This window comes from Anguilla rostrata, chromosome 18 (assembly GCF_018555375.3).
Source record: "Anguilla rostrata isolate EN2019 chromosome 18, ASM1855537v3, whole genome shotgun sequence".
NCBI classification, from domain to species: domain Eukaryota; kingdom Metazoa; phylum Chordata; class Actinopteri; order Anguilliformes; family Anguillidae; genus Anguilla; species Anguilla rostrata.
In genome coordinates, this window is record NC_057950.1 from 29,005,907 (window position 1) to 29,076,473 (window position 70,567).

The following is a 70,567-nucleotide window of genomic DNA, read 5'->3' on the forward strand; positions in this document are numbered from 1 at the left end:
AGCTTGATCATGTCTATCATCACCGTGTTTTGGTTTGTTTATATTTGTTCCTTTTGTTCTTTTGGGCCTTGCTTTGGTGAGCTAGCTGTTCAACCACCAGCTTAACCACCTTGCTGGCTCTGTCTTTATATGTTTTTGTTCGCTGAGTTTGGTTGTGGATTACTTCTGTGTTTCGCCATATTGCATCTGCCCAATTAATTAATTTAGTTTTTTTCTTTTGTTGTCCGTGCTGAGGACCCAGGGTGGGACAGGCTAGGCCCCCCGTCAGTGGTGGTGGTATCCCCCTTCACCGTGTGCTGTGTTAAGATCACCCCTATTCACCTTAGAGTGTGTGTGTGTATGGAGCAGGTGTGTGGTGAGTGTGTGTGTGTGTGTGTCTGTGTATGGAGCATGTGTGTGTGTGTGTGTGTGAGTGTGTGAGTTTGTGTGTGTGTGTGTATGGAGCATGTGTGTGTGGGTGAGTATGTGTGTGTGTATGGAGCAAGTGTGTTTGAGTGTGTGTGAGTGTGTGTGTGTGTGTGTATGGAGCATGTGTGGTGAGTGTGTGTGAGTGTGTGGTGAGTGTGTGTGTGTGTGGTCTGTGTATGGAGTGTGTGTGTGTGTGTGTGTATGGAGCATGTGTGTGTGTGTATGGAGCATGTGTGTGTGTGTGTATGGAGCATGTGTGTGTGTATGGAGCATGTGTGTGTGTGTATGGAGCGTGTGTGTGTGTGTGTGTGTGAGTGTGTGTGTGTGTGTGTGTGTTCTCCTTGCAAGCCTGCCAGCTTGTGCCATACAGCCACTACAGATGATTCAGAATGCCGCTGCCCCACTCATCTACAACCTTCCCAAATTCTCCCACGTCACTCCTCTGCTGCGATCACTCCACTGGCTACCGGTCGCTGCCAGGATCCGGTTCAAAGCCCTGACCCTTGCCTACACTGCAGCCAACAGGACAGCCCCCATCTACTTGCAGGACATGGCTCGATTCTATGTGCCTGCTCGATCACTCCGCTCTACGGCAGCAGGGCGCCTTGTAACCCCTCCCACCCGCCCAAAGGGATCACAGAGCTTCTCTACCCTAGCTCCCCAGTGGTGGAATGAACTCCCCGTCCCTCTCCGAACCTCCCCCTCACTGCCCATCTTCCGCCGTGGCCTGAAGACTCATCTCTTCAGACTATACCTAGACTAACCACCACCACACTGTATATTTCACTCTAAATCCCCCCCCCCCCGCACTTGTTACATGTTGCCCTATCCCAGCACTTTTTGGTAATTTGTATTTGTCCTAATACTGTAGCTTATTCTTCTGCCTAGTTGGCTTTGCAGAGGTTAGGTCTGAATAGCGTTCACTGTGTGAACTAAACTGTGTTCTTGGCTAGAAACAGCTGTACAAAATAAGTATTGTACCTTACTGAACCAGTGTTTAGCAGTTGTCTATGACCATGAAATGCACTTTTTGTACATTGCTTTGGATAAAAGCGTCTGCCAAATAAATGTAATGTAATGTGTGTGTATGGAGTGTGTGTGTGTGTGTGTGTGTGTGTGAGTGTGTGTGTGTGTGTGTGTGTATGGAGCATGTGTGTGGTCGAATCGACAGTGCACCACCCCCTACTCAAAATATGTTCCCGCGGCTATGAAAGAACAAGTAAAAAGGGCATTAAGAACGTGTTTTTGATTACAAAGGCACATCCTACTCTTTGAATCCTTCTGGGTAAAATAAAGCCACACTTTAGACACTTTCAGCCGAGTTAAATGTTAGCTAGCCTGCTAACGAGTTGATGTTAGTGTAACGGCACCAAAATTAAGCGCCGAAATCTGTGTTGTGATTTGGTCTGGTGGGTAACATTACAGGTCATATGGGAACCGGTGCCTGCTATCAGGTTTTGGTAGCGAACCCTATTCATGACTCAAACAGCTACATGACTACAAGGTAGGCCCTAAAGACTACTACTGCAGGCTTTGCCCAACCAGGGGCTTGTTCGCTGTGGCTGCAGCAACAGTGTTATACATGCAGTGATCTAAATCAGATGCACACAGGCAAGATAAATGAAGGTCAGTTTGACCATTCATGGCCATTTAAGAAAGTAAGTATTTATAACTTAATACATATATTTAGGAAAAATCACAAAGGGAGAATCCATAGGCAATGGATTTAATAATGGCAGGCTTATAGATTTCCTCAAAGTGAGAGAGGCCAAATTCACCGCTGTGGCGTTTCTACTGTCAGATACTTTCTAACTAGCCTTCTGCAGTAACCTTGCAAACATCACATTTAGAAATTAATGTTAGTTAGTACTATATATTCTCTACCAACCTGCAAAACAATTTGTAAGTCTATCATATATACAATACCCAATTATAAACAGTTCTATTTAAAAATATGACAGTCACTTTCATTTACATATCATTCACGATACAGGGAAAGTGATTGAATCCATGCATATGTGTCTTTGAGCTACAATGTATATGTGTTTGCATGCATGTATGTGTATGCATGTCTCTCATACATTTATGAGGCCATAGCAAATAAGGGAAGCACACGTGAGGGATTAACTAAAAGAAAGGAATTTTATTTAACCAAGATTAATTTAGTTTAACAAATGTAACAAAAATGACGTTTCTAACAAATGAAACTGGCAGGGAAACACGCTGTCAGGTTAACCGAGATAACACCAAATAAACTACAGAAAATCAAAGAACTCCAACCGAACATGACGTGGTGCCAGGGAAGAGGCCCCTCCCCCCCCCCCCATGAAGACAGAGACCCTGGCCACCAACCACAGTGAACTTTAAATAATGTACATTATAAAGATTGCATACATTAATGCTTAAATATTTACTGTAAGCTCAAAATACAAAGTCACCTTAGCACTTGCTCACATTTCTTTCTTCCACCTTGTGGATCTCAGCAACTGGTACCTTGAAGCGATTTAAGAGAGAGACAGAGACATCAAAAATGAAGAAATATGGAACAACAATCACTGGCATGGCGCTCTGGACAAGGCATCCGCAGTTATATTGTCCTTTCCTTTAGTATGACGTATGTCCGAAGAGTAAGACTGGAGAAACAAGGACCACCTAACAGGCCTCTGATTTGGACAGCGCAGTGAGTTCAAAAATGTGGTCTGTATAAACCAACACAGGCCCTGAACCCACATACACCTCGAACTGCTGCGAAGACCAAATCTAAGCTAAAGCTTATTTTTCTATTTCCGAATAGTTTAACTGATTCCTGTTAAATTGTTTTGAGAAAAAACTCTCAGGTCTGTCGATACCAAAATCATCCTCCTGCAGCAATACCCCACCTGCACCCACGTGACTGGCATCGACCAGCAGTTTAAAAGATTCACCCATGCGTGGGGCAGCCTGGACAGGGGCATCACAGAGGATCGCCTTCACACTTTCAAAAGCCTTTTGACAAACAGGAGACCAGATTTATTTTACTTTACCCTTCAGAAGGTCTGTCAACGGTGCTACAACATTTGAAACATTTCTACAGCAACCCCTGTAGTAACCAACCAAACCCAAAAATCTTATCAGATCTTTTTTTGTTCCTGGTGGCGGATATTGATCAATTGCCTGCACTTTCGCACGCAGGGGACGCACTTCGCCCCGCCCAACCTGCCGATCAAGGTACGTCACTGTCGCTCGAGCGAACTCACTTCGCCAAGTTTACAGCAAGGCGCGCCTCAGCCAAGCGGTCGTACAGTGCTTTACGCGCTCCATGTGGGAAGACCAAGTATCTGAGTAAACGACAACGGCTTCTAAATACACCGCACAGCCTTTCAAATTGCCAACCACTTTGTTCCTCAAACGATGGAATGTTGCAGGTGCATGACGCAACCCGAAAGGCATGACTGAATACGAATGTTTCCCAGTTGGAGTGATGAAAGCTGTAATTTCTTGTGCCCTTTGAGACGAAGGGACCCGCCAATAACCTTTTAAGAGATCGAATTGGCTGACCCTAACTTTGCAGCACCAACCTGATTGATGCAGTCATCAATATGAGGCAGAGGGTATGAGTCGCGTTTAGTGACACTTGTATTATCTGATTTTGGAACAAACAAACAAGGCGACGCCCAGCTTGATGACGATGGTTCAACGATGCCATTTTCCAACATATAATCAATTTCAGAATCCAAAAATTTGCGCCTCTCTGGACTGATTCGATAAAACCGCTGTTTTATTGGTTTTGCATCTCCTACTTCAATGTCGTGTTCCATCATGTGTACAAGATGGAACGTCTCCAAACAAGCTTGGATACCTACCTTTAAGCTCAACCAACTCTGTGCGCTGTGGCTCGGACAAGTGAGCCACTACACTATTTAGATATACAAGCATCTCAGAGATTTTAAGCCACCCTGTTAACAACGCCGAGTCATGATTGGGCAAACCATCCTCACAAGAAACTTCGCTAACAGATGGGACTGTGTTACCGACACACACAGCGTGAGCGCAATCCACCGGTACGCTCTGCTCCTGAGACGCACGGGCATGATATGCTTTTAACGGCTTTACACGACAAAGTTGGTGATGTTTTCGACATTCTGGAGTGGCAATGAGATGGTTTTGCTCTGAAAGCTGTTTCACTACGGTATATGGACCCACAAATTTAGCTTGGAACGGTGAACTGACAATAGGCAATAAAGCCAAAACTTGGTCGTCTGAACTGAAAATATGCCACTCAGCTCGACGGTCATATAGGCGTTTCATTTTCTCCTGTGCAGAAGGCAGTTTTTCCTTCGCCAACTCTGTAGCGGAGCAAAGTGACCGTCTGAAACCATCGGCACGATCAATCAAATTCTTCGGTGGCTCAGCCTCTGTCCAGTCATTTTGCAGAAGAGCTAATGGCCCCCGCACAGTATGACCAGAAACCAATTCGTTTGGACTAAATCCCGTACTCTCCTGTGTTACCTGCCAGCAATAACCATGGTAACCCATCCCTCCAACCAGCACTCGTTTGCACACAGTATGCACGCATCAACGACTTCAATGTTTGGTGGAAACGTTCCAGCGCCCTTCGTCTCTGCGCATGATACGCAGAGGACTGGTTGTGCTTGACACGCAGCTGTTTTAATACCTGCGCAAACAAATGAGAGGACAAATTTGACCCTTGGTCACTCTGGATGGTTTTTGGTATGCCGAAGATGGAGATAAACTGACTGAGAGCACGCGCCACTGATTTTGCTGTAAGCGTGCGTAATGGATATGCAGCAGGGTATCTGGTGCTCTGACACATAACTGTCAACAAATACATTGCGCCAGACCTTGAACGAGGAAGAGGGCCTACGCAGTCAATGACCAAGTGCTCAAATAGCTGGCTAATAGCCGGAATGGGATACAGAGGGGCCACTTTTATGGTTTGATTGGCTTACCAGTTAACTGACAGGTGTGATATGTCTTGATATAACCTGCGACGCTTTTCTTAACATGGGGCCAAAAGAAATGCCTCAGAATACAATTGTACGTTTTACCAACACCCATGTGCCCCGACTCATCATGAGAGAGCAAGGCCAAATCGCGAAATTTGGAGGGCACAACAATCTGATAAATAGGATCTCCAACGAAACCCTCGCCATGTGGCACCTACTTCCTTAACAGTACCCCGTTTTGAATGAAGTGTCCCTGTGCACGGTTTTTCACCTCATCTGCTGGAAGAACAGACTGGAACAGCTCCTTCAGCGTAGGATCGGCCGTTTGCTCACTCACCAGCTCACTATGCGAGACAGACAAGGGAGTGTTAGACAAGGACAATGCCAACAATTCTGTGGGACCGTCCCCTGCTTTTGCGTGCTCTAAGGAATCTGCACCGTGACTGGTCATATTCATGGCACGCGTCACAGCGCACGCCTTAAACACTCCAGGAAAATGCTTTTCATTTTCATCAGGGCCATTATTACCAAGCGGTACCGGGACAACTACCGGTTGTGCTGGCTGATCAGCCCAGACACGTCCCCCAGCCACTTAATTTCCAAGAATCAGCATAACGCCATCGACAGGCAGAGCAGGGCGCACCCCCATTTTAACTTCACTTTCGAGCAACCCTGAATGGAGCACAAGTTGATGTACCGGCACATGAAAAACAGACATGCCCATGCCCAACACGGGTATAAAGGATCCTGCCTCCGAAAAAGGCAGAGCAGACGCCAGGACAAATGAATCAAACGCTCCCATGTCACGTAATATGGTTACTGGCACCTCCCCATCACTACCAACTAGAGACACATGTCCTTTTGAAATAAAAGGCAAGTAGGAACTTAAATCAGGCTTCGACATGACAGATGGTAATTCACTACTCGGCTGGTCAGCAATAACTAAATTGGCGCAGCTAATGCAGCCTGCTTCACATGCGCTTCGTTGTGCTTGTTCTGCGACTTGAGCACAGCACAGTCTTTTTTCCAATGACCTTTTTTATGGCAGAAATGACAAACTGTTTCGGACTCACGGACACCACGATCAACTCTCTGCTCCGAAAGAAAACTTCCACCGGAACGCCCAGAGAAATACATCCCCCCCAGCAGGGCCTCTACCACCAGCAAAGGCATAAAGTGCGGGGGTCCCCACCGCTACCTCCATGGGTCAAAAAATAATCATCTGCCAGCGCAGCGGCCTCCGCTGCCATCTTTACTTTTTGTTCAGTTATGTACACTGCAATTCGCTCGGGGACAGAGTTTTTAAGCTGTTCAAGTACCATCAAGTTACACAAATCATCAAAATCTTTCACATCTGACGCCGAACACCAGACACACCGCTGGCGGTATGTCTCAGGGACTAATTCATACGCCTTCAGTATAACAGCCTTAACCTTTGCATAATCGCTACTGTCCTCTACGGTCAACGAGGAAAAAGTCTCCTGAGCACGCACAGTCAACACGCACTGCAGCAAAACTGTGCGGTCCGAATCTACCCAGCCCCTCGCGTCTGCAGCGTGTTCAGACAAAGTGAACAAAAATTTCAGCCTCTCCCATTAAATTTAGGCACCAAGCGTAAACTACTCAAAATATCGCGTGAATTATCACTGCCTCGAGCCAACTCTTCATTCCTTGACATGTCACATAATTTACCTTCATTAAACTCAGTCTCGCTTTCGAAGTCCAATTTAGCCATTTCCGTTTGCTGCCTCATTTTTTCCAGTGCCAATGCTTTGTCAAATTCTGCTTGCTGCCGTAATTCCAACTCCTTCTCTTTCTCCAATTGCATTCGCAATCTCAACAATTCTTTCTGCTGTTCAAAATTTAAGGCCAAATAAGGATGCGGATCCTGAGAAAAAACAGCCCCAGCCAGATTAGTAGAAGTAGGTGACGTTTGTGGGGGTGTCAAAACTTTCATCTCATACAAATTTGCCTTTACAATAGCCCTAACATTTTCCTTTAGTCTTTTGTCACCAACACATATTTTAGAATGATTGGCTATCTTTATCAATTGATCTCTAGTCCACTGCTCTAAAAACGCCTCTGATGGAGCACCAATGAAATCATCTAGCTATTCCTGCCATGACTAACAACACCTGACTAATGCACCAACAGCAACCAGCCCCCGGTAAACAAAAGAATGTACAGTATTCTAGAGTTTGGACCCATCCGATCCAATATCGGTATCGGGTTCCAATATACCTACTGACGTAATTCACCTATCGCAACAAGGAGATCCAATTTCATTATACAACGGCTTGGCTGAATACTCGATTCTGATTGGTCCAAGGGTGGGCATTATTTCTCAGTAAAGGGACACCTTGGCCTTTTAACAGTTCTAAAACCAATGCGCTACAAAATCCAGCATTCTAAAGCAGTTTAAACAGAAACTTTCGCTATTGAATTGTAGTTACATCCCCTCCCGTTTACAATGTCCAATTTCACAATTGGTGGCAACGTTGAATCACATTTCTAGTTACTGTTGCTAGCTTTACAAATCGGAATCGTCCCTTATTTGGACAGTAGAATAGGCGTTATGCATTTAACTCATGGCTACGGACGCATTTTCATCCGTATGTTTGTGAACCGTTGCGTTTATAGTAACCGCTGTTTTGAATACAATTCAATAGTTAGCTAGCTAGCTAGCCGGGATAACCAGCATGCCCTGAGACCATTCTGACCTAAAACCAAATATTTTAATATTGGCAAGGTGACAAGTGATGGTGAACCCATCATAAAGCTAGCTTGCATTCAAAACCCGTTTCAGAGGGTCTTAGAAAGACGTTATGTCTACACTGCCCGACCACACCATTTAAAAAGCAAGACAGTGCTAAGCAGATGACTTTGATTGACTTATGGTTTCATGCAGTTTTATCAAATAATGTAATGACAAAAATGGTGCTAATTGTATGGTATAAAACGAGAAGGAACTATTTTTTCTTGATAGCATCATTGTTTTCATAGAATTAACGACCAGAGGTTTTTGCTTAATAACGGTCCAAATAGAACTACCAACGGGCGTTTTGCTTGACAACGGTAAAGCCGCTACACTCTCATTCACGGGCTCTCATTATATGTTCCACTCGGGAGCGGCTGAGTCACGTGCGACGCCTAGTGGTAAAATACGATATTACCGGTCCGGTCCGGTATTTGGCTTAATATCAAACCGGTTTGAAAATTGGCCCAACCCTACTCTGTGTTTTATGTTTATTATAAATTATAAATATGTAACAATGCAATTTTAAGCCCATAGCCAAAACATTTTAGCACATAATTAGTAACTAAACAGTTCTACAAAGTTATCCAGCAGCCCCCTTATTTTTTCTCCCAGAATTCTACGAGGCTGTTTTATGCTTCTGCGTAGTACACGCACTAATGGGTCTGCGTAGGGATTGTGCGGAATGTGCGGCATGTGCGACGGTTGCAAACCACGTACCTCCTCAAAACGTCCTCCAACAAGTCCTGTCATACTGGAAAATGATTTATGAACATAATTTCAGCCCTCACAATGTCCCACTGTGGAATAATAGCGTGAAACTGAAATACTGGCTATTAGAACTAAATTCCTAAAATTTCCAATTCCTCCTAAACATAAAGAAATACATTTTAAAACTGTAAATGATATTTATCCTTCAAATGAATTCATCAGAACAAGATTTAAATTTGAGGTAGACAATTGTCACCTATGCAATACATTACATTACAGGCATTTAGAAGACGCTCTTATCCAGAGTGACGTACAACAAAGTGTATAACCATAACCAGGAACAAGTGTGTCGAAAACCCTAGAGAGAAGTACCGTTCCAAGTGCAGGGAACAACCGCGTAGTTTAACTTGCACCCCGTAGGTTAAGCTGATTAACACAAACAAAAACAGCAACAACGCAGTCTATGCGATAACTAAGTCAACTAAGAAACAGCTTACCTAGCTACAACCCTAAGCTTACAGTCAATTAGAGACTACAGGGAGGTAGGGAGGAATGGGGAGAGATGCAGCCTGAAGAGGTGGGTCTTCAGTCGTCGCTGTTCTCACCTCCACGGGAAGGTCATTCCACCATCGTGGGGCCAGAACAGACAGGAGACGTGACCGGGAAGTGCAAGTGCAAAGAGGGGGAGGTGCCAGGCGTCCTGAGGTAGCGGAACGGAGTGGTCTGGCTGGCCTGTAGGGTTTGAAGATCTTGTGGAGGTATGCTGGGGCTGATCCCTTGACTGCCTGGTATGCTAGGACCAATGTTTTGAATTTAGAAATATAGAAACAACAGAACACCTGTTCAACACCCATCCAAAACCTATGGAAATCCTAGCATGATTGGATGAGCTCCAAATCCATAAATATAGATTTCTTCTCTATCAAAACTATCCAGTTAGGACTAATCTTGAAGAACAAGCATATTGAATTTCTAGTTAACAATATCATCATCATAACAAAATACTACATACATGAATGTCGCTTCGCCAAATCCCCCCCATTGTGGAATGCAGACTACGCAGAAGTATAGAACAGCCTTTAGACGGAGACGCGGAGCTTGCACTGAGGAGGTGGACCGTTGCTTTTAACTTATTTGTAGGGGTTTTTTTTTTTTTGATAGTGTAGATATTTATTTCTCTGCACAGTTCTTGCACTTTTATTTCAAATATTCACTTTAAAAAAACTTTGTAAGGAGTTGTCAATTTGCCATGGTACTGATGTTTCTTTGAAATTCTCTTATTACTTTTTCTTTTGAATTCATCTATACAAATCTACTTACTAGTAGTTGATAATACATTTCCGTGCACTTGATTTTGTTCAAGTATTTCAAAACATTAAAGGAGTTGCCATTGCAATTTGCACTCCTATTACTACCAGTTTGTATTTGAAGCCTACTTAACCTGCAGCTCAAATAAATTGCTTTGGAATATAAATGTAATACATTTTTTACATATTTTTTGCTCTTTTAATAAGTGGTATGTGTTTATTACAGCCTCATGTAACCTTACACATAATAATAATAATAATAATAATAATAATATGATTGTTATTATTCAAGAAAAAAGAGTTCTAGTATCGGTATCAGAATCGGTATCAAAAATTTGATACCAAATTCAGGTATCGGAATTGAAAAAAGTGGATCGGTGCATCTCTGGTATTGACCTAACTAGTGCGCAACCAAGGCATAAGAACAACCCCGTAAATTGAGCATCCGCTCTAACTGCCTATCCCGATCTACATAACTCAGCCCTGGTCTTCAGGGGCTACTGACGGCAGGTTCTTATACACCAAAATCCAATGTGGCAAAGCGACCAGCAAGCTGGCAACACTGCCAAAACCATGGACGTGCTCCCGAGACAACCGCTCTCACCCCACACTACATTCATAAACAAATGAATCCCAAAGGGGAAACATGCTATTCCTACAGGGGAGTCAGCTCAACAGGTACATTTGCGCAGCAAAAAAGGTCAGAACTTACCTTCCCTTGTCCCGTGACTATTTTGCAGAAAGGAGCAAATCTGCACAAACGTGATTCCATCACCCCACAGCATAAAACAAACAACGAAAAACAAGGGAAAACAATTCCTCAACTCCCTACGCAAGCTTCCAAAAGGAGCGCAAAAAACGGAATCCCTGGACCTAACGTTACTATTCGGGGAACCCACTACTACTACGTCACCCCCCTGTCGGCATAAAGGGAAGGCGCTCCACCTTGACAAGAGATAAGTCACCAATCAATGCTTTAACAACAAAACGCATCAATTAATCACTGCTAACAGCCTAATTCTCAAATCGGACGAGCCTCCAATTTGTTATGGCCGGGCTCTGAGGCCATAGCAAATAAGGGAAGCACACGTGAGGGATTAACTAAAAGAAAGGAATTTTACCAAGATTAGTTTAACAAATGTAACAAAAATGACATTTCTAACAAATGAAACTGGCAGGGAAACACACTGTCAGGCTAACCAAGATAACAACAAATAAACTACAGAAAATCAAAGAACTCCAACGGACCACAACGTGGTGCCAGGGAAGAGGGGCCTGCCAGACTACCAGGATGGGGCAGGTTTTATGCAACCTGAAGACAATGGCCAGCTGCCTCCAATTACTTGATGGTCTCCAGCTCCAACCAACCAGGAACCAGCAACACTGAAAGACAACACACAACACAGCAACACCACAAGCCCTGGCAGAGGCCCTGGGGCCATCACACAATACAGTACACAAAGAAATGGTATGTGAACAAAAACACATTTTCAATGTGTACAAAAATGCAAAGTTACTCATGCACACAAATCACTGTTTAAATGTCATTAATTAAAACTTGCAAAATCTAGGCCATTAAAAGTATTGATATCAAAATGAGGCCAAGTTACAACAAACAATATTGGCTATCTTAGCTCACACAAATTAAACAAGCTGCAAAAGCAAAGTAACTGGGCTCTGTGTTTATTCATCTTACCCTCTGAAGTGGTCATTCAAACTTTGTGTCACATCAAAGTGTCAAATAACAAAAATTGCCTCATGGAAGAAGACATAATTTAAATTAACATTTTAAACAGCTGATAGAAACCTACACTCCAAAGAGGATATGTTTACACTTGCTTGTCAAGTTCATCTTAGAAAATGTACATGTTCTTGTATATTTGCAACTTGTAAAACAGACACTACATGGATAGGCAAATACATATACATTATCCTCATGGAGACATTTCCCTCGCAGCATGTTACATTCACATATACAAACAGACATTAACACCGAGAAACAGACAATCATTCACACTACAGAAAGGGGGGGGGGGGGGGGGGGTGAATAAATAAAGATAAAAATGACCAAATATTTACGCCTATTAAATAAATACAGAATCTTATAAACCTATCCAGACATGTTTGCCCCATTAATATACTGTACCTTTGTGGGTCAGATAAACCTTAGCCAAATAAGTACAATTTCTTTTACAATGTAAAATAATTAAAAATCTTATTTTTAAACAATTTTCTTATTATTAATAATAATAATAATAATAATAATGCATTTTATTCATAATGTGGTTTCATAAGCACTGAATGCACACAATTATTCAAACATATAGTGCAGTCATTTAAGTTTTTACATGTAACACCACTGAATTGCAAATTATTTCTACTAGAAATGATTGACACTTTTGCACGGCACACAAAGTTTGAATGACCACATTCTCTTCAGATGGTAAAATGAAAAAAACACAGAGCCAAGTTACTTTAAATAATTTAGTAAGCATTTAGTAGCATTGCTTTGGAATACAGCTTGATTCATTTGTTTGAGGTAAGATAGCCAAAATTGTTTGTTGTAATTTGGCCTTGTTTGTATAACAATACTTATTGTATTCATTCATTCATTTATTTATTTATTTATTTTACACTTCATACATGTCTGTAACACAAAGTGCTTTACAGAAAGAGAAGACAATATAAAAGAATAACACAAGATAAAACAAGGATACACCATACATAGATTCTTATAAAATTCCTCCCCACTCCCTTCCCACTTCTAATAGCAGGCCTAAATTTTGCAAGTTTTAATTGACTTATAGACAGTGCTTTATATGCATGAGTAACATTAGTAACGTTTTTGTACGTTGAGAACATGGTTTCATTAGACTGATATATAGGCCGCCTTATTTAGGCACATAACCAGCCAGAACCACTACTAAAACCACAGAGAAAAAAGCCCTATATATACAATGAAATCATATCCCCCTAATATGTGACCTAGACAAAATAATCGAGGTTTAAGAGACTAATGTGACACTAATTTTTTTTGCCCCAATCGAGTATTGAGCGATCTAAATAGATCGCAGCTGTTCTTTGACAATTCAGTACTTTTCTTGCGCCCCTCCAAACTTTACGCTGCGTAACCTATCTCAGAAATTACACTATACTGCTCTCTTGCGGTGAATTCGCGAAGTTTTCAAAGTACTGTCACAATGGACAAAACAAAGAATATATCATTATCGAGCGTAAATACATATATTTGTCAGTAAATTGATGAAACTTAAATAACTGTTCTAAGTAGTGTGTTAGAACTACAGAGGTTAATTAAAAAAAAAAAAAAACAGTAGAGTTGTGGTCGTATCATATGACCATATGATGACGACATACCTCATCCTCCATCCACTGTAGACCTTCCTTAATGTGTGAATTTAAACGATTTGTGCAGCATGCATGCGTGACAAGAAATACATACTGCTTATGTTACTAACATGAAAACAAGAAAGGTCCTTGAACAATTTCATACGTGTTCGAGAAATACCTGAAAAGTATTGTGGAACTGGACTTCGGACAGCCTCGCTTCGCTAGAGGATGTTGATGCGACGAGGGTGCTTTTTATAGGGGCAGGAAAATGTTTCTCATGTACAAGGCGTCCAGGAAATGAGTTAAACCCGCCATCAGTACCTACCCTAGACTAGAGTAGGAAGAGGCAGGAGAGGGACTGGTTGCCGTCTACAGTGCTAATTTCGTCTGTTCCTAACGGTTTCTCTGACAACGAAACAAAAATGATGCATTCTCTTTAAGAATCGTACAACATCGTATAAACAGGTTTGTATACTTTTGTCATTCTTCAGAGTTAATTTTGGCTATGTGTAGCCCACTATGTAACACCTACCGTTACATGTAACGGGCAGTAGGCTACTTGTGCATGTTTGGTTGTGTAGATAGCCTAAACAAAGATGCTTTGCCTTGTGCTGTATTTTTGCTGTTCTTTTCCCGTCAAAATATCATTAACGTTTCTCAGAACTCACTTAGAAACATCTGAACTAAACAGAAAACCCAGTGTCGTTTTCTTGCTTCTTTCCGTCGGACACAATTCAGATTTAACGAGTGTTGTGCGGGAGGTTGAAATGTTCCTTGTCACACGCTGTTGTAGTAGCAGACATGTTCTCGGGCGAAACTCATAACCATACTAGACTTCTACAAGTAATCACATTGACATTAGCATGAGCATTGTCGAGGAAGTTTACATACATTTGATTTAGTTTCTTTGTGCCCTTACCTTTCTGGATTTGGCCTACAGTTTTTCTCAGTGCTGTTAGCAACTGGAATAAAAAAGGAACATTCAGCTGGCAGCAGTTCTTTTTTCTGCGATGCCATGCTAGGTTTGAAGGTTTCCAGTATGGAACAGCAGTGTAATATTTGACAGTTTGGTTTCTAGGACAACAAAGGGTGGAAACACGGGACCGTGTCACTGCGGAATTGAAGTTGTGCGCCTGTACTAAAACCATATTATACACTCTAAGACTAAAACCCACCGAAGTTCAAGTAGGCTAAACCAAATGCGAACAGACTTGGATCAACCGAAGCCGCTATTATTGCACAGAAAAACCGCATGTTTTGGTTTGCTGTTTTTGCTGAAATTGGTTCGCAAAAGTCTCAGACATTTAAGGTACCCGGTACATTACAAAGGGCGCAAACACAGTTACCCGCGGGCTTTCTGGTCCCGTGAACATGACAAAATGGTGAGGTCACCATGATTTTGTAGACCCACGTGGAATGTGTTTTCTCGGCACGTGCTGTAACGTATTTTAATAAGAAAGCTAGTGGCTTGGTCGGGTTTTCACCGTGCTGATACGGTTAATTTGCGGTAGCCTACTCCTGGCTTCATTCATGTTGCTGTTAAGTGTCCGTGACTGCCCGTGTCGATTCAAATTCCATGCTATACGAATACTTGCATTTTAACACACATTGAGTATTTATAGCTGACTTTTTACTGTAGCAATTGAGGTTGTATATACCTTCAACAAGGGAACAAATGCTGTGTCTCATATCATGGTCATTGGACAACTACAAAACACAGGTTCAATAAGTGACATCAATGACTGTTACTTAAATCTCCTTTTACGAAACATTGGCCGTTTCCTTCCTCAAGTAACAAGCGAACGAGACCTGCCCAGTTTCTAAATGTGAACAATTTATTACGGTTAAGAATAAAATGAAACCCATAGAACTATTCTTTAATTGTCCAGACCCTACCATGTGTATCATACCGATACAATGGTAAATTGAATGTAAAATATTTGGTTGTTACTTTTTGCCCGAAAACAAATTTATGTAGGCTAAGATGTTGTTGAGTCAGAGTGCATTTGAATTGCTTCAACAGTTTACTGTCAGTTGTATTTAGCAATCAGTAAAGTGTTTGTTCATGAAACAACGACATAATCTTACGAGAACACTCTGGAGAGGTTATCTGACTTCCTTCTATGGTGGAGTTTCATATTTAAAGACATTGCGTGTCACAGTAGGTGCTCTATAATTAGACCGATAACGTGCATGTCACAGTGGAGTCTGAGGCCTGTGGGTTCTGCATAGACTCTTGACTAGATTAGAAACTCGGCTCATTGTCAACTTACTCAAGATTACTAGAATTTAAAATGAGTTTGTGGAAGTCAAGAGCAACTGAACTACATTTGTACCAGAGCAACAACATTTTTTTCCCCAGTAGTTTTGACATTGCTTTACTGTTTCTACCCTCTCATTTATAAATAGCATACAACCTACACAAGAGTGTGTGTGCGTTTGTGTATATGTGTGCGTGTGCGCGTGTATGTGTGCGTGTGCGTGTTTGTGTGTGTGTATGTGTGTGTGTGAGTGTGCGTGTGTATGTGTGCGTGTGCGTGTGTGAGTGTGTGTGTGTGTGTGTGTGTGTGTGAGTGTATGCTTCTTCTGAATACAACAGTCTGCTTTGTGAACTTTCCCGGAACATTCTAACTATTCTTTGCTGATCCCACGGACTTTGCAGTTGCTGTAGTTTGCAAAGTTTGAGCAGCAGGCTGGTTTGAATGAATGCAGAACCAAGTGGTTGTATCATGACTGATTCAAACAATGCCTATCCCAGATTTTTCCTTTTCTCCCAGTATAAGATGCCCAGGTATATTTGCAGGCATGTGCAACAATTGCCTAAACCTCTGCCAGACTGGGAGACAACAAACAAGGGTCCATGTCCTTCAGAGTGTGTACAGACAGGACATTATGCATTGATGCATAACATTACATTACATTTTATTTGGCAGATGCTGTTAGCAACGTACAATAAGTGCATAAGAATCGTCTACAGAATTATACATGTCAGGTAATCATATGCTGTGCAGTAATGGGCTTCACACATTCAAATAAACGCAAGCTTGTGCAGACGAAAGTAATGCAGTATCCAGCAGAAGAGGATATCTGCTGTGAAATGTATTGTTCACACCAGTGGTAACCAACCCTGTTTCTGGAGATCTAAAGTTCTGTAGGTTATAATTTCAACCCTAACAAAGCACACCTCATTCAGCAGCTAGAGCAGGTCTGCCCAATCGTGTTCCTGGAGATCTACCATCCTGGAGGTTTTCACTCCAACCCTAACTAAGCACACCTCATTCAGCAGCTAGAGCAGGGCTGCCCAATCATGTTCCTGGAGATCTACCATCCTGGAGGTTTTCACTCCAACCCTAACTAAGCACACCTCATTCAGCAGCTAGAGCAGGGCTGCCCAATCGTGTTCCTGGAGATCTACCATCCTGGAGGTTTTCACTCCAACCCTAACTAAGCACACCTCATTCAATAGCTAGAGAACTTGTTGAGCTGCTAATTAATAGACTCAGGTGTGGCAAAGTAAGGTTGAAATGAAAACCTACAGGATGGTAGATCTCCAGGAATAGGGTTTGTTACCGCTGGTTCACACATTGTTTTGACCCCACCAGGTCTTCATCCAGAATGTGCCCCAGGTGGGTGTGTGTACAGTATAGATAAGGATGAAGGTTGTGTTTCACATTGGTCCTTGTGAATGATTGTGTTTTTGAAGCAGCAGTGAGACGGTGTCGCGTCCTTCTCTCCCGCAGAGTCGAGGAGCATGCAGGGCGCCATCGTGCGGGTGTGCGTGGTGGTGACGGCGGCCATCCTCAACCACCCGCTGTTCTTCCCAAAAGAGAACGCCACCATCCCGGAGCAGGACGAGGCGCTGCTGGCCCGCATGAAGGAGCACGAGGAGCGCCTGGAGGCGGAGCAGGCCAGGCTGGAGGAGGAGCTGTCCCGGCAGGAGAAGCGGGAGGCGGGAGGAGCCCACGAGGAGGAGGAGGAGGAGGAGGAGCGCTACGGCTGGTACTTCTGGAGCGCCCTGTCCCTCGTCATCTTCCTCACCATAGAGGTGTGCAGGCAGGATTTTATGGGCTCCTCCCCCTCGCGGGGCTCCACCCACGGGGACGAGGAGGGTCTGTCTGAGGGGCCCGTGCTGACCAAGGCCCTCTTCCCGGACAAGGGGGTCCTGAGCAGCTTCTACGAGCGGTGCATCCGCGCCTCGGCCCAGGACGCCCGCAGGACCTGCGAGTTCGTGGAGGGCTTCGCCGATGACCTGCTGGAAGCCCTGCGGAGCTCCAGCGACCGGGACGCCGACATGGAGGTGGAAGACTGCCTGGGGGTGGGCAGCGCCTTCGAGGCCTGGAGGGTGAGCAGGCCGCTCACCTGCGACCTGGTGGTCCCCTTCGTCCCGCCCGAGCCATACGGCTTCCAGTTCCGGCTGTGGTGCGACCCGCCCGGCGACACCCCCCCGGACATGCAGGGCTGCGGCCGGATCGCGGTGACCAGGACCCGTGAAGGCGGGCCGGACTGCCTCTGCGGGACGGCCGACCTGGGCGAGGACATGCTCTGCCTCCTGCACGGCAAGAACGACAGGCCCAGGCCCGGCGACGGCGCCGACGACGACCTCCTGTGCCTCAAGAACACGCCGTACCTGGCCAAGGACCAGGTCATGAAGTGGTTCCAGATCTCCGTCACCAAAGCTTGGGGGCGCATTTCCCACAAGTACGAGTTCGAGCTCACGTTCCGCAACCTGGACGCCCCGGGGGCCCTGAAGGTCCGGTTCCGGTCGGGACGGGTGATCATGCTCAACATCACCCCCGTCGTCCAGTTCGAGGACACGGACGCCTACTTCGTCTCCCACTTCCCCTCTGAGAATGGGAGCTGCTCGGATACCTACTGGTCCCTCTCCTTCGCCGTGTACGAGAAGAACCTGCTGAAACTCTTGGCCAAGGGCTTGCCGGAAAACTCCTGCCACGTCCGCTGCCTCCAGATCCTGTCGTTCCTGCACAAGAAGCAGGAGGGCCTGACGGGCAAGAGCGCCCTGACCAACTACCACCTGAAGACCGCCCTGCTGCACCTGCTCCTGGGCACCAGGGCGTCCGCGTGGCGCGGCGAGGACCTGGGCGTCCGCCTCCGCGACGTCACCGGCTTCCTGGAGAAGAGCCTCCAGGAGAAGCGGCTGTGTCACGCGCTGGTCGGGAACGCCCGCGTTCCGAGGGAAATCGGGCTTCCGGAAATGTTCCGCGCGGCAGAGCCCATGAACCTGTTCCGGCCGCTGGTGCTGCAGAGGCATCTCTACGCCAAAACGCTGGAGCACTTCCAGGAAATGCTCAGGAACGCGTGCGCGCTCATACGGGAGTACACGCCGCAGGTTCCAAACGGAGACGTGCCCCACACGCTCGCCGCCGGTGTATGATTTTGGTAAAGGCCCGTTTCTCTGTGCAGAAACATGCTCCTTTGTATGGAGACTGAAAGTTAGTCCCGGGTCGAAGTCTAACTGCACATGCTGTGTCCTCAAGAAAGAAATTCCTAAATTTCTTGTGTTTTGGTGAATTTATTTCAGTTGCACCGACAAATTCATGATGTTGCGAGAGTAAAAAAAAACAGCACAACACTTGCTGTTGTATCTTTTCGGGCCCATATTCAGTCCCTGGGTCTGCTGTAGTTAATTGCTGTGTGTTTTACTGTTACAGCTGTGTGTTACAGTTGGACCGTGTGGAAAAGACGCCTAACATGTCTTCTTCTGTAGAGCACAGGCATAATTATATTGTACTATAGCCATCTCACTGGCAACATTACGCACTGAGCTTGTATGCAGCTATAATGGCAGTTTTATATGAATGTATGTTATATTATTTATACCAAACAGGTTTATACTGTGATTGGGTTGGACTGCGCTTTATGAAATTATGCATGTGTCAGCCTGATTGACTGTTTGGCCTTGTTTTGGACTCAGCGGCTGTGTTATGCTAATTTTATGTTTGCCAACGCGCATTTCTGGGGGAAACAGTAGCGCACTGTGTGACTCTCACTTTTGACTCGTTTTTGAATGGCCTTTCAGTTCTCTGCAGAGCTGCAGGTTCACGTCTGTCATCGTCTGCATTGCGCTCGACACACAGGCTCACATATGTGGCTCTGCTCCAGTGTGCATTGTACAGGAAATGAAAGTAGCTTGTCAGAACTAGCCAGACATCGATCCGGTGGATGTAATGCAGGGCACACAGGCCTGTTGCTTTAGCTGCATCTGAAGTTCGAAAAGTGAAACATTTACATTCCCTTTTCCAAGGAAAATAACATTTTCAACAAAGCAGCCTATTAAAGTGAACCAAATGGTCCAAATGAGTGAAGTGCCTGGCAGTGAACTGAGTTTTGATTGTATGTACATATATTTTTAAAATGATCATAACTTTAATATATGTTTTTGTATAAAAACAGCTTTTGAAGATACATGACAAGCCAACTGGTGTGGTGACTCTAAATACTTTTTTGTACTGTATTATTTCATAATGAAGGTGTGATATATTTTATATCAAATATGGAAGTGCCTTTTATACATATTTTGGTATCATTTATAAAAAACTAAATTGTATATAGTTATTGTTGAAAATATTAATAAAAACATTATTTCAAAATAATTTGATTGACTCTGATTCATATTCAATCTGGAGAAAGTGAGATTGAACATATTTATTCCTGCTGAGACATACTCAATTGGAATAAATTTTTGAAAACTCAAACAAAATATTGAATGTTTCCCCAGTCAGTCATATAAGCAGTGGAAGCTTAATGATAAGTTCCGGTATGGCCTGAAAATTCATTATTTTTTTTAAACGATTAGATTTATAATGCTATTCTTGGATAAAGTGACATAAATATTTAATAATAAAACTTCCTATTAAACCAAAGTATGTTATAATATAGTGTAAATATATAAGCTGGACATGTTCATTGAGGATAATGGTGTGCATTATCCTGTTATAGTGTAAATATATAAGCTGGACATGTTCAGTGAGGATAATGGTGTGCATTATCCTGTTATAGTGTAAATATATAAGCTGGGCATGTTCAGGAGGATAATGGTGATAAATAAACTAATTGCATTAGTGATAATGTTGCATAATATTAATAAAAACATTATTCAAAATAATTTGCATTACTCTGATTAATAATCTGGAGAAGTGAGATTGAATATTTATCTGCTGAAATAATAACTGAATTTGAGATAATTTTGAATATCTAACTAAATATAATGTTGCATGTTCAGTGAGATAATGGTGAGCATTATACGTTAGAGTATGTGTGAAAATTCATTATTTTTAAGTTAAATATAAGCTGGATTCATTGGATAAAGTGACATAATATGTAAAATAAACTGACTGTCATATAACCCATGTTTATAGTGTAAATATATAAGCTGGACATGTTCAGTGAGGATAATGGTGTGCATTATCCTGTTATAGTGTAAATATATAAGCTGGACATGTTCAGTGAGGATAATGGTGTGCATTATCCCGTTATAGTGTAAATATATAAGCTGGGCATGTTCAGTGAGGATAATGGTGTGCATTATCCTTTTATAGTGTAAATATATAAGCTGGACATGTTCAGTGAGGATAATGGTGTGCATTACCCTGTTATAGTGTAAATATATAAGCTGGACATGTTCATAGAGGATAATGGTGTCCATTACCCTGTCTGGCCAGAGGAGGGCATGCTCCCTTTCCTGAGTCTGTTTCCTCTCCAGGTTTCTCCTGAAGACCATGCAGGGAGCTTCTCTGTTCCCTGCTGCCTTGAGCCTGCTTTTCTGTGGGTTTGGTCCATGGTGCCGTACAGCACACGGTGATAAATGTTACGTAAAATACACTATATAATTCTGATTTTAAATGCTGAAAACTGTCAGAAAACAGCCAGGAATCCGATTACTGTTTTGCAATAGCAGATCAGTCACATGACTGGAATTATCTAGATGTCATTCAGAGCAACTTACATGAGAACACGTGCATACATCAGGGTCAACAGCAACAGTATCCTAAGTCAAATGTATCAATAGTGGCCAGTTCTAATGCAGCCATAAAATTATTTTTTTATTGCTGCTGCAGTTCACTTCATTTTTGTTTTCCCTTGGAATTAATTTCAAGAATGATATACACACACCTGGTTTCAGTGTCATACCTACCTGCAGCACATTCCTACGACCAGAAACCATTCATCCATCCATTATCTGTACCCGCTTATTCCTGATCGGGGTCGTGGGGGGAAAGGCCCCGGCCGGGATTCAAACCCAGACCTTCCTGCTGTGAGGCAACAGTACTACCCATCCCCACCAGGGAATATGAGAATGAAAAATGGGAACAGCTTTAATACATGTAGTAAGCAAAAGCATTGTCCAGATCATGAGACAATCCACAGAATAGTGACACACTTTTTCCTAATCTTTGATAGAGTTTATGCACCCACGACAGAAACATTCTAAAGAGCAATAGGGTTTTGTCACTAAAAGCATGTAAACAATTAATGACATCTAGTGGTCAAATCTGGTAATGCTGTAAACATCTTGAGAAAACAAAATTTACAACAAAATGTTTTCTAACTTACTGTCTTATTCCAAATATCTCAACAAAGTTGGTAAAGAATGCTTATGTTTTGAAGACAAAAATCAAGAACAAATAAGCATATGTGAAAAATGGTCTTTGTCTTTATTACAAAAGTCAGTTTACAAGCCATGATTATCAATTAAGAAAATTCAAATCCTCATTCAGTAAAATCTTTTTTGAACATTAGTACCCTAATCAACACACCAGCATTATCTGTTGTCTGATTTACCTAAATCAAAGCAACACTGGTGGTCCCTAAAGACAGGTGACATTTTTGACACAAAAACACCCTGTTTAGCTGATCTGGCATATAAAGAATATGGATCAGATAACTATAGTAAACCACATTTTATGAAAAATCAAAGCAATCATAGAGAGATATCAGGCAAATGACCACAGACTTTGCCAAAGGAAAAACTCTTAAGTTCCTGGAGGGATTCTCTCCTTCCTACAGGCCATAATCATAGTCAGGCTTGCCCTCTTTGTAAGAGTTGTAGAAGGCCTTGTGTGTCTCTGTGTCAAACATGATGGCCTTGACTGTTGGGTCCTGGAGCATGCGCTCTGTCCAAGCCTTCAGCTCCGGGGCTCCATCCATGCAGCTGAAAAACAGGGTCCTTTCCGTTAAAGGAATACACATAAAAGGCTGACGTCAAGTCTGCCTGTAAAGACAAGCCTGTAAAAGTCCAACTGAAGCCACGGTGACTATTCCTTTGCCTTGGAGAAGAACACACACTGAACCTTAAGCAGAACTGATCCTTCACAGTTATAGTACCACATTCAACAGACGGTTTCTAAGGCTGTTTCCATGCCTGGTCCGCACCCAACGAGGTAGGTGTGAAAGCACCCTAAGACATGCATTTTGAGCTCAGCCATTATTGTCTAATTAGCAGCACACTGCAGCAAACCAAATCTGTGTCCCTGTTTCCTGTAAATGAGTTACAGGATTTCTGCCCTTATCCGCTCTGGGCGTGTCGAAGTGTCCCTGAGCAAGACACCTAACCCCTAACTGCTCTGGTGAATGAGAGGCATCAATTGTAAAGCGCTTTGGATAAAAGCGCTATATAAATGCAGTCCATTTACCATTTACCATCCCGCTGTAGCATTGATACATACTGTTTGAGTCCAAAGGTCTCCATTCTTTCAAACCAGGGCCACATCATGTAATCAATCATGGTGATGGAATCTCCCCCAAAGAACTTAGTCTTCCTACCAGCAAGGGTCTGTGACAAAACAAGGATATCAATCAGAGGCCAATACAACACAAATTCACTACATAAGATATACATATTTTTTTTAAATCTTACCTCGTTCAGATTAAGGAGCTTCTCCTTCAGCTCTTCTTCCAGCTTTGAAGTGTCTTCGCCGTTTCTTTCCATCGTTGGAATCCTGTAAAAGTATGGGCTGACCTGGGGGAAAAATTTAAAAAATACAACTGTTTTGGCAAACAACGTTGTCTACAGTCCCATCTCAAAATCAATGAACAACCATGAACATGTGCCACACGATTTTCAGGTGACACATTTTAGAACATGACGTGTGAAACCGGCTTTGCGTAGCTCGAAGCATCTGCGTTTGCGTGCTTGCATAGGGTATGTTTCGGGCCTTGATTTTAGGTGACGCATTTTAGAGCGAAACGACGCGTGAAACCGACCAGAGTCTGCTAATGTGAGAGGGGGCAGAGGATGCCCTCCTGACAGTAAAACGTCCTCACTCATGCCACGCTATGGCTAATTATGCTGGATGAACTAGTGCTTTGGGTTGACCTCCATCATGGGAGGCCCCAGGTAAGGCTTCTCGACCACATACAGACCAGATTAACTGCAGGCCCACACATCTGTCACGGGAGACAGGCCTGAGCCCAAGACCTGATTTTAAGCACTGAGAGTTTAAAATATCCAACAGGAAGCAGGTAAAAGGAAGTTGTGATTTGAACAGGAAGTGAGTGAGGCTCTAAACACAGGCCATGTCTGAAACAGCTTACTTGCCTACTATTGAGTATATAAGTCGAGAACACTGGATGAGACAGCTTTTAAGTAGGCAAATTTTTCTCTAAAGGCAGCGTACATAAAATCCCGGGGTATACTTATTTTCAGGGTTTCGCTGAGTGCATTCAGGAGCACACTTTTCAGGAAGTGAACACTAAACAGTAGGCAACATGTTTAGTAAACAGCACATATTTGGAGGACATGGTAGTTAGGAGGTCGTTTCAGACATGGCCCCAGAATGTACCTTGGAAAAATGCTCCAGCAGCATCTTCTGTTGAGCCTTCTCAAATGGATCCGCTGGAAGCAGCTTCTTCTCTGGGTAAACCTCATCCAGGTAGTCGCAAGTGATTGGTGATTCATAGATCACCTGACCACCTGGAGTCTCCAGCACTGGCACCAAACCAAATGGGTTCTTCTTCAGGAACCAATCAGGTTTGTCCTTCAAATTAATGTTGACGGTATCATGTCTGAAATACAGAAAAGCTTAATGAAACAAAAGGCTCTATTTTCTATTAAATGCACATCTGTCAAGGTGACATTGAAGTACACTGAAAAAGTGATATTGATTTTCACAGGCCAACTGCATCTAGGTTAACCTCATGAGACGTGCATAAGGTTATGAGAACTGATAAATGCATTGATGTCAACATTAGCTTACTTGACGCCCTTGGCATGAAGAACCAGGCGTGTTCTCTGTGCAAAAGGACAGAATCTCATGCTGTAGAGCCGGATCCTCCCGTTAGACACCGGACCTGGAGGTGAACTTCCTGCCGAGTGAAGGAAACAGTTTTTGAACCATACCCAGAACCCGTTCCTGTAAAATGACTTAATCCTCGTTTGTCCTTTATACAACCAATCATCAAACCATATTACAGACCCTATGACTACGTGTCATGGCTGCCAATATCATTACAGACCAAGCACCATGGTTAACAGATGGCAACAGACATTGTGCATTGAAGGCTACCTTTGGCTTTCTCAAAAAAATAAAAAAAGTCCACATATTAAAACAGGACTAAAGACAAGCCAGACCATCTTAATTTCCCACTGCTCAGGGAGTCCTGCTTTAGAGCTCTGTACGCCAGGTTAGGAGCCTGTGTACGTTAGCCTTGGATACGACCAGTATTTGAACGGCAGGCCTGTCCCTAATCCCTGTTCCTGGGATGGTAAGTATGCCACCCGCCAAGTTACGCCCCGATGGGGCGACATGCCCCATATTTCAGAGTTTTCATACAGAAATAACCACAATGACCACAGACTCTCAGCCCTTAAAAACATTAACTTCTGTACCTTCTGACCCCATGTAAAGAGGCAGAATTCACAAACAACTTCACTACAATAAAGCCCCAAACTTATGGGATTTTGCGTTTTCCTTCTTTTTCCTCTTTTTCCTGATTGCATCATCACAAATGCTCCTGTCCCACAATCAACAATTCTCCCCACTGGACATTAGCTACATCTGCCAATAACAACATCTGATCAATGTAGCCAATTTCAGCATACTCGGATACACAGGCAAAATGGACATATTACCAACTTTGTTTTGTGTGGAAGCTTGCTAACTAATAATTGCCAAAAACTTACAACAATTGTTTTTACAGCTGTTTAATCTTCGTGGAAAACTCATAATGTTTCTGAAATGCATAATATCATTTTGTGACTAGGGATGACAAACTGCCATGTAAAAATAAAGAGTGAATCTGAACACGTTAATTCGCATGAATTTATTTTCAATGTATTTCCCCCGAGTACCCGAATGTATAATGCTCGAGCAGCCCTCGTCTTTCGAGCACTTGAAAGCTCGAGCGCTGGCGCCCGTCCCTAATCGTTACCATACGTTTGAAGGGTACGGTATGTCTCGTTCTGTTTCCATGTGGCGGGCAGTGACTGACAGAAGGAGTCAAAGCTGAAGCAAAACCATTGTCAAAGAGGCACTGAAGCTTGTCCTCTCAAGCTTCTCTACAGCACATAATGGAATTCTACACAACAGCTTTATATTAATTTTCATTAATTAATGTTTATTTTATATGAGTATAGTTTTCAGATAACCATTCCAGTGCCATGTCAACCATGTTACTCTAAAACAAAGCAACAGCGTTGACTATTTAAGGCTAATCCGTTAATTAATATTATCTGATTGAATGACAACATTGCAACAGTAATGATAATATTGCATTTTTAATCAAATCAAAGGGGCACATAGAGTAGGCTACTTCGGGCAAATGGGGCGGGTGCTCCAGCAGCCGGTGCCCCCCACTCCCACCCCCGCTTGTGCCTGTCTGAGTCTCTTATAGGTCATACCTGAAAAATGTTTGTATTTTAAGAGGTAATGTCCTGAACTCACATTCAGATCAAATGAACATTTGAAATTAATGCGACTTTTCCGTAAGGGGTCAATCCTCCCATCTGAAAAATTAGCTAAACATAATAACCCTAAACCGGTTGCATTCCTACTTCCCAGAGTGTATGACATAGATGACTGCACACAGACGCATGTAGCTATGGAATTAAATATTGTGCACGATTAATAGGGCCTATTTCGTGAGTACGATTTATATGTCGTACACACGATCTCTGGTGAGCGCGAATGAAAAAAATCTCATTCTATGTCACCCGCAGGGCTCCGTAATAAAACGAGTTCTACTCAGAGACTGTAAAACAATAGGAAGAATACTACAGGGGTGTGACATTCTTCCTCTTGCAGAGGATAAGCATGCTCAGAATGACTTTGCAGAACATAACAGATAACAGATAACTGCATGCGCGCAAAACCTGCCTCGAAAGTTACAAATGGATTGTTTTTGTATTCACTGTAATGCAAGAGACACGAACACATGTTCATTATCTTGACTATTATTTTTACGTTCTTTAGCGAGCATTTTTACATAAAAAAGTTCTATTTTGCCGATACCTACTGTACACATATGACTGTAGCTAGCAACACAATGGCTTAAGTGCTGTATATTAACGCACCAGACAAGAGACTGAAATCTGTCTAGAACCAAATGCTGGCTATAGATACAGAAGATTTAGCGAAATGTAGGCTATTACCTTTTCCAAGACACTTTCCAGATGAAGCCATTTTAATTCAAGGCAGTATAGTTTACCGGATAAGTAGCAATTTATTCCCGTCGATTTTAAAGAAAAACACTTAATCATACAGTTTTGTGTTCAGCATTCACAGACCATAGACACACACACTAACGTGCTCACAAGCAAAATGAAATGACGGCGACAGTCGCGATCCTCCGCTTGTACTTGAAAACTGAATCACGTGAGAATCAATAAAAAAAGTTATATAACTGACAGGTCATATGTACTGCAAGACATCATGATTAAAATGTTCACACCTATAATATAAACATTGCCACACGTCAATATTTACATTAGTGACTGTGCAATAACAGTAACACAGACGTGTAAAATAACATATATCGCTTCTGTAAGGACACCCGGAAGCCCGAGGTCCCGTCTTGCACGGTGCACGCTGGCTCGAGTGGGCGTGTCATTTGGCTTCAGGGGTGGGTTCATTCAGAATGTTATGGTTGCCAAGGTAACAAAATGAAACGGCTTTGTGTGTAGGTAACTCTTGGTAGATAATGCCGAAGTTGTGTATGTAAAGCTATTTAGTCTGTAGCTACATTTAATTTAAAACTGTTTAACACAAATGGATATTTTGGGTACGCTGGATGTCAGGTATGATCTAAAGTATTAGGAGCTATAAGTAATTTTTATTAGGTAGCTAGTTATGCTAAACAACCTATCGTGTTGATGTAGTCTAATTTGAACGAGAGAACTGTTTTCAAAAACGTTTGCTGCTAGCTAGCTAACGTTAGTTACACTGATGGTCATGAATCTGTAGAACGAATGTCTCTGGTCCATTTTCAAGTAGTCTATTCAATTTCAGTTCTTGTTTTCTGCATATTTATGTACCTAAACTATATCATATTTTGAGCATGTTGAGAATTCAACGACATGTGTTTTTTATCATTTGCTTTCCTTTGGACCATTTTCTTTATTGTAAAAACCCGGAAAAGTATAAAAAAAATTTTTTTCTTAATGCCATTATTATTTTCAAATGGTAATGGATTTAAGTTGAGTGGTTACATGTTATTTCTTTACATTACAGGCATTTAGCAGACGCTCTTATCCAGAGCGACTTACACAACTTTTACATAGCATTTTTTTTTTACATTGTATCCATTTATACAGCTAGATATATACTGAAGCAATTTCGATTAAATACCTTGCTCAAGGGTACAACGGCAGTGTCCTACCCGGGAATCGAACCTACGACCTTTTGGTTACAAGCCCAGTTCCTTACCCACTGTGCTACACTTCGTCCCTATTTCTTCTGTTTTATTTCAGATGGGCACAAGGTTTTACAAGCCAGAATGTCGAATTTATTGATAACAAAACTGCCTGTTACATCTGTGGCAATTACATAGTTTTCCTTGATATTGAGACCAAGAAGAGGCGCGTGCTGCAGAGTCCCGGTCGGGGCATAGGCGCTTTTGCAGCCAACGGCTTGTCCAAAACGCTGGCCTTCTCTGAGCGGAAACCCAACCCCTCCATATTTGTGTACAGCTACCCAGAGCTCGTTCAGAAGAGGGACCTAAAAGGCAAGTGTATTTTGAAATAGAAAATACCAATTGTCCGTTCATGTGCAGTTTAGTTCTACAAACTTGGAACCAAAAGGTGTTTCTTTGCTAAATTGGGCAAAACGGATAACTGAGTTCAGGAAAATAGCCTATGAAGGTTCTTAAATACTTTGATGATGACGGTCCGTTTCGGCTTCATGCATACAGGCTCAGCCAAGCTGGAGTATGCCGCACTGGCGTTGAGCAGGACTGGCCCTTATTTAGCGTGTCTCTCTGGCGTCCCAGAACACACCCTAACAATATGGTAAGATTTGCCTATTTTAAGTCTCAGTCTCCTCCCTGTGAAGACTTTTGAACAGCTTTGAAGGGAATTATGAGATACATGTTGGAATGTCTCTACAGAATGTACGTCTTTTGTAGGAACTGGGAGAAGGAGACCATTATCTGTGCTGATCCCAATGCTGGGAGAGAAGTCATTCATTTGATGTTTAATCCCATGAACTGGCAGCAGATCTGTGTTTCTCGCACATCATCCATCACCGTTTGGACCATTGAAAGCTGTGGCAGTCTTAAAATAATGACATCGAGGTGAGTAATGAGAAAGGTAAACTAAGACTTTCACTGACTTCAACAGATATACTCTAATTGCCTGTAAACACAGCATGGTCACTTTGCTTAAACGATAGACTTTGCATATCACTTGTTCTTTTTTAGCGTTTGAACTCAAAATAGTCTAATCAGAATGTATTTTCAATATGGTATTGGGCTGATGTTATATAGCAACACTTGGAATCAGGAATGTCTCAAAAGGATTGGTAAAATCAGGTTGGCTGTAAAGGTGTGTGTCATCTTCATGAACCGATGGGCACGTTTTTCCACGAAATCCTGGTTTTGTCCCACAGCGAGATCAGTCTCCCAGCAGCCGACGGCTCGGTGCAGGAGGCGGACGTCCGGCTCTGCCACAATCACAACGAGAACCCCAATTACTACGGCCCCCAGATGCCCATCGTGGCCATCGCTGGCCTTAAAGGGGACCGGGCCGAAGGATTTGTGGTACTGCGGTCAAACCAGTCAATTCATAACCGTTCTAAAGCGATTAACTTAGATTACAATATCAAAATGATGTCAGATGATTAGTAAATGCGTATAATACATCTAAAGCAGGTGGCATCACCTTGTTAATTTTTGTGCCTCTCTATGAGCAAAGGAATGTAATGAGTCTGAGTAAAATGAGTCCCAAAAAGCAGATCACTCATAGGGAGGCTTGATAATGTTGGGGTTGTATCAGTAGCAGCTGATAATACTATAGCTTAAAATGCACTCATTGGTATTGGCCAGATGTTAACAATATGACCCGTACCGTGGTCCAGCATGAGAGAGAGGTGACTTATTTGATACTGATGGTGAAAATTTCAGTGTAACTGTCATACTCAAAAAAAGTAGCCTGATCATAGTCATCTGAACCTCTTTTATTTAGAAGAGAATAGAATACGTTTTTCTCAGGGGGAACTTTGATATTTATGTTTAATTTAAATCATTTTTACCAGCCAATCTCAGAAACAAGCCTATGCAGCGACTCTGTTGCTCTTGACCTCTTGTTGTTCAAGTAAAATTAGCTGATGTCCGTGCTTCTGCACTTCTTCCATGAATGCGGAGACACGGTTGCAGGTTGATTTAGCGCTTTAAGGTAAAAGAGGGTGGCATCTGCAACAGTAACTATCAGCCAATGTACGGCTCGACAAATATCAGTTATTAATATCGCCCTTGAATTTCCATAATCTCTGACGTCGTTTGTGACATCATTGCGTTAATATTGTTCAGCGGATGCGTAGCTCTTGCTTATTTCGATTCTGAAAGCCCAAGGCGAAGATGAAGGAGAAGTTCTACCCGAGCTGCGTGTGCTGGACGGCCTCCTCTGACCTGTACGTGGGCTGCAGGCAGGGCCACCTGCTGCAGGTGCACCTGGAGAGCCGCAGTGTTTCTGTTCTGCTGAGCCCCCAGATAGACCCGGACCTGGCAGGTATGGAGCTACACTCTCCTCCCCCGTCCTAACCTGGGCACTCTCGGCCATGTGTCTGTCCAGCAGCGTGTCTTATCATTCCGGGATGTGTTTTTACCCTGGTTCAGAGACTGACAGAGGAGCACACCTGCAGGAGGGCAGTCTGCAGAGCATTGCACTGCACAGAGACGGACTGTTTGCTGCAGGAAATGTAAGACATGCTCTTTAAAATATTTCTCTGCTCATTTATATTTGTATGATAAATTATTTTTATGAAGAGTGTGATTCAGAAGAGCAAAGTAAGGATTGTCTTATATCATGACATTAAAGTGATCAAATTTAAGTTGAATTAATTTGACTGTAGATCCCATAGATGAGTGATTAATGACAGTAGATTCCTTATATAAGGGATCTACTGTGATCAAATTCAAGTAGATCAGTGATCAAATTTAAGTTGAATTAATTTGACAGTAGATCCTTTATATAAGCATCGCTGGTATCAGAAATAAAATTGGAACCTTTTATCGTATGTAATAAAAAACAAGTAATATTTTGGTATTAATATTCTGTAAATTATAATACATATTCCAATTTTTCTCGTGAAACAGGATGCCGTTTTACGCTGCTTACAAATTAAGGGCGACAACGTGGGGGTAACGCAGCTTTGGGAATTAGGAGAGCCAGTGGTGAACACGGCCTTCTCCCCCGACGGCCACATTTTGCTCCTGTCATCCAGTAATGTGAGTAGAAAACCTCCAGAAAAATGTCAGTTGTAGATAAGCAACCCGCAGGAGTATGTGGAACGAACCATGAGACAGTATGATCAAAGTAATCTGGAAATGCTTGATGTGACCATTTTGGGGTTAAAATAGCCTTTTCTGCAAAAAAAAACAAAAAACGCCAGAACGCCAAATATGACTTGTGCCAAAAAAAGTGTGAGAATGTTCACTTTTCACACGTATAACAAGCGCGAGCACAGCGCTAAAATGTGTGTCACTGACAATTGTGTCACTTTCTTAATGGATTCATAACAAAGAAAAATAATTTATGGCTGTTGGATATTTGAAACAACGGTGTTCTTTTTTCTACCTCCAGGGCAGTGTTTACAGGTACAGAACAGTTCAGCCGCAGCAGATGGAGAAGGTTCTGGATGTTCTCGCTGGAAACTTTGTGGCTGCAGCCTCACTGTATACCGATAAGAACCTCTGTGTGGTAAAGGATTCTTATGGGGCTATCAAGATTTTAGCATCACAGAACTTAGTAATTACTCCAAATGGAGTCCATGGCATAATAAAAACAAGACCTTCTCTGAAAGATACTAAAGTCATAATAGCATGGCTTTGCCATTGACATTTATATTAAACCACTTACTACAGTCTTCATTCCTTCACTTCTTTTCCTATGTCCCATGTTCTACTGCCACAGGTGTTAAGATAATAACCAATGCTTCCTTATTGCAGTCAGTGAGAGACTCTGGAGTTCTCCAGCTTTGGTCTGTAGATGATGAGTCACACATCAGCTCCATCTCTCTGCAAGTTCAGGTGCGTTGGACATGTTCATCTTGAGGTTAAATTAAGGATGTGTCCTCTGAGGACATCTTCCACTTTCTATGCCACAATTATGTATAATGAGGAGTTGCAAGAAACAACTCCTTCCCAATACATGGTAGTAGAAACCTCTAAATTCGAAGGTTAGAATCTTGCCAGGATTCTTATACAGCTAACAGTGCTGAGAAAAAGAGTTTAGCGAGGAAGAGACATTTGAAGTTTTTTTGTGTCGATGTCTGGGTGATGGATTACATGTCTGAATGTGATGTAACGGAATGTTTTGAAGGTGACCAGCCTGGCATGCTGCCCCGTCGCCCAGCTCGCTGCCGTGGGAACGGACACCGGGCACGTCCTCTTCATCGATCTGACATCGGAGAAACAGCCACGCGTTGTTCACCGGATACACCTCCACCACGTACCCGTGTCTCAGCTCAAGCAAGTGTCTCTGAGTGCCTGTGTCTGCAACACACGCGCACTGATCTTACCTGTGTCCTCAGTCCCTCTGTTACCTGTGTTACCTGTGTCCTCAGTCAGCCTGTTACCTGTGTCCTCAGTCAGTCTGGGGTCTCTGTCCTCAGTCAGTCTGTTACCTGTGTCCTCAGTCAGTCTGTTACCTGTGTCCTCAGTCAGTCTGTTACCTGTGTCCTCAGTCAGTCTGTTACCTGTGTCCTCAGTCAGTCTGTTACCTGTGTCCTCAGTCAGTCTGTTAGGATACCTTTGGTTTTAAAACTGCGCATATGCATTTTGGTTCTCTAGTAGCTGTGCAGTATATTGTGGGAAATATTCCAGCTAAAATTTTTGTTGTTCTTTCTTGATCAGTTAGTTGCTTGTCATGCACTTAGCTGATGTTCTTTCTTCTCTTTGTTTTTTACAGTTTTGACCATGGAGGAAACTTTCTTCTCACAGGGGCTTCTGATTCAAACATATTTGTCTTGGATGCTCGGCCTTCTAAGATGTTTGAGGTCATTGGATTTGCAGGTACTTGTGTTGAGGGTATGGGACGTACAGTAAGTGAGTTACTGGCTCAAGCTGCCCTGCCTGTGCAGATATGTGTGTGTTTGCTAGCGAGCGGTTGTGCTGTGTTTTCAGAGGCAGGGGGCGCTGTGCTGGGCCTGTCCACGCTGTGTAACCGTGGCGATAAGCGGGTGCGGGCGCTGGCTCTGTGCGCCGCGGCGATGGGCACGCAGCTGGAGGGAGGGGACCGGCTGCTCGCTCTCTCCCTTCCCGTCCAGGAGCTCACAGGTAACCGTGGAAACGTACCGCTACACCGCTTCGCACACTGTTCAAAACACAATGTGCTACAAGGGGACGGGTGGTGTGCTCACATAAAGCAGTGGTTTCTCCCTTCAGCGATGTACCCTCAAGCGAACGACAGCAGGCTTCGTTTTTGAAGCTCACTTCCTGGTCTTGAGAATCGTTGCTCACCAGGATAGACGTTTCAGCCACTCATTTCATTTCAGTGTTCAAAGCACTTTTCACCTAGCCCTTGGGGATGTCACTGTGACTTGGTCAGTGTCCCTGTCCAGCTGCGCAGTCTGGCCCTGCTTTGGGGGTTTCCTTGCATTCCGGTGCTGCCTCCTGAGAACGGAGAATGAAAGGATCACACTCTCTGGGTGATATAGTACAGGGAATAATGGTCAGCTTGGAAACCCACGCTGATTGGCCGGATGTTCTGGGGCTGCTCATGCAGGGCTGCAGCTGACGTTGTACGCTGTGTTGTGCGCTGTGTTGTGTGCAGGATCGACGAGCTGTGCAGATCCACACGGCCGTCTGTCGGACAAACTCCTGCAGAAAATCCCCTGCGAGGTCCCCCACCCCCTCTCCTCGGCCGTCCTGGGACCCGACAACAAGATGTTCGGCTACTGCCACGCCACAAAAACATTGCAGCGCTTCCAGATCCCAGAGGTACTGCTTTAGGGCTCTCTCAGAGTAGTTTTTATGGGCTACTCTCGTGTTTTCAAAGCGCGTTTTTTTGCTTCTCAGGGTTCGGGCTCTCCGAGCGGGAGCGTCGTCCGGCTGACCCCGGAACAGGAAGTGGAGGGTCACCCGCTCGGCCCCGCCTCTCTCCTTCTGTCCCCCCACCGGCTCTGGCTGGCGTCGGTCGGCAGGGACGGGCTCCTTCGAGTTCGGGACGCGTCCCGTATCGTAAGAGGCGCTTTCTCCGCGTTCGCGCTTTTTTCACTGTAAATGCGGTTTCACTTTTATTATTGTTTGCGATTGCTCCGCTCACCAAACAGCTGTGGCGAAGACAAAAACACGATGCTTGAAATGAACGGTAGGCCAGAATTCAGCGTAAATGTTGCTTAAATCCAGGCCAATATTCAACAAGCATAAACATGGCATAAACTATAAATAGAGCAACAATGTGTAGGCCTATTCTGTGAATTCTGAAAATGAGTGAGAGTGAAAAAGCTGAACGTTATTAGCGATAAATGTACACATTTAGAAACGTTTTCGGCCCGGACCGCAACAGCGGGGCCAGCCCTGCAAACGCGAATGTCTGTGACGAGTGACGAGGTTACACTATTGGTTGGCCGAGTTATGAAGTCACACCATTGGTCGGCCGAGTTATGAAGTCACACCATTGGTTGGCCATGGTTCTAGGTACTAGGTTTAGACCTGTTCTTGTTCAGTGAAGATTTAGCAGACGGTTTGCTTTGTTCAGGGTTCACTGGGATGTGTAGTTCCATTGAGGCGGATGGCGGTCTTTCCTCTGACAGGAGCGGTGTGTGCAGATGCAGTGTCACGCCTGCTGGGCGGGCGGGGCCGGGGCGGTGTCCTTCAGCGCAGACGGTCAGACCCTGGTCACCACGGGCGTGGAGGACGGGTCCATGGTCTGCGTGCAGCTCAGGTAGGCCTCCCTGCAGAGCCGCGGCTCCAGGCCTGCGTGACTCACCTGGGACGGTACCCAGCATGCAGTGCGTTTGCATTGACTTTGAGAACAGATTATTTCATACTATGACAATAAATCATCAGTCAAAAAATATATTCAGTGCACATGCTATTGAGTACACATGGTGATATTCAGTATACATGCTGTTAAGTACACATGGTGTTACTCAGTTCACATGGTCTTAACTTGATGTGTGTATATTCATATTGTTTTCATTTATGTGAGTCATGAAGTTAAATGAGTGTTTTAAAGATGTTTTCAATTCTATCCTTAGTTTAGCTATTGTTGAAATAATTTTGAAGGAAATGTAAAATAAAAAAACAGACTTTCTTAAATTTGTGGCTAAAAAATGAAGGATAAAGGGCATTGCTGTTAGTGAACAGAGTGACTGTGTCTGGATGGCTTGGCCAGGCCTGCGTTTGGCTTACTGCAGTACTGTGCTCCTGTAACTCAGATTGGAGACGGAAGGTTCCAGAAAAGCGTCTGAAGCAGCTCAGCAGGGGCAGTCCCTGCTGGTCGCTCTGAAGACCCTGCAGGGCGCGGAGAACCCCGTTCTCAGCCAGCTGCCCGAGTGGAACCGGCACGTCCCGTCCAGGACCGAGGTACGAATGGGACAGGAAGCGCTGACCCTCCTGCTGATTTCGGATCACGCATTCATCGCTGCTTCATATGAGCTGCACAATGGGCAATTTACACCGGTCAGCCACAACATTAAAACCACCTACCTAATATTGTGTAGGTCCCCCTCGTGCTGCCAAAACAGCTCTGACCCGTCGAGGCATGGACTCCACCTCTGACGGTGTCCTCTGGAATATTTGGAATTCTGTATATTTGTATCTACTGTATATTTGTATCTGATATTTTGTATCTACTGTAAATTTGTATCTGGTTGTGTTACTTTGTTGTCTTTGATGCTGCAACAGTGCAAATTCCCCCCGGGGATCAAAAAAGTACACCACTACTACTACTACTACTACTACTACTACTACCACTACTACTACCACTACTACTACTATTACTCATTATATTATTGGTTTTTATTACATTAAAAATTTGAAATGGATTACATTATTGGGAGTTATTACACTATTGGTAGTTTATTTCATTATTAGTTGCTACAGGGCTATAAAAAGCTAAGATATTGTTAGAGGGTGAATTATTTCCACATTATTTTAAAAACTCAACGGGTCAGAGCTGTTTTGGCGGTATGAGGGGGAACTACACAATATTAGGCAGGTGGTTTTAATGTTATGGCTGATCGGTGTATACACTGTACAGTGCAAATCATTGCACTGCATAAAAGTGTCTAATAATGACTGATTAATAGAGTGGTTGAATAATAAAGCGCAGAAACAAAAGCAATAGAATAGTCTTTATTCTTAGATAAAGAAGTCCCATTCTCAATGATTAAAAATGTCTCTCATTTTAAACTAACACAGAAAAATCTGGCAAACTTTTGCCCAGGGAGAGTGTGTGTGTGTGTGTGTGCAGCAAGAGTGTATCCTCATGCAGGGAGAGTGTGTGCTCATGCAGGGAGAGTGTGTGTGTGTGTGTGTAGGGAGAGTGTGTGTGTGTGTGTGTGCAGGGAGAGTTGCGCTCATGCAGAGAGCTTTTTTCGCTTTTCCCCAAACATTTAAATTGTAATTGTGCCTTTAGGATGTCCTCCCGTGAACAAGTGCACGCCTGCTGTGGGAGGGAGGGGCGGAAGGGGAGGGAATTAACGTCAGTCAGTGGAGAGATGGGAACCTCACTGGTGACTGCAGGCAGCCTGTCAGCACCTGTCTGATGCGTTAATGAAGGGACCGGGCGAGTTACTGCAGACAGTCAGACATTTTCTACACTCGGGTTATAAGACAGAATTGCCTGGAAGGTGTGGCGAACGTATTCTTTCAGAAAGCACTGAACGCTGGAAATGTTCATGGTTTGTAAGAGCGTCACAGCTGTGTGAAGTAAACGGTGTAGGAGAGCCTCCTCTTGAAACGTGTAATAAACTAGTCTGTCTCTCTCTCTCTCCCTCTCTCTCTCTCTCTCTCTCCCTCTCTCTCTCTGTCTGTCTCTCTCTCCCCTACCCTCTCTCTCTCGCTCTCTCTCCCTCTCTCTCTCTCTCTCTCTCTCTCTCTCTCTCTCTCTCTCTGTCTGTCTCTCTCCCCCCCCCCCCTCTCTCTCTCAGGCCAGACGCAGAATAGATGTGACAGAGCAGGATGAGAGCTACAGCAGCGCTTCCTCCTCAGCCGTGACCTCTGACCCCACCTGGCTGGACAACAAGCATGAGGAGGTCAGCAGTGTACACACACACACACACACACACTCACCTACACTCACACACACACTCACACACAGCACACACACACACACACACACACACACTCACCTACACACAGCCAGTCGTCACTGATTTCATCTGACAAAGCGTAGTATATTTATAGCGCTTGTGCTCTGCTAGTTTGAATTAGCTCATCTTTTAAACACTGACACAGATTAATTTACTTTACCTGTCCAATGGTTGCGTAAATTGACCACAGAATCTAAAAATAAACAGGGCACATATATTTCTGAATGACTGCTGTCCAGTTACCCAACACAAAGATAAACTCAGATTGCTATCAGAGGCGAATCAGTTTGGATTAGAGCTTTGTCTATCTATGAGTAACCAGTGAGAGCCATTATGAAACCAAGTTTCAAGCACAACTAATGCATTCTACTGAATCATAAACTTAAGATATGTGTTATAAAATTGCAGTGTTGAATTTTGAGTGAAAGGTTTCTTTAGACATCGAAGTGCCCTTCATGGATCAGACTTTAGGTCGGTGTGTATTCGCGAGCTGAAGTTAAAGGGCAATTTCACTTTATAGCACTTCTGGGGTAATTTTCACACCTACCCAGGCTTTTGTGTGCACCCCAGACAGTTTTTAGGTTGCTTGCTTCAATATTTAGATATTTAGATATACCCGTGTAAGCAAACCCCCCCCCCCAATCCAATAGAAGCCCATTTAACATCAAACTCCATTGTAAACACACATCCCTGCTTCTCATGACTGATATTGTCCTTCTAATGAATGTGTCGCTCTTTATTTTTTGCGAAGCAGGGACGTGTGTTTGCAATGAGTCGTGGAGTTTGATGTTGAATGGGCTTCTATTGGGGGGGGACGGGGGGGGGGGGGTTTGCTTACATGGGTATATCTAAATATCTAAGTATTGAAGCAAGCAACCTAAAAACTGTCTGGGGTGCACACAAAAGCCCAGGTAGGTGTGAAAATGAGCCCAGAAGTGTTATAAAGTGCAATTCCCCTTTAAGCACAGCTTGGCAGCGGAGCTGAGTGGGCCTGACTGAACAGATTGCCTTGTGGGACGGGATTTTCCCCCGCGCTTCCCCTGTGTCCTCCGGCGAATGGAGATTGGGTACAGCGTGAGTCAGGCCCGAAGCAGCTCTGAGAGCGGCTCTGAGAGCTCGGGGGCTTGCAGAAAGGTGCCCCCCCCCCTCCCCAGCCCGTCCGTTTGCTCACAGGTGCCATGTTTGCACAGGCGCTGAGAAAGGAGAGTCAGCAGTACGCCCAGTCCAAGAGGAGCCTGAGAAGAGAAGTCAGGCAGCTGCGGGACACGGTACGGGCGTGTCCTCCAGCGCCGCGAGCTCAGTCGCCGTGACTCACGCCGCTCGGCTACGCTAACCTCGCTCACACGGGAGTCCACTCGGAACAGGCTTAGCGAATTGGACTTTTCCCAGAATGTTCCGGTACTTTCAAGCCTCAAAAAATACATTTAATTACAATTGTCAAATAAACCAGTGATACCACATCATTTTTCTGTTCTCCAAAACAACGTGACATACTCATCTTTTATAGTTCAAATTCTTCTGAGCATCTTTTGTTTCTGAAGTTTTAAACACTTGTAAGTTACTCTTTTTTATGGACTGTTCACTGTCCTATAAAAGGGTGTGGTCCTGCGGTTTGGGCGTGAGTGTGTGTAAGATGCGGGTGTTCACGGGTGATCGCAGATCCAAGCGATGATGCGGGAGAACGAGACGCTGTCGGACATGGAGAGGCTGGAGCCCCAGGAGTTCAACCTGGACATGGACGCGAGGATGAGGCTGCTGGCCGAGGCCGAGGAAGAGGTCGCCAAGGTAACGGCAACAGCAGTAATAATCATACTACACACTTTTCATGTAGTGTTCTCAAATCGCTTTCCAAAAAGGTCATGTTTTTATTCTGTTATATTACAGCATTTAGCAGAAGCTGTTATCCATACATAGAAAAGCGACTTACAGAAATGCAGACATGAAGATTTAGTCGCGAGCCGACCCAATGCTGAGTCATCTGTGTTACAGTCAACAGCAGTAAATACAAATACAAGCCTACAGCAGTGCTGCCCAACATTGTTCCTGGGGATCTACTGTCCTGTAGGTTTACACTTAAACCCTAACAAAGCACACCTCATTCAACAGCTAGAGCAGGACTGCCCAGGCCTGTTCCTGCAGATCTGCCATCCTGTAGGTTTTCACTCCAACCCTAACAAAGCACACCTCATTCCACAGCTAGAGCAGGGCTGCCCAACCCTGTTCCTGGAGATCTACCATCCTGTAGGTTATAATTTCAACCCTAACAAAGCACTCCTCATTCAACAGCTAGAGCAGGGCTGCCCAACCCTGTTCCTGGAGATCTACCATCCTATAGGTTATAATTTCAACCCTAACAAAGCACACCTCACTCAACAGCTAGAGCAGTTCTTTGAGATCCTATCCTGTTGGTTTTCATTTCAATCCTACAACATAAAGTTAGATGCTACAGTAGTGTCAGCCCTCAGTCTAGACAAATGTGGAGATTTGGAGCCATTTTAAATGGTTTTACGAGGCTTGTTTACAGGAGCGCAGATTCTCCGCGTGTTTGCGTGCGTCTGCATACCGAGAGCGTGCCTGAGTGTTGACAGGCTGTGTTTCTGCATACCGAAGTGTTTGCGGCCTGCTCGTCTCTGGGGTGGAATGCCCGGCGTGTGCCAGGCTTCCTGTGGAGGCATGCGTGCAGGGCGCGGTCACGCACGGGGTGGGTGTGAACGCGCTCGCGTGGGCGCTCGTGTGCCCCTCAGGTACGCACGGAGGCCGAGCTGGAGGACCTCGCCAAGGCCTACCTGTGCGAGGTCATCAAGAGGGAATGCTGGGATTCCATGAAGGTCAAAGGGAAAGCCGTCAAGGTACGAGAGAGCATTTTAAACAGTAATCAAATTAATTAGGCACGATGTAAGACTGAGCTCACATCTAGTAAAAGGTGTAAGAAAAAGTTCCTCAGTTCCTTTTTCTGAGGCATCAGCCACAGGTGATGGAGTCTAATGGCTTGTGGTGCAGCATTGCAGACGCGTGAGCGTATGGCGAACAGGAAGTAAGGATGGTTCTCTCTCTCAGGCCTTCCATACGGATAACGAGGTGAAGAACTATCCCATGAAGGCCAGGTCTCCCCAGGAGCTGGAGGAGATGGAGCGGGTGCACACCATGAGGAAGATCGAGCACGAAGACCGCAGAGTACGCCACGCCTCGTACCCGCGCCCTACGCCTCGTACCCGCTCCTCGTACCCGCGCCCTACGCCTCTTACCCGCTCCCTACGCCTCGTACCCGCTCCTCTTACCCACGCCCTACGCCTCGTACCCGCTCCTCTTACCCACGCCCTACGCCTCGTACCCGCTCCTCTTACCCACGCCCTACGCCTCGTACCCGCTCCTCTTACCCACGCCCTACGCCTCGTACCCGCTCCTCTTACCCACGCCCTACGCCTCCCGCCCTCTTACCCGCCTACGCCTCGTACCGCTCCTCTTACCCACGCCCTACGCCTCGTACCCGCTCCTCTTACCCACGCCCTACGCCTCGTACCCGCTCCTCTTACCCGCCCTACGCCTCGTACCCGCTCCTCTTACCCACGCCCTACGCCTCGTACCCGCTCCTCTTACCCGCGCCCTACGCCTCGTACCCGCTCCTCTTACCCACGCCCTACGCCTCTTACCCGCTCCTCTTACCCACGCCCTACGCCTCGTACCCGCTCCTCTTACCCACGCCCTACGCCTCGTACCCGCTCCTCTTACCCACGCCCTACGCCTCGTACCCGCGCCTCGTACCCACGCCACATGCTGGAGACCTGGTCCCCCACTGGAGCCAAGATCAATATGCCACCCAGATCCCCTTATTCACACACAACACATGGCGACGTTGCGTTGAGTTAGGCATCCATGACACTTCTAATGTCTAATGTCTAATGTCAAATGTAATTGATCCTTTAAAATAGATTCCTTCTTCATATTGTAAAAAATTTTATGCAGTCTTGATTTTGGATCCTGGTATTACGATAAAATAATATGCAAATGGCTCGAATTGCTTTTTTTCTAAGCACACGCACCGTATCGCCGCAAAAATGCAACAGTAGTCAGGTTTTTGTGTTTTTCAGCATGCTCTCAAAAAATGAACATGCGTGATGACGCACTGTTCTTTTCTCCAAACCGATGGGCAGCTCCAGCATGACATCGTGGAAAAAAAAGCTGGCTCTCCCAAAGCAGAGGATGAGAATGAGGAGGAGGAGGGCGAAAATAAGAATGAAGAGGAGAACGAGCCAGAGGCCGAGAAAGAGGAAGAGGAAGAGAAAGAGAAAGAGGAGGAAAAGGAGAAGAAGGGCGAGGAGGAGGAAGAGGAAGTGGACCAGGAGAGCCCGGCGCTAATGGGTAGCCTCAGCGCGGAGTACGGCGGGGCTAACTCCTACCTGTACAGCCAGTTCGACCTGCACGTCCGCGAGGAGAAGATCAACCAGATCACCCTGCTGCAGGTCAGTGCCGCACACGGGTATTACACGCGGCTCTCTGATTGGCTGCTCGGCTCAACTCTGAGAGGGTGAATAATGACATCAGCAAAGAAAAAGCAGTCAGTTACAGCCATACGGTAAACAGTATCCATAACAGTGGTGTTGTTCTGCTGAAACAAACGGTGGCAAATATTTGTATTGATTTGACCATACATACATTTATTAAATGTTTTCACTTTTTATTTATTTATTTAATTAGTTTTGTCATGCTTTTCCCCCCAGAAGTACACCCTTACAGAAACTGAATATACTGCAATATATTTAAATAAACACTTCATGTGGGAAAATGTACAAATTATTGCATGTATTGCAATAGTCCATTTTACAAATCTGTGCGATGTATGCTATAGTACCAGTTGATGTGTATAACTATTCTGACAGTGTTTGTGTTAAATACATTCTTGCCATGGCTTTGAGATTGTTTGGCTGAATGCAGTGAATGCAGGGCCGGTTCCCCTGCTGGCTGTTAGTGGGTATTTCCTCAGCCCCCCTTCCTCTTGATTTCCCCCCTCTTCCATCCCTTTCTCCCCCCCGTTAGGACGTTATTTACAAGGTCAAGACCGCCTTCAACAGGGAGTTTGAGGCGGTGCACAAGCAGAAGGTGCAGGAGATCAACCGGGTGAAGGAGAAGAACCGGAGGATCAGGGAGATCATGGAGGAGCTGGAGGTGGAGGAGGAGCTGTGGGAGCCCAGCCTGACGGACAGCGAGCGGCCCGAGCAGGCGCTCAGCGTGGCCGAGAGCGAGGTGCGGGGAGCGCCGGGCCGCCGCTCGGTTACAACGGCTCAGAGCATGGGCAGATCTGTGGCGGTCGGCCCGCCTGTATCGGTGGTTTGTTGGCTTACGAAAGGGTTTTTAAAAGCATGTGGAGCATGACAGTGACATGAATGTTCACAGTTGATTAAATTAGCGGTGATAATGTGCTCCACACCGCATGGAATTTCAGATCCAATGAACTTTTATCCAATTAACTGTTTTTTAAGATCCACATTTATACATGTCGCATTTAGTTTGTAAGTGTTTGTAGCCTGATTTTATTTTTATTTGGCGGTGAATTGGTTGCAAACTCCTGCTGTATACATGTAATTTGATCATCCGTTGTTTTGATGGACACTTGTACATTTTTCTGACGTTACACGTAGCACAAGCGCATGCAGTAATTCCCTCTGGAATTTTGATTCAGCCCCTGCTCTCATTGGGGTGTAAAATGACAGTATTTGTTTAAGCTTTGAGTATTGCTTTTTTATATTACATTACATTACAGGAATTTAGCAGACGCCCTTCTCCAGAGCGACGTGCACAACTTTTTAAAATGCATTGACATTGCATCTATTTATACTGCTTGACAGATATTGACGCAATGCAGGTTAAGGACCTTGCTCAATGGTACAACGGCAGTGTACCTACCATTATGCTATTTAAAAAAAAAAATCTAGTTCTGGCGTATTTCTTTGAGACTTGGAGGCTGCTGACAGCCACTGTTTGCAGAAGATGAATAATGCGTTCTGGGCTCTCACACACTGTCGGGCAGTGACTTCATCATATTTATCCTGCTCAGCTGTGTTCTGCAGACCGAAAAGCAAACATCACCTGTAATCTCTAGTATCAGAGCCTTTTCAACACCAAGCGTTTATCGCGCCGCTCCCTCCGTAAGCCGGCCTGGCCCGGGTTCGACTGCTGGGTGAGCGTGACGGGTGCGTTCTGTTGCCAGATCAAAGTGGAAAAGTACCTGAGCGCGGAGCAGAGGCAGAAGGAAGAGGAGTCGAAGAAAGTGGACGAACAAAGACGGCAGGCCGCCAAGGTCGGATTCCACGCGAGCCGGGAACCGCACTGGCACAGCATCCCATGGGGGGGGGTGAGGGGGGGGGCGCACGCAAACATTACCCAGACCAATGACACGCGCATGCGAAATACTGGTCTGTTTATCACAGCGTACAGCCCATTCCCGCTGTTTAAAAGCGCAGTGCCACATTACATTATCTAGAATCACATGGTATGCAATATTTATGACTATATGATTCAAACTATTTTGTTTGCTTCTGCTCGAAACACGGTCTTCTTGTAATGAGCAGAGTTGACAGCGATTAATATGTGAGGCTGCAAGGCAAAAACTGTGAAAACAAATTTCCCCTGAGGGGACAATAAAGTATTGTATCGTATTGTAATAGAAGTATTTTATTTCATAATTATTATCTGAGGAATGTTGTTATTGATCTGGCTGTTAGCCTCTTCCGCTGGAGTGACCTTTGCCCTCTTCTTCGAAGGCGGACAACATCCGCGAGAGGGCGCTTGATGACATGATGGACGGAGTGCTGGAGATGAAGAAAGAGGGCATTTTGAAAATGGTGGGGAAAGCCTCCATGTAGATATTTTAAAATAAAAGGCAGCTTGGTCCTTACTGTGATTAATTACAGCACGGTTTGGTATCACGCTCTTAAGGAAACGATTGGGCGCTGAGCTTGTGACCTTTGACCTGCAGGCGGTTCAGCAGCCAGAGTTCATGTCCAGGCCTGAGGAGGAGTGGACCGAGGAGGAGATGAAGAGTCTGAAAGAGCACGAGAAGAAAGTGAAGGAATTGAGCGAAGAACAGGAAAAACATCGAAAGGTATCAAACCCTCCTGTTTCCACCTGGATAAGCTGTTTTACAATCTTGCCCAATGCATTTACTGGCAAATTCATTTTTTCCGGTGAATTTGTTTTTCAACAGAATGTATCATGAAGGGATTCAATGACCAACGGCCTCGTTAGACACGTTTAATTTGTTCTTGATCAATATATTTTTTCTAGACTTTGGAGACTGAAATGAAGAAACTGCAGTCGGCCATCCAGGAGGGCACTCACAGTTTTGATGAAGTCCTTACCCGGCTGTTTGAGAGGAAAGTGAACTGTGAAATGGTTATCTACCAGGTAAAAATCCCATTTTAGCATGATTTTCCATGTGCTTATTTTAGCACTCTTATTCACTCACTCGACAAATATGTCAAAAGCAGGCCTTCAGGAAAGAACCTCTCCGTTTGGGATGAGCCTTGTTAAATCAGCTCTCGAAAATATGATAAAAAAAGGCTATTTATGTGGCACGCTGGGTTATTGGTGCAAAGGATATAACTGTCATTGTGGAGTATACGATCTGAAAGACTAACCTTCTGTATCCTGTTTGAAAAGAAGGAAATATGTGGTAGTGAATTAGCAATGCTCATACTTTAGGTCAAAATGTGTGGAAATAACAGAACAGTCTGTTACAATAAAATGAAAAGTGTAGAAATTTTTCTAACTGAAGACTCATTTTTAAATGCTGATCAAGCATTTGCTTTCCAAAGCCGAATGTGTGTGTGCAACACATTCATATAACGATGTGGTAACCGGCTGGTACTTTGGTGTACGATGGGTGGGGACCCAAATGATGCCGTGAATAAGTCTGCGGTCGGGGTTATATTATTCTCCAAAAAAAAGTCCGCTTCTTCAGATCTGAATGGTGCTGACGTCAAAGGGATGGTTCTCATTCCAAAGTGTTGAGTGATTTCATACATCAGTACTTGTTCAGACATACTCATAATCTCAAAAGGGCACAATTATATACATTTTCACACATTTGTAGTTACATATTCCCATGTGACCCTGCTGGTGTAAAACAGGGTCACGCGCTGATAATCTTGCTTGTTGTTTTAGGAAGAGCTGAAGCTTGTCAATCTGGCCCAGTCTCTTCTGATGGAAGAGGAGGTCCACCACAGCGAGGAGCAATTTGGCTATAAGCTCGAAGAAGCAATGGCCTTAAAGGTGCTTTCATTTTTAGGTTTTTATCTAAATTTTCATTTCACTGAACATTATTTCAAATTGTTGACAAAAACCAAGCAATGCATGTACACAATCCATAATATGATTATACTGTATTGTACTGTTGCTTTAGAAAATAATCAGTCTGTATTCAAGGCTTTGCCTGATTTTGCTGCTGTTGTTGGCAGAGTGAGATTGGGGAAAAGATACACAAGTACAGGAGCATTGTGGATGCCTTCCGGGAGACCTACGATAACGCTGTTGCAGAGGACAAAGTGAGGCCCTTCCCAGATCAAATGAATTTCAGTTGAATTTCCTTTACTGTTTCTGTGTACTTCAGTAGCTATATGTGTCATTGCGCTCTACAGTTTTTCCACGTTGTCCTCCAAAGCAGTATTATGTTATAAATGTATCGCGTGGTGTATGGAGGGTAAAAATATTTAGTTCAACTTGGCACCTGCTTTATATTTTTCCTTCCAGCTGCTTGACCGAGGCTTCAGGAAAGAGTTTGCCGATGTTCCTGTCCATATGGTCGATCAGCTGTACAAATTATACAAACGCAGACCAAGGCAAGACTGTGTAATACCCACAAGGCAGTTTTTTGTGTACCCCCCTCGTCCTGCATGCCATTCCTTTATATATGTGAAAAGATAATTGAGTAGAGAGTCAGCAGTGGGTGAGACAGCAGTGGGTGAGATAGCAGTGGGTGAGATAGTGGATGAGACAGCAGTGGGTGAGACAGCAGTGGGTGAGATAGTGGATGAGACAGCAGTGGGTGAGACAGCAGTGGGTGAGATAGCAGTGGGTGAGACAGTGGATGAGACAGCAGTGGGTGAGATAGTGGATGAGACAGCAGTGGGTGAGATAGTGGATGAGACAGCAGTGGGTGAGATAGTGGGTGAGACAGCAGTGGGTGAGATAGTGGGTGAGACAGCAGTGGGTGAGACAGCAGTGGGTGAGATAGTGGATGAGACAGCAGTGGGTGAGACAGCAGTGGGTAAGATAGTGGGTGAGTCAGCAGTGGATGAGACAGCAGTGGGTGAGATAGTGGATGAGACAGCAGTGGGTGAGACAGCAGTGGGTGAGATAGCAGTGGGTGAGATAGTGGATGAGACAGCAGTGGGTGAGATAGTGGATGAGACAGCAGTGGGTGAGATAGTGGGTGAGACAGCAGTGGGTGAGATAGTGGGTGAGACAGCAGTGGGTGAGATAGTGGATGAGACAGCAGTGGGTGAGACAGCAGTGGGTAAGATAGTGGGTGAGACAGCAGTGGGTGAGATAGTGGATGAGACAGCAGTGGGTGAGATAGTGGGTGAGACAGCAGTGGGTGAGATAGTGGATGAGACAGCAGTGGATGAGACAGCAGTGGGTGAGATAGTGAGTGAGACAGCAGTGGATGAGACAGCAGTGGATGAGATAGTGGGTGAGACAGCAGTGGATGAGATAGTGGGTGAGATAGTGGATGAGACAGCAGTGGGTGAGATAGTGGATGAGACAGCAGTGGGTGAGATAGTGGATGAGACAGCAGTGGGTGAGATAGTGGGTGAGACAGCATTGGGTGAGATAGTGAGTGAGACAGCAGTGGATGAGATAGTGGGTGAGATAGTGGGTGAGACAGCAGTGGGTGAGACTGCGTGCGTGTCTTGGAGCAGGGTGCAGAGGATCCGGGCTCAGACGGACGACGTCAGTTCTCTCCGCTCCGCCAGTGAAGGAGCGTCTCAGATGATGAGGGCCATGGAGGAGCTCGACCGGAAGGAGAACATGCCGGAAGACCTAGACCCATCCGTTTGGCAGCGTTTCTGCCAGTCCAGGAGAACCAAGGTGGAGAGTGAGCAACGGGTGAGAGGCGGAGCCAGTGCCCAAAAAGACTGCTTCTGCTTTCTATAGGGGCACAGTGGGAACATGGCCTGGGGGGGCAGGGCCTGGAAGACACTGAACTGAATTTAGAAGTATCTAGAATGCTTTAGGTTTGGGATCTTGGCAGGGCTCACTGTCATTGTATGCATAATATCTAACCAGAATTGCTTTAGTAACGTCTGCTCAACTGTTAAAAAGGTCTCAGAATTGAAGTTATTCTTCGGTCGCCCAGTACAGTGGTCTTCTGTGGTCTACCAGGTTGTTTACTACTGCTGAGCTCACCAGTGCATTCTTGCGTCCTTCAATGCCGTGAAAAAGTATTTGCCCTGTTCCTGCTTTACCATTTTGTCCGGCGTAAAGCAAATACAGCATTTCACAGTAAGAACATCACACCAACAATCGAATGTGGTAGTAGTGTGATGGTGTGAGGATGCTTTGCTGCCTTGAGACCTGGATGACATACCATTATTTTAGGAACCATGAATTCTGCTGTGCACCATAAAAATCTTAAGAACAATCTCCGGTCATCTGTCCATGAGCTGAAGTTGAAGTGTAATTGGGTTATGCAGGAAGACAAAAACACAAAAGCGAGTCCTAAAATTAATAATTTGTGCTTAAACCTACCAATTTGTCTGAATTAAGCTGTTCTGCAAAGAAGAGTGGGCTAAAAATCCTCCACAGCAATGTGCAACACTGATATCAAATTATAGGAAGCACTTGCTTGTAGTTAATGCTGCTAAAGGTGGTGCAACCAGTTATTCAGTTTAAGGGATCAATTACTTTTTCACATGGGTGATATGGGCATTTGATCATTTTTTCCTCATTTAAATGAAATAATTATTTTTAAAATGCATTTTGTGTTCAGGTTCCTGTTGTATATTACATTTTGTCGAAAGATTCAATGTGACAAATATGCAATAACAAAGGAAATCAGGAACGGGGAAAATACTTTTTCAGAGCACTGTATCTATCAAAACAGTTCTCTTCACAGAGTGTTTTCACAAATGTTTGCAGAAAAAGCAAGGGCATTGGAGGATGGTTCCAGTACTTATTTTTCTGAATTCTGTCAAATCACTAGAGGACAGGGCCCCATTTGCATAACTACTGGTTATGATACAACAACCTCATCCTCCTTTCCAAAGTGTCACTGTCCTTTTAAAAGTCCTTTCTTGCCATTGGTCTGCAGGTGAAGCAGAAGGCCCTGGAACTGGCCGAAATGCAGGCGTTCTTGCAAAGGAGAATTAGCGAAGAGGAGAGCGTCAAAACTAAGATAACCAGTCTAATGGGTGATTTGAATAGGTGAGAGCAGTTCAACATGATGAAAAAAGAAATGGCTGACTGGCAAGGCTCCTTCAGTGCTGTCTAAATACTACATTAAAGGCGGCTTGCTGCTGGGAGCACGTGTCATATACCGTATCTAAAAGAAGCTCATTCATATGGACTTACATTTTGGTGAGAAGTGTCATGTGGGTAATGTAGTTCATAGTCCCAAAAGATGTTTTATTTATTTGCAGTCTTCGTGAGGAAAAGATGGTGTTCCAGCTGGACCTGATGGTGCAGATGCTTCTCAAGCAGGGCCAGGTGGAGGTGGAGACGGGCAGATTCATTCCAGATTTCTCTGACTCAGAGCTCATTCACAGGAACGTGGTGGAGGAACTGAATGGGACAATCAGGGTAGGGCCGATTCTGACACGCTTACGAATGATTCAATCGCCAGTTGTGACTGGAGGGTGTTTTTTGTGCAGTGATTCTAAAAGGGCACCCCAGGGTGCCCTTTTTGATGCGTCACCAACATAATTCTCAAAGTCAGCCCGAGTCCGTCAGGACCTGGACTCACCCCAACCCTCAGGCCAGTTTCGGGTCGAGAATTTATCGTTGATTTTGGTCGGATCTGAAAAACTGTGTGTGTGTGTGCCTGAGTGTCTATTTAACTTGCATTTTTACATGTGAGCACTGTCCATTTTGCTGATTGCTACTTTGAGTCAATCAAACACTCAAACTTTCTGTATTTGTCAAAATGTATCTATTTTAATCACCCAAAAACTTGTTTGCTGTAATTAACTACACAGCGAATATACAGCTTTAGCCCGAATTCCTTTTTGCACACTGCGCACGCACTAACGTGATCAATTAGATTATGAAATATAGGAACGGAATGGAGGCGGGGGCTATCCCATCAATGATGAGTTTACAACAACAATAACAAAGTCAGAAAAAGAGGGGGGAGATGGATACGGAATCAGTAATAAAAAACGAGTTTGCGACAGGCGAATATGTTCTGCTCTCTCAGGAGGGAAAGGGAAAATCAGATGTGTGAAAGGTACTCGAATTGGTTGTCAAATTGGACATTTTAACTAACAACCAGGTTAGCTTTTCACCAAGCACTGTGAGTGAGATGACATGGAACAGGGTAATATCTGATTGTGTAGGGCAGCTGAGGGCATCTCTCCCATGGAACAGGGTAGTATCTGATTGTGTAGGGCAGCTGAGGGCATCTCTCCCATGGAACAGGGTAGTATCTGATTGTGTAGGGCAGCTGAGGGCATCTCTCCCATGGAACAGGGTAGTATCTGATTGTGTAGGGCAGCTGAGGGCATCTCTCCCCCATGGAACAGGGTAGTATCTGATTGTGTAGGGCAGCTGAGGGCATCTCTCCCCCATGGAACAGGGTAACATCTGATTGTGTAGGGCAGCTGAGGGCATCTCTCCCATGGAACAGGGTAATATCTGATTGTGTAGGGCAGCTGAGGGCATCTCTCCCATGGAACAGGGTAATATCTGATTGTGTAGGGCAGCTGAGGGCATCTCTCCCATGGAACAGGGTAATATCTGATTGTGTAGGGCAGCTGAAGGGCTCTCTCCCATGGAACAGGGTAATATCTGATTGTGTAGGGCAGCTGAGGGCATCTCTCCCATGGAACAGGGTAACATCTGATTGTGTAGGGCAGCTGAGGGCATCTCTCCCCCATGGAACAGGGTAACATCTGATTGTGTAGGGCAGCTGAGGGCATCTCTCCCATGGAACAGGGTAATATCTGATTGTGTAGGGCAGCTGAGGGCATCTCTTCCATGGAACAGGGTAATATCTGATTGTGTAGGGCAGCTGAGGGCATCTCTTTCCCATGGAACAGGGTAATATCTGATTGTGTAGGGCAGCTGAGGGCATCTTTCCTCCATCTTCTTCAGTCTTTAGGAGATCAGAAGATCTCCAGCATGGTGGAGATTAAGGACTTTCGGAAGGGCATCATCCAGCAGGAATGGGAGTACAAACGGATGAAAATGCTCCTGGAAGACCTCACCAATAAGGCCCGGGACATCCAGATGCTCCGGGTCACCCTGGAGCTGCAAGAGGTAGGGCCTACAGTAAAACCCTGCCTGTGGCCATTCATTCCGACAGCTGCGCCACCATGAAGCCAACACACAGAACCCTGAATGAGTCTGCAGAAACTGTCTCTTTCGTATACTCTCACGCATCATTGCTGATGGTTTTCGGGAAAAATAAAATGCAAATATGCATCATGTAATATATTCATTTTGCATACATCTCTATATAAAATAAATAAATGTAAATTATTCTAAGACTCAGACTTTATCTTGTACGTGATCTGAATACTGATTTTCTTCTTGTCTTCTTTGAAGTACCTGAATGCAACAGATCATGACAACCGTGTGTCAAAACAGATTTCGGATGTAGAAAAAAGAATTGTACTGCATGAAAAGGTAAGAAAACGAGCCAGATATTATTTTTGTTTCGGTTAGTTGTAACCACCACCTGCTCATGCAAAGACTTTCAAAACTATGAGCATAGAATTCTTCTGTTCTGTTACCAGCTACTTTTCACCTTGTAATAATTCACTGTATGTGCAACGTAACCCTCAATGTTGTCATATCCACAGCATAGCATACTCTTGCATTACTGATAAATCACTTTTTTCATATCGAATGGTACTACTTAAAAACAAAATTTCTTTCACCTTTTTTTAAGACCCATAACAAGGATGTGAGGACTACCAAAAAGATGATGGAAGATATGGAAAGACACGTAGCTCGCAAGGTAGAGCAAAATGTGCTGCTGGACCAGCAGATAGCAGACCTGAAGGTGACGGTGGCGGAGAGAAGGCACATCTGCGAAGCCGTAGGTAATGAAAGCAAAGCGTATTTCTTTCATTTCATCCGAAAGCCCTTGTCATGTGACTGCTTGACTGACAACAGTGATGGTGTTAAAATGCCGAGAAGTGTACGGTCCTCTAGGGTTGCCTGTACTTGTTGCGTGTTGGCATGGTTACAGTTACACGACAGCTTGCGCACGGCTCCTCCCACTGCCCACACAAGGAGAACACAGGCAGGCGCCTCCCATTGGACGTAATTGCTACCTGCTGACTGCGCCAGCTTCCCAGCAGCAGCGTAACTGTGTGTGAACTCCTTTAACCAGCCCTGGAGCAGGCCCAGCATGGCAGCAGTGGGGGACGGTACCAGGAGATTGTGGACAGGAAGAGACTGATGGACCAGGCCAAAGACCAGGCCAGTGAGCTGACTCAACTGAGGGCGGAGGTGGAGAAGCTGAGGAGGAAGACTTTCCCAGCACTCATCATATAACAGCAAGGGCTTCACTGGTTATGTCCTTCATTTAGTCACAAATGTACTTTGCTTTCATCACATTACTCATTCGTCAATCCATTATAAAATAGTTGTGGTGAACAGTTTCAGTAAATTCAACTGTAATGGAATTCCACAATGTTAACAATTAAATGCATCAAGTTTACAGCTTTTTGTCTTTCATTTGTAGATGAAAATGTGATAAATTATATGATTCTGTGTATTGTGACTTGTACTGTTTGGACCAGCGAGGCTTATGTTGAATTTTCAAGACTGAAAAAAATTATGACCATATATACTTTCACACGGTGCAATCTTTATATTATTACGCGTAGTGTATGTTTGTGCCGGTCAGCTCTCCAAGGTAAAGCAGTGAATTGTGAACCTAGACCGATTTCTGAATCTCTGTCATTTCAAAACCAGTGGCATTTCACAGGTGGACTACAAGCGGCATTGGCTTGCCAATTACTCAGTTTAAATACAACATATCCCGACACAACACCCCTCATTCTGTTGATCATGTCTGTGTTTTTGATACTTCCATGGCCGTAGACTGTATTAAATTTGAAGGAGACCTCAAAATACGATTCCCCCCTGCCCCACCCAAAAAAAACGATGCATTGCCCATCTCATGGGGATGAATCAGGCTAGCTTCTCGTGGTTTGAATAATTCCATCGCTCTAAACTAACATGATAAAGATGAGTAATTGTTATTTGAAGTAGACATATACAGGGCTGTAGCATTTGTCAAAGATCTGTGCTGATACCCCTTGGAGAGCAGCCTGATGTTAGCATGAGGTCTGATCAATTTCATTTCCAGTCTTCCAGTCTCATGAGGCTTTCTGCAAATACAAACATTTCACTTAAAACATTTTTTGTGATCAATGCATTATTATTTTCAATGTTTTCTATTACGGGACTAAGGAAAATAACTTTTATTAAGATTTACAAAATCATGGTACAACATGAGAATGTTTTAAGAAAAACTTTGCTACAAAGTGCCAGTATGTTACTTTATAGTACATATGTCCAATATCGAATTGCCCAATTGAAAAAATACGCCGACTCTACAGACAAATTGTGCAAATTCGCAACATTTCCAAATCGAGCTAACAAGGTCAAGAGAACAGCAAGACCGCAGTGAGATTTATGAGTCTCTGAAGTCATCTTCTGTGCGGTCAAAGTGCAGTATGGCGTCATCCAATCCGAAATGGTCAATCAGCTGGGAAATGCTGGCCTTCCTGCCATCCACGAGCATGGCTGACTGCAGCTCGAGAAGCACTGCCTGGCTGCAGCTTCTCCACTTCCCGATCAGGGACTGGAGCTGGGTCAGGTCATTCTGAAAACAAAAACACATGCGGACAATGACCGGTAAAATCAAGGCTTTCAGATAAAGAATAAATCATTTGAACTCTATTCCACTGAAATCATCTTCAGCATGAAATACGTTACACACATACAGCCAGTTCTAGACATATTTAGCATTTCTCATGTAGGCTGCAAACTCATCTGCGATGATATTGTAGAATAATACTGTTACATATTAGTTGAAAAAATACCTTTGTTCTGTACATTTGAGCCATTTTCAGCCGCCGAAGTTTCTCGGTCTTATCTCTGACCTCTTTCTTTAATTTTTCTCGAAGGTGAAAGAGGTCGATTTGTGGATTCTGCGTGTGGTCGCCCGGGGACAAGGCACTCTCAGCTCCGCTGATTTGATTTCGGTTGAAGTCCACTCCATCAGTCACGCTTGTTTTTGCGCATTCATTAACACCTGTTTTGTTTGAGGTCGTTACCGCCTCTTCGTCTGAATCCACTTTAAGTCGTTTCGCCACAGAAAACGGAGAGTTGAAAGACCGTCTAGTTCTTTTCAGTCTTTCCTTTAGTGAGGCACTCATTGGCTGAAAGACGAATTAATAAACACAACGTCGGCAATAAAGTTCGCAACGCTGTACTCAAAAACTTTAGTTAGTCTAACTGTTGGCTAACCACCAGCTAGGGCACTTAATAGAAAAACGTTAGCTAGTCTAAGTAGTCTAGCCTGGCTACACTAAGCTTGTCTTTCAGTTATAGCCTCAATCGTGTATAGCTAGCTAGCCAACTATTATTAGTCCAGCACCATGAAGACAAGCTTCTCATAATACTCACCGTTCGTGTCCTGGATCCACAACGACTGGACTGTTCTGAACCATCTGGTGTATGGTATACGAGTTTGGATTTTAACGTATTTGGTGTCTCCATTGTATTAAAGTTAGAATACCCGTTATACCTATACCGTTTAGTGGCACTGCCTATATAGTCTAGCTACTACGGCAGAGTTCTGGCTAGTTTATCTTTAGCTAGTTAGCCCCATTTGTGGCTGAATTCCAGCCATTCTCGCTGACTACAACACAGCTTGTTTGTTAGTGTAGCTGATCTAATTCAATGCACTATGACAACGCGTGTGACTTGGTCTAGTAAGTAAGAAAAAGACAAACAAGTCACAAACTCTTATGAATGACGCTGGAATGACATGGAACTACGAAAAGACACTTTTTAAAATTTCGCACAAACAAAATTTACATCCAGGTTAAAACTGTGCAGGACCAATGACGGTTAAGTGCACGTGACATAAATCTAACCTCAAAGCTGTCTGCAATAGAATTATGGGAGATGTAGTTTACGTCCGTGCCACTTTCCGTAGGGTGCGAAGGTGAAAGTAACAATAATTAAAAATAACAATGGAGACGAATAAAACGCAATTGAATTCAATAATCGACGAATTAACAAATGAACTGATAAATTCAGCACCAAATTTAATCAAAATGGTGGTTATTAAATAAAAACAGAGGTATCTTATTAAATTAATTACTGTCCTTTTATACAATTTCCTTAATACAGTGCCTCCAAAATTGTTGGCACTCTTGGTAAAGATTAGTAAAAATGCTATGAGAAAATATCACTTGTTTTTTAGCCTTCATCTTGAGAGCTATATACATAGGGGTCAAACTACTGTATGTGGAATGACCATAAACACAAGGAAAGAAATATACATGTAAGGTCCACTTTTACAATACAGTTTGAAACAAGATTTACTGTATGATGAAGAGAAAAGTAATTCTGAATGATGACTGAATAAATTACCTTGTGACATTTTATTTTCAAACCTTCTGTGCCTGTTGAAAAAAAAACAAGAGAGCTTATTGGTTATTCTGTTGCTTTAAAATGTCTATTACATTTTGTGTGCCCTCAGCTAAGGGGTGTGGTGCTATGCGGATGGAAATACTATCTTGCCTCGACTTGAGCATCACAATGAGCTGTCTGATATTACTGGCCTCAGGGTAATGGTTATTAACTCATTTGCTATACAGCTGTAATTCTCTACCCTGAGTTTTGGGTTCATGATAGTAAATTACCTCTGTGATTCAGTAGACAGTTTTTTTTTTTTTTTGCCTGTTATTTTTTAAATGAGACCGAAAACCAGCCGTTAAAATGGGCTGTCAATCAAACCTGTGACTCAGCCTCACCTGATAAAACAAAATGGAGGCATTTGGGTGAAGACCCTTGGTGCCAATATATAAGTATATATATATATATATATATATATATATATATATATATATATATAATATATATATATAAGTCGCTTTCTGAGTCTCAAGATTCAAAATGAAATCTTACCTTCTCATTTTCAGATTCTTAAACTTTCATATTTTGCCTTAGGCTTGCTCCTGTGGGGGTTTAGGCTAGGGTTGTCTGTAAAGCGTATTGTGACAACTGTTGTAAAATACGCTATATAAATAAAATTTGATTTGATTTGATTTGATCATATTCCTACCAAAGGAATACATGTACAGTTCTGCTTCATGTGGACTTATACTGTACATCCTTATGTAATGCTTTTCTCATCTTAAAATCTAGTGGACAAAACTGACCTCAATTTGAAATACTGCATGCTTGTTGTTACATGGTTTATGTGGCTGTTATGGAAATACATTATTAATTGGATTTTCTTTATTAAACCCTCAAGCTGTGCAATGAAGAAATCATTTTTATCTTTTCAAATGTAATATCTGCTGGTTTGCTAACTCAAATCTTAAGTGCAAGAACAAGCTGATCAACATTGTGAAATTAGCTATCAGGGTCACTGGTGCAGACATATCTGATCTCTGATCTCTCCCAGTTGTAGCAGATGCTTGCCATAAGGAAGGCCCAGTCCATTATGAGGGATTCCCAGTATCTTCTGTCCTATCAATCTGTATTACTTCCCTTATTGCTCGATATAGACTTTTTTATATTAAAATAGAATCCTTATATTAAAAACAAACAGGACTAAACACTCTTTTATCCCAACTGCCATTGGCTTTTTAAATAAGTTATAGTAATACGTTTAAAAAAAATGTTTTTAATGTTTGCCTGTTGTCGTGGGTATTTCTTTTATTTATTGTTATTTACAGTTTTTTTATTGTACAGTATGCTACAGAGCAAATTTCCTTATTGAGGATAATAAAGATAATAAAAACTAACTAATCACAAGATTAGTTAGTTGCTCTTAGAAAAGTATTATTTAATATTTAAAATATTAAAGTAATCATTTTAATATGAGATCATTTAAATAAGGATAGTATTACTGTAATCATTAAGGAAAAATATGTGCTGAAATAAGATTTTTTTTCATATGTATTGTAAATGTTTTTCATATTTGCTGCATTGTGTGTAGTTGTACACTTTAGCAGTTAAAATCAACATAAGCTTCTTCCCAATCTGCAAGTTAAAAAAATGGTTAAAATATGCCACGAACTGTGTGTAAAAGGCAAATCAAAGAGGCACAGGATATGTTTCACGAAGCTGCACAAGTGGACAGAACAATGCACTCAGGGCAAAGATATTTTATGGCATCTTACATTAGTTTGGGAGAACATGGGCAAGTGAATAATAGAAACCAATGGTTTAACTTCACACTCAGTCACTCAGTCACTCAGTCACTCAGTCACTGACATTTGCGTTTATAGGGCTGGCCCCGCTGTTGCGGTCCAGCCAAAAATCATTTAATAGCACACATACTAATTGGGGTGCATTAGTGTGCTCCTAAATTTTTCACCTTCGGAGCAAGTGCTCTTTGGAAAAAAATTTTTAGTGTAGAGCTCTGAACTAAACCCAGAGGATTTTCCTATTGTGGTAGGATAATTATACTATACCAAAGATATAAACCAAAGTGACTCTTTCAGTTCTTCTCATTCTCATGTCGTCTATATGATACTTATTAAGGGGTATCATCACACATAGATTTCATATTATTTATCACATAATACACTACCCATAATCTAAGTACTGTGGAAGACATTTTTTCTAAACACCCTTATACCTCTGTAACTGGTCTTACCTCTTTTTCTTTGACTACATTTATTACTGTTTTACTATCACGTTTATTCTTGTGTTATTCTGTATGCATTCTGTAAATGACTTTAAGCTGTGTTGCTATGTGAAAGATGCTATACAAATAAAATGCATCATTATTGTTTCTGTTATTCTTGATCTTATTGGTGGTGTTGCTGTGTGAGTTGTTGTTATTGAACAGATATGTAACGAAGAACAAAGGATGGGCTCCGACACCCAGTTACGCATAATTTCCCAGAAAGTCCCGGGTGTGTAATAAAGGCACGTTGGGTATATTTGATGTGGCTTTGGGAAGGAAAGCGACTTGTGGGGAGTTCTGGTTACCAAGCAACCAAGATCTGTGCCTCGAAGGTACAGAACTGCAACAAGTTCAGACAAAATTCTAAATGCCATTGTTTCATATCGTGTTCAGCTATTAAAATCACACTGTCAAATGCAAAGTGGATATCTTCATTTGAGTTACTTTGATGGAGATGTTTCCCTAGACTGTTTCCCTTTATTATTTGTTCACTGAATGTGAAGCCAGTGGTTTCTTCAACATGGCTGCTCTTTCTGACATGACTGTTTTGAAAATAACGTCCTTCGGTCTTTTTATTCTGAGTTCACGCTTTCCTGTCGTTGAGGGTCTTTTCCATGATTACTGTTTCAATTATGTGTCTTTATCACTTTCAGGTTCTTCGAGATCATATGATTGTATGATTCTTTTCACTGTCCACATTTGCAATATTCATGTGGGATTTCATAAAATGATGAAACAGTTGTTATTACCATTTACTTAAAGCCTTGCTGCAGCATCCAGTGTAGGGATAATGCGTAGAACATTCCAGTGTTTTCTTGCTCAATCTTTCTTGTTAAATTGGCACATTCTGTCCATTCACATACTTTGATTTTCTGACAACAATTCAAAATCATTCATGCAAAGAGCGATACTCTGAAGTTTTCTTAACCAGAATGCACTTTGTCTTCATCACCGTAAGGTAAGTATGTAGCCTATGAGAGGCTGCTTTCCAAATACCTGAGTAATTACCCACCATGCTCTTCCCCACAGCTGATAGTGTCTTATTGATGGCTCTGACATGAACTCAACCGTTTTACTATGGGATTCCTAACAGTTCTGTCCAACTCAAGATGAATAGAGCTGAAGGAAATATAGCACATTTTGCCACAGTATGGTATTCGCCCGTCAAATTCCCGAATTCAGCATTAAAGTCCTATGCGTCATCCCGGGCCAACACCTTTTCAGGGTGGGGCGTCCCGAGGGCCTCCACAGAGGGGGTGCTGAGCCTCGGGACAGCGTTTGGAGGGCTTGTGTGAACCTGGATGTGTTCAGGAACACACCGATGTTTCATACCCTAGAGTGACTCATCACCGCGTTACTGCCACACAACGCAAACAGTTCTCCATCTCCTCCTCCTCCTCCTCAGATGAAGAGCTGCATAAACAGTCCATTACATTGTTGTGCCCTGAAGTTCCGCATGTGCACAAATGTATTGGGAACATCTTAAGAGTTGTGCCATCTGTTACCATTCTGAGGAATTCAGTGTCTCAGTATGTGCAAATCGTAGTCTTTCAGTCACAACACACCCCGCTGGTTATTTACTTGCACACAGTTTGCGTTGAACCCTGTAATTCAGTCAGCAGGGCCTGGGCTCTTTCAACATTTCTCTCTTTCAACATTGATTCGCTATTAAAAAGTGTTTCCTTGCGTCGATGAAGTTATTGATTGGTCAGTTAACTTCGGTCACCGCCAACGCCCAGAACTGTGTAATGCGATGAAAAACACATCTGCTTTTAATCGTAGCTCGAAGTTAAGGCCAGATGATGCCTGAATCTCGCTCCACATCTGTCTGAATACTCTGGTGTCAGTTATGCGCTGAATTCCAAGCTTAAGTACTGCCGAAGTAATGTGGAGATAGTTACGGATCTAGGGCGGTGCTGCCTCTTTCTCTCTCGTGCTGGGAGCTGGTATCAAGATGCTACTTAATAACAGCCCATCCAGAATTAAAGTTAATTAGGAGGTACCCTGGTGTATGCCCACATCTTTCCCGTCCATGACAGACGGAGCTTTTCTTTACATACGGAGGAAAAGAAAGAAGGAAGCAAGTTTCTTCTTCTGCACTGTAAATAGCTTTTATACCGCGGCATAAATACATGCCCGTGCAAGAACTTTTTTTCCCTTCATCAGCCTAGAGTTAACTGTAGATGACCTAAGATGCATTAAAATTCGTACCAAACAAACAAAACACAAAATAGATTTAAAATAAAATAAAAAATTAATAAATAAGTAAAAATGCCATCATTCTTTATCGCCAAACGACTCTAAAGAGTTTAAGACGACGCCCACTTGTGAAATAAAAGGGAAAATTCTGTTAATTCCACAACATGTTAATTCATGAAGCGGATGCCTGGTTCGTATTTCACTTAAGTGAATTAGTTAACGGTCAATCCATCAAGTGCTGGCGTTGGCATGGATTTAGCCTGCGTACATGTGCAGGTTAACCGACCATGGATATCCACACCCCAAGCACACCCTACTCCGCTCTCGTTACCGGCAAACCCCCAGAGTGGTTTTTAAAATTGTTGTCCCGAGGGCAACGTCTCTTTCCAAAAGGCTGGGTGTGAACCTGCCAAGGAGCAGCCGTGGGCGCGGCTGAAGACTCAGCCCTTCCGGCTCTGTTTAGACATGTATTTGAGACCTGAGTGAAAGTTTCAAGTAACGTAGTAGCGCTGCGCGTTGGTTGCTGAAGCAGTGCGCTGAAGTTGACTGATACATAAGAGCCGAGGGGATTTATACGCTGTTGTATTCTTTGTTTGCGGACTTCTCTTGATTATTTCTCGTCGTTATTTATTCGAAGGTATGTTATTATATCTATTTAATTCTTTTCATATAAACTTTTTTTTACGTGTGTGTGTGTGTGTGCGTGCGTGCAAAGCATGAAAATGAGATTATAAACTTGACTATTCGATGCATTAAGTTTGGAACAGGAGAAGTTTTTTTGAAATCAGTACCGGCTTGAGTTTCAATATTTGTTCGCATGTATTGTTTGTTCTCCTGGCTACTCTGCCAAGCTGAAAATCACAGCTGTGATTCCAGTGGGAAAATATGATATTGAGTCAGTTATCACGCTAACATTCTTTGTCTGAAGTTACTGGCATGTTCTAATGGGTGTTCACATAATTTATGGAGAAATGGAGCATTTAGTTCATGCAGACAACCTAAAATATCTATATACATACATACACCCCAGTTTAGGGTTATCTGCCCCAGTTTAGGGTTATCTGCCCTAAACTGAGGTAGATTGTCACATTATGTAATCGCTTTTACAACAGAATTTAATTTCGCATGCATGTATTGTCAACAGTTTTGTCTTCTTTTTGTAAAACATGTACCATGTAGACTGATGATGCTAGTATTTCAGCCTGACTGTATGTTGTTGATTGGTCCAGATGATTTTTATGTGCAATGAAAGATATTTTAGATACAGAAGTTTCTGACAACCAGCTTTACAATGGCTTTTGGGGGTTTGTGGTCTAAAACAAGAACATAACTCCCAGTATAACTCCAAAGCAGCAAAATTACAGGAGCTGTAAATATGAACAGATTAATTTTGAGTGTTTTTCACAATTATAAACAAAAGTATTATCAGTTTTTATATTGTGCACGTACATCTTTTCTTGAGTACAACAATCTTAGGTGGCGTGTACCATAATAAATATTTCCAGGCAAAAATAAGATTAAATGTATTTTTTGAAGATTAATCAAGAAGTATACGTACATACTACCTGTGGAGGAATAGCACCAATGTTCCTGCAGTGTTTTCTTGCTTTAGACCACAAAGCCCCTAGCGCCCCTCTGCCAGCCAATGTGGATCTGCCAAGTTATCAGAAACATCTGTAAATATCTCAAATATCATTCATTGCACACAGAACAGTTTGGGCCAATGCGCACCCAGTCTGAAATCGTATAAACCTGCAGAAAGTGAACTGCTTCTATACCGAACTAAACAAAACAAAACAAACGAACAAAAAAAAAATCAATTTCACCTGGCTTGTAGTAAAAAAATATTTTAATACTTATGAGTAGTTGATGTTTTTTGTACTATTTTATTAGGACACTCAAAAAGAGGACAAATACCAATGAATGAGTAGCGCTTGTAAATTAATTGTCCTGTGGCTGGTGATGTCCTGTGTTTGCCTTTGTGTTTTTGTTGTTTTGAACCATCACTTTTCTTTGAGGTAAATGACACATTCTTTAAAAAAAAAAAAAAAGAAAAAAAAAGAAAAAAACCCATCATCGAAATCGGTTCTTGCTTTGGCAAATTTGCCATAAAATTAAGGTGACCACTCACGTCAACCAGATTTTTTGAAAGCAATTGACTCTCAAGCACAGGCTTTGGCTTGCATGCTCTATTGAACATGCCAAATAAAATTCCTATTAAATGGGTTTATCTCATTGTTTTAGTAGAAGGCCTAATACCACACAAACAAACACAGGGTCACCAGAAGGGGAGTATAACCAGGTATGTTGTCCCAGGCCCCGTCGAGGGGGGTGAGGCCAATGGTCTGTGAACTTGTGGTATGTTACTGAATGGTTTTGAGAGAAAATTTTGTCCTGGGCCAAGGAATTTCCCAGGGCAGCCCTCGACAGTAGACAACATTTAAGCCTACACATCCCATAATACTTTCATAATTGTGACCATTGTGATGGCCAGCTTCACAGGTTCAGTTTGCTCAGTGCGGAAGCCAACTGTGGTTGCACCTGCAGTACAATGCAACAGCGTGCTATCGTGTTCTGCTCTGCACGAAACGAGTTAAGTTGCGCTGGCGCTACGCAAGGGAACAAACACACACCAAATCCTGTTCAGCTGCTGCCGATCACAGGAAGAATGTGCCGGAGAATTACCTGTATAAAATAAGGCACGCAGGCTGGGTCTGGTGTAGAGTTTCACAATGAAAAGGAGACCTTTTGTATATAGGGAGCTTCTTCAATGGTGCATTGAAATCTATTATCCGTTAGGACACCAAAGGATTTCTTTGAATGCTGACTTCAAACGGCTGACCTTACTCAGACATACAGAATCTCTGTTTGCCGTGCTTGTGATTTCTCACTGTGTTGAGATAAATTACCTGCCGTTTATTAACATGAAGTTCCCTTCTTACATTGACTCAACATTACATTGCGCTCATTGCTTTTACATAGCATTTACACCACATTCCTTTATACAGCTGAATATACTGTATATATACTCAAGCAATGCAGGTTAAGTACCTTGCTCAAATTCATAACAGCAGTGTCCTACCCAGTAGTCGAACCTGTGACCTTTATGTGACAAGACCTGTTCCTTACCCATTATACTGTACTGCTGCCCACAAGTGAGTCCTCACCTGAATCCTCACTAATGTTTAAAAAATGCAGACCAGTTTTTCTTTCAAACGTGTTGTTAAATCAGTGGATGGCACAGGTAGAGCCACTGGTGTCTGCAAACGTTATGGGCCAGCAGTTTGTTAATACAGCACCTGTAGATGTTTGAGCTGCATATACCTCAGGGCATACGTTTGAATTTCATGCACCTGAGGTCATAAATTAAACCAGATGTCATAAGCGCAGCCCGCACGAGCACAGTTTAATTAAATTCTCATTTACACTGATGACAACCAAAATGTCTTTTAATAACACTGAATAATTTTTTTTTAATGCATTCCAATTGAAATGATGAGAGGGAAGGATCCTTACATTTGGACCCCAACTAGAATTAGAGTTAGAATTTTTGTCTGTTTTCAAAGAGCGGGGTTATCTCTCAGCACAGTGGATTTGTGAAAGCTAACTGTGTTGCTGATTATTTACTGTTTGACCAAATGATTTTCCACTAACTGCGCTTTTTTGAATGTGCACGACAGTTGCAGAGAAGCCGTTTAGCTGTAAATTTACAGTAATGTTATTGGTTTTACGCTGCTGTCTGCTCAGAAGCCTTAGAGACTTACCCACTCACAAATGTAGTTTAATTGCATTATATTCAGCAAACAACTGTATAAATTTTGTCTTTGTACGCCTTGTTGCTTTTTTGAGGCATAATATTCTTAAAGATTTGTTAAACCACGAAGGATTAGTCCACATAATGTGGCTGTGTGTGCACTGTTAACCAAATGACAAATTCAACGGTTTTTCCATCTCTTTTACTTTTTGACTGCAGTGTCACCTCAGTATACTTGGAACTGAGCGAGTGTGATGTGATTTATCAGCACTCAACACTGCCCACTGGTGGTGCCACGGAAAGCCCAATGCCAGACAGGGACTAAGCCTAGTCTCGAACAAAAGAACATTTCGCCGGTGGAGATATACACTGAAAATGAAACCCTTGTCTTGGGCTAGGCTGAATTCTTATCTGGGAAACCAGCCTTATCGATCAAATAAAGTGTGCTTAGCTGGAGTGTAAACCTCAGATTTAAAGACCTAGACTACAGAACTGCATTACAACTGGAACAGCTATCAAAATCTGTGACATAAGAATTAGCTGTTCTGGTTTAATGTTGTTATTTGGTCTAGGAGAGGGCTGTCTGACCCTGTTCCTGGAGATCTACCATCCTGTCAGGTTTCAGTCCAGCAATTTGGCACACCAGACTGTACTAATCAGTAGCCCAATGAAATCTCTGGCTCTCGAGTGAGTGCTTTGTTAGGGTTGGATTGGAAACCTACAGAATGGTAGATATCCAGGAACAGGGTTGGGCAGCCCTGGTCTAGGAGTTTTAATCTCCAGTTAGGTACGCAGCAGTTGATCCAGTGTCATTAAATGAAGTCTATAAGCACAGTTAACACAGTGTGATGACTCTTTCACATGTTCGAGACCAATGCACAGTGTAGAGAGACAGGAAGAGACGTACGACAATGGGTCGTGTGGTCGGACTCGAACCGCTGACGTCGCAGCTTGTAATGAGCATGTGAACAGTGCTCTACAGGCTACGCCACGAGACACCCCCAGCAGAGATCGTTTTGATTATGTTCTAATATTGGGAATTATGCTTTGTAATACTACTATACCTGTTATTAGCACAGACAATGTGAGAGACGGAACAAAGACCAAATTCAATTTGTAATTGTGTCATAAAAGATTATATTTCAACTTAAATTATTATGACTGGCTTTACAATAATTTAAAACTGAAATAACAGAATTTTCTTCTAGATAAATGTAATGTAATGTTTTCAAAATGTTTTCACATAAATGTTTTTTATGTTGTGTAAGTTTTACAGGCTAACTATTCCTCTATTCCTCTATTTTGAAAGAAAGCTAAGGTTCAAAACGCACTTCCATATCACGAAGAGGGAGAGAGCGATAAAGAAAGAGAGAGAGAGAGGGAGAATGAGAGAAGGAGAGAGAGAAAAAGTGAGAGGGCGAGAAAGAGAGAGAGATAATATTGTAGAGGCCCCTATTGTTTGCCGTTACGTCATTCCTTCAGGCATTACACCCACATAGTAAGCAATATAAGTACATAATGAATGTTTGTGATTATTGTAGTTATCTGTGCTCCTGAAAGGCTACGCACTGCTAATTGCTAAGTGATTAAGTGGAGTGCTCACCCTCATACTCTAAAGTGCGACTTGAAAAGTGCATTCTGTGGTGGAATGTGCCTGTGTAGCTCCTAATAGTGTGCTTTGTGGTTGTGAATGCAGATGTGGATTCCAGTGAATTACAGTTTTTCATCAAAACGGTGCTGAGGCGAGGTTTTTTGTACATTCGCCTGGTATTAGTCTAATACAGCACCTGCAGACAGTTTCTTTTTGCTAGGAGTTTTGTCTCATTAATTTTTACTAAGTTGTCATTCACTATTCATTTACATTTTCTATAAGTTCACCAAAAACATGTATGCATTTATTTATTTATTCATTCATTCATTAATTGCTTTTTTTGCAGGTGGAATGGAATGGATTATTTAAGTACAAGGAATAGACACCTTTCTGGTGGGAGCTCAGCGCTCTCAGCCAACGGTAAGATTTCTTATCCAGCCTGAGGAGCTTTCCATTTACGTAGAACAGGCCAGACAAGAGACTGTGTCTGATAGAACACAGGCACACAGGCCAAGGTCTGACAGAACACATCAACACAGGCCGGGGTTTGATAGAACACAGGCACACAGGCCAAGGTCTGATAGAACACAGGCACACAAGCCAAGGTCTGATAGATCATAGGCACACAGGCCAGGGTCTGAAAGAGCACAGACACAAAGGCCAGGGTCTGATAGAGCACAGACACACAGGCCAGGGTCTGAAAGAGCACAGGCACACAGGCCAGGGTCTGATAGAGCACAGGCACACAGGCCAGGGTCTGATAGAGCACAGGAACACAGGCCAGGGTCTGATAGAGCACAGGAACACAGGCCAGGGTCTGACAGAACACAGGTACACAGGCCAGGGTCTGATAGAGCACAGGCACACAGGCCAAGGTCTGATAGAGCACAGGCACACAGGCCAGGGTCTGATAGAGCAAACACACAGGCCAGGGTCTGAAAGAGCTCAGGCACACAGGCCAGGGTCTGAAAGAGCACAGGCACACAGGTCAGGGTCTGAAAGAGCACAGGCACACAGGCCAGGGTCTGAAAGAACTACAGGAACACTGGCCAGGGTCTGATAGAGCAGAGGAACACAGGCCAGAGTCTGACTGTGCAAACACAGGCCAGGGTCTGACAGAACACAGGCATACAGGCCAAGGTCCGATAGAGCACAGGAACACAGGCCAGGGTCTGACTGCAAACATAGGCCAGGGTCTGACTGTGCAAACACAGACCAGGGTCTGACAGAACACATCAACACAGGCCGGGGTTTGATAGAACACAGGCACACAGGCCAGGGTCTGATAGAGGAAACACACAGGCCAGGGTCTTATATCCCAGCATCCTCTGCTGCATAAACAGAACTCCTGAGTGTACTTCCTTTCATTGTGGGTCATAGATTATCCCTTTAATGCATTGATATACATCTTTACGAAAATCAGCTTTAATGTTAAAACTGGGACATTTTTCCTGCATCTTAGATCAAAGTGGATATTTTAAAACACTTCTGAGGTGGTTGCCCAAGGAAACCATTGTGTATCAAAGGTTGAGTCCTGGACCATCCTTGAGTAAATACATACATATATACTTATATAATTATGTATATTATACTTTTGTCATTGGCTTTTTATTTTTATATCTCACTTCTTTCATCTTCCTCAGAATAGATTATCTCATCTTATTCTTCATCATCCTCACTGCTCAAAGCTCATTCTCCCTTTGATGATGTGTAGTCAGTGAGTTATATTGGATCTGAAAGTATTACTATTTGCTTATTTTAATAATTGATAAATTCTAGCAGAATTTAGGTACATAAGGTAAGAAAACATGAACTGAATTCACCCTGGGTCTGATGACTAGGTGGTGGTTTTGGTGGAGCCCTCAGATTGTTTGTGTGGGCCTAATTTTATTTGAGGCATCACAGCTGAGTCATTGATTTCTGTAACTTTCACAACATGTCTCTAGAGATCCTCCCAAAATAAAAAAATGTAGTCATTTAAGTATAAGATAAACCTCAGTGCTTTTTTGGAATTGAGAAAATAGATGGTTCCTCCCGTTAATTTGGAAATGCCTCTGCTACAGCAGGTGTAACACGCCACCTAGTGGCTATTCTGTTACAGCGTTGACTGGATGCCAGACCTGAAATGTACTAAATTCCATTTTAGGAACCCACATGACTTACTAATTGCCTTATGTCTTTTCAGATCTAAAGTGATGGATCTAATATTTTTCTTTCTTAAATATTGTTCTCAATCTTGAGATATTTAAAAAAGATCATTTTTCTTGATTAACATATGGGACTTACATGAATAATTGGCAGATGATTAACTGACATTATGTATACTGTATATATACATGTATACTGAAGTAAAATAAGTTTTAAACATGCTAATCTGCAGGTTGGACCAGCATTACAGCTAGGTACCCAAAATAAAAAGACCAAAGGTCAAGTGATATTTGTATCATAGCCCCTGCCATGTATTAAAATATTCCTGTGTGATCATAAAGCATAAAGCAGTGATTTTCATGGCTCTCCTGAAATAATTTCCTTAAGAGAAATCTTACTGTACTTATTTCCTGATAACTGCCTTTTCCGTTCGTGATTTTGATTTTGAATGCTATTCTTTCCCAGTTGTGACAGAAAGCGTAACAACGACAACCAGACTAACATCACTGCCTCCAAGTGAGTTCACACCAGTGTCACCCTTAAACCATTGCTGTTTATTTTAGCCATGTTTCAGATGCTTAGCTGTTATGAATAAATGATTAAATATGAATTTGTCTGCAATTACATGTTTATGTGATTAAAGGCACAGAAATACTAAAGGCACAGAAATACTGTCCCAGTTTACCATATCCCAGAATCCTCTGCTGCATTAACCTGTGTGTACTTCCTCTCATTGTGGGACTCAAGTGCCTTTGAGACACTCACACAGATCCTTATTTTAAAAAAATCAATGTCAGTGTCATAAATGTGACATTTTACATCTAGCTAAGTTCAAAAAGGGATGGGTGCCATTTTGGGAGTGGGTGGTTTCAGGTTGAAAGATGTGTTCTGTGTTTCTGACCCTACAGCTTCCGGAGGGTTCTCTGTCAGTTCCTCTGGAGGAGGGTATGGAGCGGGGTCCGGGGGCGGGTCCGGTGGCGGGTATGGAGCAGGGTCTGGGGGCGGATCCGGAGGCGGGTCAGGAGGCGGGTCCGGGGGCGGGTCCGGAGGAGGTTCCAGGGGAGCCGTTAGAGGGACCTCGGGATCCTTCTCCATGGTAACAAAGGGAGGCTCCTCCTCGTCCGTGTCTGGGGGTGTAAGGAGGGGCCCTGCCTATTCCCCGGCTCTCATCGAGAGGAAGACCATCATCAGCCACTCAGGCGGGTATGAAGGTGAGTGCTGCCAGTCTGTACCATTCTGTACCAGTCTGTGCCAGTCTGTGCCAGGCTGGCATGCAAGTGCTTCTAGTCATTCACATGTAATTTAAAGGGGAATTCCACCGTAAAATGAACTTTTACTTGTAGAAGAGTAGCTGTCTGATTAAAATGAGCTCTTAGCCAGTTCACTACCTGTAGTGAGTGCAGATGTTGTCCCAAACTACTGCGCATGCTCCAGGTACCTGCTTTACTAAAGACTACAATGAGTGGGCACTTACAGTTCATTGGCGGGCGCCAGGCAACGCCAGTCACAGGCTGCCACTCCTACTGAATACAGATGAAGAGGCTGGGCGTTACACGTGACCTAGAGGCTCACGTTACTCGCCAGAAAGCTAGGAACTAAAAGAAAATCTAGTTTTATGTGTTTACTTCAGTTTATTGTACTGCTTAAGTTCTACTAAAAAGAAAATGGCGCTTCAGTGGTGCATGGCTTTAATAGGCCTAACAATAATTGGTTGTCATAATTATAAATCCGGCGAGAATATAGCCTATGTTCTACAATAGGCCTGCTGGTTGTAGGAGAGAATGGGGGAGAGGAGACGGCACATTTAGCCATGCTGGGAGAAATGTATGGTTCACATTGGTTGGCATTCCCTCATGCGAGAGCTGAAATGAAATATAGTCCACATCTACGCATTTTGATAAATTATGTGACAAAAATATCACGATTGTCTCTTGTTTATTCATTGCTTTTATAAATGAGGTGTCAACAGCAAAACGACCTGTTTTACTTGTCATTCTAGTGGGACAAAGACAGACGTAGCCTATGTGGGTCTTTTTATTGCAGTTTTACCTGTTTGTTCTACTGCCGGGTAAAAACTGAATGTTTTCAATGCTGGGTTTTTAGCCGCTTAACGTGTAGATGCACTATTTACAAGGTTTGAGTCAGTTACCTCTATTCGCGTTGTCATTTATCCTAAATGTTATTAGTAAACTGCTCGTCAGGGCACTGTGTTCGTTTTAAAACACATGCTTCTGCTGCTTGAGCGGCCATTACACCAAAACCTTGAGCTAAATGGGCCAACGTTTACTGTAGGCACGGGTGGTTATGTACGAACGGAAATTTGTGCAGTTAACCCATTGCAAAAGACACAAATGTGCATTTTAAATATAACACATTGCTGGCAATAAGGCATATCATATATAATTTATTACTAGCAGTAATAAACGTAAGTTGACGGTAGTCTACATTTGGCTGTGCTAATGTGTGTAGAGTAGATGGCACAGTGGTAGTAATATGATGCTGGAACAGAGCAATGGCGTGCTATTGTATCATTTCCTAGCATGGCCTAGGGGCTGCATATTGCAACTGTAGAAAATGCAACTGGCAGCAAGGTAACGTTAGCTGGCTTGAGTCTGTTTGATTGAGCACAGAAGAGCAACTTACTCCACTACGCTAGGTAGCTCACATGCTAATACTGTATGCAGTTGGAACAGCAGCTACCCAAAACCTTTTATGTGAATTCTGTCAACACCCCCTTTGCTACGTTGGAGGTATCTCCAAATTCAAATTACCCGTCCATTATAGTTCCGCAAAAATGTGGAAGGTTAGAGGCGTATGCCATTATTACTTTTCGTTGCCAATTTCTCTAGTCAGAGATGGCTTTGGCCTGCCACACAGAGAGAATCAATCAGTTACACCCAGATCTGTCAAGATGAGGTAAATGTTGTTTTGCGGTGGAATTCCCCTTTAAGATGTAATGTACAAGCACTACTAAATGACTTTTAAAAAATCTGTTAAATTACATTTATGTCTTTGAATTGTATATTTCACAATAAGGGTGATGGGTATCACTGTCTAAAAGAGCTTCACTGACAAGTTGCGTTCAGTCCTGTAGCTGATGCTGTAATCTACCTTCCCCCTGTTTTTTTTAGGAAGTTCTAGTGGGAATTCCTCACCGGAATACACAAGGAAAGAGTATGGTAATAACTTCCATCTGCACTAGCACCCTGTGGGTTCTACGTGGCTATATATTTCATTATTAGTTAAATTACACTGAAAGTGAACAGTTACCAGGGATGAAGTAAATTCCATTTAAATTCAGTCAATTTAGGAAATGAATTGAAGCATAAATCAAAAATGTTTTTTTACAGTTCCTTCATGTAT

The 70,567-nt window shown here is 43.3% G+C and overlaps 5 protein-coding genes across 5 annotated transcripts in view; 3 read left to right on the top strand and 2 right to left on the bottom strand.

Annotated features, from left to right (window-relative positions):
* The first annotated feature begins 13,480 nt into the window (after positions 1 to 13,480).
* itprip (inositol 1,4,5-trisphosphate receptor interacting protein) lies at positions 13,481 to 20,086 on the top strand. The gene is made up of 2 exons (XM_064317366.1): positions 13,481 to 13,940; positions 17,216 to 20,086. The coding sequence occupies exon 2, from the start codon at positions 17,227 to 17,229 to the stop codon at positions 18,865 to 18,867; it is 1,641 nt and encodes a 546-aa protein (XP_064173436.1). The 5' UTR covers positions 13,481 to 13,940; positions 17,216 to 17,226; the 3' UTR covers positions 18,868 to 20,086.
* Positions 20,087 to 22,124: 2,038 nt separating this feature from the next.
* LOC135244887 (glutathione S-transferase omega-1-like) lies at positions 22,125 to 27,460 on the bottom strand. The gene is made up of 6 exons (XM_064317547.1): positions 27,082 to 27,460; positions 24,689 to 24,797; positions 24,275 to 24,497; positions 23,350 to 23,451; positions 23,159 to 23,265; positions 22,125 to 22,644 (listed from the first exon to the last, which is right to left on the bottom strand). The coding sequence occupies exons 1-6, from the start codon at positions 27,110 to 27,112 to the stop codon at positions 22,494 to 22,496; spliced, it is 723 nt and encodes a 240-aa protein (XP_064173617.1). The 5' UTR covers positions 27,113 to 27,460; the 3' UTR covers positions 22,125 to 22,493.
* A 123-nt stretch (positions 27,461 to 27,583) lies between these two features.
* cfap43 (cilia and flagella associated protein 43) lies at positions 27,584 to 52,286 on the top strand. The gene is made up of 38 exons (XM_064317400.1): positions 27,584 to 27,726; positions 28,399 to 28,652; positions 28,839 to 28,935; positions 29,052 to 29,219; positions 29,534 to 29,684; positions 30,489 to 30,651; positions 30,759 to 30,841; positions 31,239 to 31,370; positions 31,726 to 31,842; positions 32,091 to 32,171; positions 32,464 to 32,612; positions 33,052 to 33,155; positions 33,267 to 33,419; positions 33,916 to 34,082; positions 34,161 to 34,322; positions 34,898 to 35,028; positions 35,525 to 35,672; positions 37,241 to 37,345; positions 38,593 to 38,670; positions 39,062 to 39,187; positions 40,147 to 40,251; positions 40,460 to 40,576; positions 41,554 to 41,862; positions 42,437 to 42,643; positions 43,608 to 43,697; positions 44,161 to 44,241; positions 44,376 to 44,501; positions 44,684 to 44,803; positions 45,563 to 45,670; positions 45,856 to 45,942; positions 46,148 to 46,236; positions 47,320 to 47,506; positions 48,711 to 48,823; positions 49,039 to 49,198; positions 50,711 to 50,875; positions 51,164 to 51,244; positions 51,510 to 51,663; positions 51,957 to 52,286. The coding sequence occupies exons 1-38, from the start codon at positions 27,698 to 27,700 to the stop codon at positions 52,118 to 52,120; spliced, it is 5,061 nt and encodes a 1,686-aa protein (XP_064173470.1). The 5' UTR covers positions 27,584 to 27,697; the 3' UTR covers positions 52,121 to 52,286.
* A 754-nt stretch (positions 52,287 to 53,040) lies between these two features.
* Positions 53,041 to 54,706, bottom strand: sfr1 (SWI5-dependent homologous recombination repair protein 1). The gene is made up of 3 exons (XM_064317398.1): positions 54,266 to 54,706; positions 53,680 to 54,018; positions 53,041 to 53,459 (listed from the first exon to the last, which is right to left on the bottom strand). The coding sequence occupies exons 1-3, from the start codon at positions 54,356 to 54,358 to the stop codon at positions 53,268 to 53,270; spliced, it is 624 nt and encodes a 207-aa protein (XP_064173468.1). The 5' UTR covers positions 54,359 to 54,706; the 3' UTR covers positions 53,041 to 53,267.
* A 5,379-nt stretch (positions 54,707 to 60,085) lies between these two features.
* Positions 60,086 to 70,567, top strand: part of col17a1b (collagen, type XVII, alpha 1b) — a 27,768-nt gene continuing 17,286 nt past the window's right edge. The window contains exons 1-5 of the mRNA XM_064318201.1: positions 60,086 to 60,348; positions 65,403 to 65,476; positions 67,670 to 67,720; positions 68,113 to 68,415; positions 70,336 to 70,383. Of these exons, the coding sequence (XP_064174271.1) occupies positions 65,413 to 65,476; positions 67,670 to 67,720; positions 68,113 to 68,415; positions 70,336 to 70,383 (466 nt within the window). The 5' untranslated portion in view covers positions 60,086 to 60,348; positions 65,403 to 65,412. The remainder of the gene's footprint in view (positions 60,349 to 65,402; positions 65,477 to 67,669; positions 67,721 to 68,112; positions 68,416 to 70,335; positions 70,384 to 70,567) is intronic.

What these genes read in the sequence shown, in the direction of transcription:
- cfap43 (XM_064317400.1), top strand. Translation starts at nt 27,698, where the DNA reads ATGGATATTTTGGGTACGCTGGATGTCAG. An exon ending in CTTAAAATAATGACATCGAG is followed by an intron (nt 29,220 to 29,533) that starts GTGAGTAATGAG and finishes TTTGTCCCACAG; the next exon opens with CGAGATCAGTCTCCCAGCAG. An exon ending in TGCTCCTGTCATCCAGTAAT is followed by an intron (nt 31,371 to 31,725) that starts GTGAGTAGAAAA and finishes TTCTACCTCCAG; the next exon opens with GGCAGTGTTTACAGGTACAG.
- LOC135244887 (XM_064317547.1), bottom strand. Translation starts at nt 27,112, where the DNA reads ATGGCTTCATCTGGAAAGTGTCTTGGAAAAG. An exon ending in TGGAAAGTGTCTTGGAAAAG is followed by an intron (nt 24,798 to 27,081) that starts GTAATAGCCTAC and finishes TTCACTCGGCAG; the next exon opens with GAAGTTCACCTCCAGGTCCG. An exon ending in CTTCATGCCAAGGGCGTCAA is followed by an intron (nt 24,498 to 24,688) that starts GTAAGCTAATGT and finishes TCTGTATTTCAG; the next exon opens with ACATGATACCGTCAACATTA.
- sfr1 (XM_064317398.1), bottom strand. Translation starts at nt 54,358, where the DNA reads ATGGAGACACCAAATACGTTAAAATCCAAACTCGTATACCATACACCA. An exon ending in GTGGATCCAGGACACGAACG is followed by an intron (nt 54,019 to 54,265) that starts GTGAGTATTATG and finishes TTCGTCTTTCAG; the next exon opens with CCAATGAGTGCCTCACTAAA. An exon ending in CTCAAATGTACAGAACAAAG is followed by an intron (nt 53,460 to 53,679) that starts GTATTTTTTCAA and finishes TTTTGTTTTCAG; the next exon opens with AATGACCTGACCCAGCTCCA.
- itprip (XM_064317366.1), top strand. Translation starts at nt 17,227, where the DNA reads ATGCAGGGCGCCATCGTGCGGGTGTGCGTGGTGGTGACGGCGGCCATC.